The following is a 62,188-nucleotide window of genomic DNA, read 5'->3' as shown; positions in this document are numbered from 1 at the left end:
GAAATGCACACCATGCCCGGTTTTTGTGTGCTATGCCGTTTTTGCACACGTTAACTGGTCTTATCACAATACCCCTCCCTCCCCCCACCAATCTGCTTTGATAGGCTTGTTGAATTTGTCGGAATTTCACCTTGAAGCCTGTTCTTATTCAGCTTTATATCGGATCATAGATATAGGGGGTTTTTCACATGACAATCCATGCATAAATTTCCAAATATTCCAAACACACCATTGAAATATACATTCTTTTCTGTTTTTACTAAAGCTCATCTGTGCAATTTTTTCAAGCCTATGCATTTTAAGGCACATGCTCCAAAATGCTTTCGAATGTATTTTGTTTGGTCTGTAAACCAAGTAGAAGTGCAGAAGCGCATGGACTTTGACTGCAGCGTTGTATGAGGACTGGCCTTGACTCTGTGGACTGGGAAACAAATCTCGCAGATCAGCAGCGCTTCACCAGGTTCAGAAGGGCATTGCTCTGCCCCAAGGGGTTGACAGTCTGTAATTCAACAGGGGAAATGGAGGTAACAACCAAGAGGGCAACGAGGCACAGTATTTCGATGGCATGTGCTTAGACTCAGGGACTGTAGGCAGCAAAAGCTTCACAGAAGAGCAAGAAGGAAAGTTAGCTGAGGAAGATATCTAGACAGCTGAAGGTGGTAGGGGATAAAGAATCCATTACGGCATCTTAAGTGTGGTGGCTTTTTGGCCCATTTCCGAACAATGTGCTTTGGGATGGTCTATAGACATGGAGAAACTGCAGGAATATCAGTCGCCTGGGAACCAGAGCTGCCCACAGCCACAACCAACTGGACAGAGGGAGGAGAGACTAGAATGCAGGACTCGACCGGAATACGTCACTGCCGGGAAGACCCCGTATTTGAGAGTCTAGGAAAAAAGGCACCGTGGCCCAGATGGTCTTTAAAGTGGCCAGTAATCTGCAGGTCCCAGCGCTCTGGTCCTCTCTCCTCGTCCGCTTCCAGGAAAATGCCACCCTACTTCTGCTGGTTCCCTTCATTAAGCATTTCCCCTCAAACCGCCTACGTCTCTTCAGACTGAAAGCTGCCGCTTTCATCCCATGCTCCACTCCGCCCTCTGAGCCCAAGGCATGTTTCCAAGGGCTGGCCCAGGATGTGGAAAGTCACGCAGGGGCCATAAGCGCCGAGGAGTCCCGGTGGCTCTGCACTCTCCCCGGTACCAGGGGCAGCGTGCCTCTTCAGACCGGCTGCTGGGGAAGCACGAGTGAGGCGGTGTGGTTGGATGCCTGCCTTGGATGTGGCTTGCCAGGGGCTCCTGGTTTGCCACTGGCTGAAGAACGGAAGAGTGGCCTGACGCAGAGCCGCTGTTCAAGTCTTAACTGAGGCGTGAGCGGGCCCAAGCCTGGTTCAGTTCGTTCTAAAATTGAGCCAAATCAGAACCGGGAATGGTGGCGGACGCTACATCAAATAAGTGAAGCAACCTTTGTGCTGCCATCAACTTAATGGTGCAAGAGGACTGAGGGCCCTTTAAAGATCAAAGGAGAGACCTCACCTAGTTCTGGTAAGCAGGAAATGAGCACAAACACCATGGAAGTTTTATTCCGTACGCTTTTGGTCGTGGATGCCGGCATGATGGAACAGGCAACACAAAGCATGGAAACGCCAAGAAATAGTTAAGAGATTTTTATTCTAATAGCTTTAATTACAGTGCTTGTTGTTGAAATGAATTGAAAACAAGTATACAAAACAGTTGATTACTGTGTGTTGAAAGCAAATAAAGAGATTTTCCACAACACTAAACAAACCAGTTCTGATAGTTCCTCAAGTTAAAGTTTAAACAGTTCCAGCTTCTTCAGTGTTTTATCAAAATACAAAAGAAAAAAGTTAGAGGTCTTTCTTGATGGCAAATCTGAACCTTGCAGTATGAGGGATGTGAAGGGTTTTCACACGTATGCAGATGCGGGAGTGTTCAAAACATGGCATCAAACACTTCTAGAATGGAATGAAGCTCAAAACTCTCATGCTTTTATCATTCCCCCCCTAGACACTAGATTCGATGGTCTGGATGGCATTTCTTACTTAAGTACAGTACTTGCTGATGAAAGAGCTGAGAACTGCTACGGGCTGGAAAGCATTTGCCTTCTGGAGTAGTTCCACACAAGAAAAGTCCAAAACACTTTAGGGGAACAGAACAGAACAGATGAAGATGGCACCCAAATTAGAAGCAAGAGAAACAAACTATTCTTGCCCATGTGTAAGAGAGTTAGAGGTTTACAGTGTTTGCAAGCGTGCCAAAGTCTCTCAACTCTGTGGCCTAAACCGAATGATCTCTGACTTTATAAGGGTCTCACATTCACATAAAAACACAAAGGGTTTTGTCAAGCACAGAAAGATCCAGAATGATGCTCATTCTACGATCTATAACATGTTAAATTGCTGGTATTCAAGTTGTTGCAGAACTCACAATGGACATTTTGTTCAAGTGTTTCAACTTTCTTAAAAAAAGAAGAAAAACAAAAAGAAACTGACATCTCCAGGCTAAAAATTAGCCACCAAATCTGGCCTCCACACAGACCTCACAAGCCAAGAGGGATCTTATTCAGCTCTAGTGTACAGCCAGTCGACTGGCAACCCTTCTCTGAATCCACTTTAAATCCCTTTCCCAGTACTAAACAGCGAGTTGATTTTTTTATAATAAAAAAGCTGAGTAATATTGCATAGGAGTACCAGAAACTGTCTCATTGGAAACAAGAACTATTTACATTAAATAAGAAACCTAAACTGTTTTCAGGCTTGGGTTTGCCACACGTACAGCATGGTGAAGACATCCTGTGACGAGAGAAATGAAAACAGCTTCCGGCACTCAATACCACAAAGTAGCACGGTTTGCCACGTTAGAGTAAAGCGAAGGGGGGACGGGGGGAGGAGGAGGAGGAGGCAGAGGGAATAAGGAAGGTGGAGAAAAAGAGGCAGGGAAGAGGACAATCTCAGGGCTTCATTTCTGGTTTCGGAGCTGATTGGACAACCAGTCCAGTCCTTCATAGAGACCGTCCCCACTAGTGGCGCAGGTGGCCTGGATGTACCAGTTCCTGTGGCGAAGGGAATGCAGTCCCAGCTTGTCTGTGATCTCCGCTGCATTCATCGCGTTTGGCAGGTCCTGAAAATGGAAGGAGCTTGCTTTAGAAAGGGGCGTGTTTCCTCGAAAGAGTCACGGGGAGGACCACACGGTACGGTCCAGCTCCTACTCAACGGCAGGATCCCCCATCCCCCTACGCAACCCGGGCTTGACCGGGAGAACTTCACAGAGATTAACGGTGCCTGAAGCCCTGGCTTATTCAAGCCAGCCAGCCAGCCGAGCCAAGTCCAGCCAGATACTAACAAACTTCCTAAACACATTAAATTAGACCTAGACAAAAATTCCTCCTTGGCTTACAAGACGGTGCTCACCTAGCCCAGAGTAAAATCCACCCACCATCCAAGCATTCAGTGCAGATACAATAACCCAAAGCCCCGGAAACACCGTCCACACTCAATGGGGCATAAGGGAAGTACCAGAACAACAAAGCAAAAACGGGGGCATGAACTTATTAGCTATTCATATCTGCTATAAGGCAGCTATTAATTGCTGATCTTGCTGGCAGCAAAGAGCGTCTCCCACCAGTTTGTTACAAGTCACGGCAGTTCAAAAGCTCGGCTTCCTTGAGTCCAGAGCGGTGTGAGCCAGCACATGGCTTCCCATGCTCACAGCAAGTGGGGTAAATCAAAGCAGACACCCCCCCCCCGTCCACGCTGGCCAACTGCAGGATGGCTCAGGCCCTGTATGTACTGACCCAAGCAGCCCAGCCCTTCTGATGAATATCAGGCGCACCCTTTCTCTGTGTAATGCCTTCCGTTTCCAAGTCTTAAGCCTTTGAAAGAATCCAGACCGATTTCACAGAGAAGGGAAGGGTGAGCAAGCCGCCCAGACAACTGCAGCTGGGAAAGGGGCTAAACCGCATCCCAGCCTCTATCCCGAACAGTTGCTTTTGCTGGGGCATCTCTTTTCAGCAGAGAGACAACATTTTCAAGATGCCCATGTCTGCATTACCCAAGTACCTCCATACCAGGGCAGGTAAGGCACATTTAGGGAAGTTTGTTTCCTGACTAAGCAATCAAGGCCTAAGCATGAAGGAACTTAACATCTTGTGATCTGATTCGCATTTAGCATAGCTGTGATTACTGCCTACTTTTACATTCTGGGAACAGAGAAGCAACCACGTTTGATTACTTTATTTTAGCTAGTAACACCATAATTTCAGTGTAAGATCCCAAATGTGGTTAGAATTGTTCAAAATCTGTGATCTAAACTTTATAAATCTTATTGACAAATAATCAGGTTCATTTTAGCTAGGAACTAAAATGAACTTCTGAGCTTTGAGAAGCCAAGGAAGTACTGAGGTTAATACCACAAACAAAAATCCAGTCCAAAAAGTTATCTTTACCACACACACATTATTTAACAACTGAGCTGCCGTTGCACAACCGGCTGCCTGCCCAATGGAGAGAATTTCCTGTTCACGTGGAGAAAGGGCTGGTGTGCACAGTAGCTGAAACAACACTTAAATCAACCCAGTTTCCAGATGAGGGGGCCTGCATGCTCATCCCACACAGGTTATTTTGAAGTGGAAATAAGAATGGAGCGAACACGCTGGCAGTTCTATGGAGCCCCCCTTTTTCAAAGCAAACCACTGAACTCTTCAGGAGGTGATGCAGCTACACATCAACAACAAGGGCCACACACCTCCTGCTCAGAAGGTTTGGCTATCACATGGTTGCCAGTGAGCTGCAACCCAAACACTGGAGCGAAAGAACAGAACAGAAGCAATTTCCACTGAACTGCTGGTGCTGCAGTCCCATTCTTCCAAGGTGGGCTGTTTTTTAAGTTAAAATATAAAGATCAGCAGATTCTCTTTACATAAAGGGGATTGGTTAACTTAACATGTAAGCTATCTACCAAATTCTCAGAAGTACATCATTCTTTTTTTGGGGTGGGGGGGGCAACTGACCTTTTCTTACAGAAAACACGACTCATTCCTGCTGCTGTTATCACACATAGCATGAATTTAGGTCAGTGAAATATTATGAATCAACAGGAATTTGATATTCTGAATGATTTCCTTTCAATATTTTGCAGGGCAACACAAGCAGATGCTCTGGGCAGCCCCATCTATTGCCCTAGTTTGTATTGTGTCATTTTATGTTCTGTTTTAATTATTTACAGTTTAACACCAACCAACCGCTGAAGAACAGAAATCCTACCCCAAGGTCCCTCTAAGATTAGAATCCCCTTACACAGACTTCTGTTCAATTTAGACTGGAATTTGTTGAATCTCTTACATAAGAGGGCCACTCTACAACTGATCTTTAATTCTCCTAAGCTGTTTGGCGATACAACAGTTTGGGACCGCCTACGAAAGGCCACGAGGCAGATAAGGGGAAAGGGCACACAGAGGCTTTCACAGCGAGAGTGCCGTCTCAGGCAAACTGTAAGACTTGCCTTACAAAAACCATCGTGGGCACAGCTTCATGCCAGATGCAGCATGCCTGGCACAGCTGCTCCTGCACCAGCATTATGCGAAAGACGGCCTTTTGCTGCGGAATTTTGCCAGAAATGCTGCTTGCAGCCAGCGCAGCAAACGACGGAAGATAAGAATTCAAAGCCCACCCTAGCAGGTGGCCGCGACTGAGGCAGGCAAAGGGCACCCTGGGAGCCATTTCTGCTGTGCTAGTCACAATTCGTTAATTACTTACCTGTTTGTTAGCAAACACTAAAAGGACAGCATCTCTTAGTTCATCTTCTGCCAACATTCTCATAAGTTCTTCTCGGGCCTCATTGACTCTCTCCCTGTCATTACTATCGACCACAAAGATCAAACCTATAAAGAAAACAACAATTGTTGATGAAGATTGTGCCATAGAGTCTAACAAAAAGCAGTCCAGCCAAGGGCATTTGTGGTTCAAACAAGGATTTCAGAATCTCAAGCAGTGAATTCTCACCACTGCTTTACTTGAATTTGGATGGGGTACAGGGATGGGGAGAAAACAGAGCAATTCAGAAAGGCTCCAGGTACAGACCTTGCCTTATTGCATAGGAAACATGAACTCTCAGGTATCGGTGGCTCTCTCATCCAATTCCCCCTACTTACTTGGCTTAAATGAGTTACACAGAGATGTAACAGCACTGGGCTTTATGAAAGGGTCATTTATGCCAAGTAAAAACAAAACCTGCTTGTGATCAAGCCAGCAGAGGTTCCTATGCAGCATCTCTTAAGAGCCACTGTGGAGGTTGGAGTCATGGACTGCGCACCTGAGAGATCCAGCTACTGGGTGACTTTGGGCCAGGCACTCCCGCCCAGCCTAACCCACATCACAAGAGCTGTTGTGAGAATAAAAGGGAGCTATCTAAAGCTGCCTTGGGTTACTCACAAGAGGAAAAATGCAGGATATAAATGTAACGTAACAAAAATAACAGACAACTATTTTCTGGGCTCCGTTCAAAACACACACATGTAATAACCTTAATCTGATTTGAGAATTCTAGGCATTTGTGAACAAGACAGGGGAGACCGAGTATGAAATCTTTTTTATTACACTGCATAACAACACAATGGAGATCTTGGAAAGGAAGTTTCACCTGTGTTAACATGCGTACATTAAAATTCTGTATGCAAGGCTGTGCATGGCACAATTAAGACCGACAGTTAAAGGGTGGGAGACGTTTCCTTCCACCTCTCACATGAGGGCACTTCCTCCAGCTTGCTCCATGGCTCACAAGGCAATGCGAACTGTGGGAGAAGTGTTCAAAGGAGACCATCTCATATCCCGCCTAGCTCAGATCAGCATTATTGTTAAAGTTTCCATCGGCAACATGCTGATGCGGTCAAACCGAAACTTGCTAGAAAAGCTACTTAAAATAGCTCACCTTGAAAGGGCTTTGAAAGCTATATGCAAACAAGAAAGCTATGTACAAGATATTGTATATACTTCCCAATACAAAGCAGGCAAGGAGAAGCTGCACCATATGATGCAGGGTTACTTGCAAGGAGGTCCACGCATCATCTAACCTCAGCATGCAGGACAGCAGCACCAAACTGGCCGCATGCTTCTTGGGGTTAGAAGTGATGACTGCCAATTACGTTTGTTTGTTCATTTAAAGTTTTTGTATGCCATTCCCTTGCTATATAGCCTTGGGACGGCTTACACAAATAAATAAATATAATACAAATACAGTTAAAACCCGGAAGGAAGGAAGCCAATGGCTAGTATCTAGCTTCCCCCCCCCCCCACACACACACACACAAGAGGCAGATTTAAGGTGTCTGCCAGTGTACGGGGCACAAATGATTGCTGGGTTGACAGCAGAGGTGAGATTCGAGGGAGAGACTTCCTGGTTTACAGCGTGAGTCTTACTTTCATTATACCCCAGCAGCTGCTTAACTGTATGCAGAGTATTCATTCCATGGGCACAAAAGCATCCCTGCACAGAGAAGGGCCATCTAGCTTAGCACTGCTCATGGATGCAGGAAGCAAGCTGGTGCCTTCCAGATGTTTTCGAGTGCTACTACCATCATTATTTACCACTATCCACATTGGCTGGGGCTGCTGGGAGTTGCAGTTCTAATGTGTGCAGGGCACCAGACTGCCACCCCTGGTATAGGTGGACTGATAGCTGCTTTCCAGGGCTTCAGAGAGCAGCCATTCTCAGCTCTTCCTGGTGACACCGTGGACTGAACTTTTTGGATTTTGTTTCATGCAAAACAGGCACACTTAACTCAGAGTTGTTCCTTTTCCCTGCTACTGAAGGTTTTAGCACAACAATGAAACAAAGGCGAGCTGGAGCAACTCCTGTACAAAGACAAGCACAACCATTTCCTTTTCCAGCGTTTCTTGCTTTTGGTTTGCAGCAACTTTGACCCAGTAAGTTTCTTTACACATAATCTGCACCATTAATTACCCTAATTGTTAATCAGGGGGCCTTCACAAGTGTGTATCAGCCACCGTTTTTAACAAGCAAGCCCCTGGACTTATAACCTCTTCAGTCTAGGGTTATATGGGGCTTGTTTAATCCTCACCTAACATACTTCTGCACCTTCCAAACATGCCAAGCCAAATGCTGCACCTTGTGGCCAGCACTGCTGCCCACGTGCCCCAAGGCAGGGTGAGCTTCAGGGGTTGTGCAAACCCAGTCATTAAGTCAAGGCTGCCTGAACAAATTATTTCAGAAGCAGAGAGGCAAGAGCTGACAGTGGCAAGCTGCACGCTTGCTTCACAAGGGCTAGAGTTTCTGCACACAAAGTTGTGAAAGCAAAACATACCGGGATCCATCAGAACACCTACCAAGTCAGCCCTGCAGGCTGGAAAAGGTCCTTCACGGAACAGACACAAACTTCGATGCAAGCCAACTTTTAACAGAATATGCCAGTCCCAAGAGAATAAAATGTCAGTCTGTCGTGAAATAGGTATATGGAAAGCAGTTTTCCTTGCAGCAGCTGAAAATAGGCTTAAAGTCTAGACAGTTCTGGTTTGTTTGTTTGTTTGTTTAATTGAAAAGCTGGGGGAGGCAACTGGTGAGTATTAAGCACAACGCCCAAGAGGGAACAGCAAGTGCAATGCAGCATTTAGGCCACTACCTGGCCCCTAAAGTGATGCGGCAGGGCACCCACACCCTTCTCACTCGGTGCCATTTGGAGGTAACAGGAAGCAGAACAAGGGCACGTCTCGGAGCACTGAATATCCTGGCCTTCCCAACCCGGAGCCATTCAGATAGGTTGATCACAACTCCCATCATTACGGGGCAACACCCCTGGAAAGCACCAGGTTGGGAAAGGCTGTCTCTGCATAGGGAATTTTCCAAACCCTTTCTAGACGTGCCAGGTTTAGACACCGGACCTTTTCACAGGCAGAGCCTGTATTCTGTCACCGAACTTGTACGGCGCTTTTGGGGGGATACAATTGTTAGCATACATGCAGAGAAAGCTGTCAAAGTGCCACTGCGAAGATCCCCTCAGAAAGATGAACGAATTGGGTTAACCTAGCTTGAAAGGAAAGGGATAGATCCTTTCTAGGTATCTGTGCCATGAGGAGACCGTCAGTATTGCATATTTCACATTCCACTTGATCTATTTCTGCACAGAGAAGACTCAAGACGGGCAACTGAGGCGATCAACCCAGCTTTGGAAGAACGGAAGCCATCTCATGCACAGTGGCCAAACTCTTAAATGGGGTTCTAATTAATACACACAGTATACAGGTGTTAAAGACAGCAGCTCACCTTGCGTATTCTGGAAATAATGGCGCCAGAGTGGCCTGATCTTATCCTGGCCACCTACGTCCCACACCGTGAAGCTAATGTTCTTGTATTCTACTGTTTCTACATTGAAACCTGAAAAAGAAATGGGGGACAAGGATGTGATAAAGTGCAAAGCAGTGTTTGTCTATGAGGCACAAGTGGATAAGAACACTAATAATTTCAATTATATGCTCCTTACCAACCCCATCCCTTGCAGTTGGCCTTTAATGCAATTAAAATCTCATTTTATAAGCCAGTCTTAAACTCTAGTCAAAATAACATACTAATCTCACTCCAGCACACACTTCACAAATGTGGAGCAAACAGCTATTTAACACATATTTTGGGATTTGAAATATCAAGCATACGAGCAACTGTGGTCCAAACGGTAGACTGCTAGGCATGGAATCGTATCTTGCTCTGCACTGTGGTCACACTTAAAACAAATTAGCAACTGAATTTTCTGCTTTTAATTTACCAGCATTACCATCCAGAGAAGTTTCAGTTGTAAATAAACCTGAAAACCATGGGTAAATTACAATATCCAACAGCATATGATGGTAATTTGCTTGTCACTTTCATAAGCCGCCCCGAGGCTTCGGCGAAGGGGGCGGCATAAAAATGTTTTAATAAGTAAGTAAGTAAGTAAGTAAGTAAGTAAGTAAGTAAGTAAGTAAGTAGTGAGGGTCCAGGTCCAAAAACTGAACACATTATTCTGCAATATTCCTTCTCTGAAATTCTGACCACTGATACTTGGAAAATGAACACACCAGGGTTTTTTTTTTTTTAAAGAAAACCTCAAAGGGGCTCCAAACCTTTCACGAATTAACCAGATTACTTCTCACATGCCACACCCCCACAGCTAGTGTCTCACTCTTAAAATTGGAGAGATGGTTGACCTAAGTCGCAGGGCCACCATGGTGGGGTCAGTGGGATAACCCATTACCTGCCTTGAGCCTCCAAGAAAGAGCAGGCTTTATCTCAGGGGTGGGCCACTGGGGACAGCACAGCTAACGGCGAGGGGTGCTGCAGTCTGGCAACACCGGAAGAGCTGTCCGTATCCCTGCTTTATGCCAAAAGAGAAACTGAGCTAGAGCATTCAAAGCTATTTTCTTCTAAAATTCTAGCAGCAGCAAGATCCTTTCTTAAATGCTGCACTTCAGGGTGGCTAAATGGAAAGAAATGAAAAACTCGCCCTGGCTGTTAAAGGCAAAACTGCAATATGCCCATAAGCAAGGGCTACCTCACTGTCCAATTAACAAGGCAAAATTCAGGACCACAGTCAAATTCTTGTTTCAAATAGACAAGTAGTTCTTTGCCATTGTTTCAGAAGTACCATGTGGAGTGAAACTTACATCTACATTACATGTATGAGATGTTAATCTTGTTTTAAAGGTGCTTTAGAATGGCCATAATTGTAATGGGACTGAAATCTTACCTATAGTCGGAATGGTAGTTACTATTTCACCGAGTTTGAGTTTGTACAATATAGTAGTCTTCCCTGCAGCATCCAGCCCAACCATAAGTATACGCATTTCTTTCTTGCCAAAGAGGCCTTTGAAGAGGTTAGCAAAAATATTTCCCATGCTTCAGTCTGATGTTCACTCACTGGCCAAGGAAATCTACAAAGATAAAGTTCGACACAAATTAGTTCTACATGGAATCAGTCACTTCTGGTATGCTCCTTAGGCATGACTCCCCCCCCCCCGCCGCCAAACTTGAGGACTTTGAAGGGTCTGCAATTGAAGCTCCAAGCAGAATGGAAGTTTTAGGAGTTCAGAATGAAACGTTTTTCACTGGTCAGTTCAGTGGTCTCCTCCTCCCCGTATTGGGTTCAGCTGCTGCGAACAGTACAGAAAGAGCAAGCGCAGGAGATACTTTAAGCACAAGGCAAATGAATTCTTTGGTAGGAGACCAGCCATTTGTTACATCACTTGCTTTTCATCATGGTGTATAAGAACCAATGATTAAAATAATGAGCAACCACTACCACCAATTGGTTTTTTATTTAAATGGGGCTTTTAAAAAAATAAAATCCTTTTTGAGGAAAAATCTATCTAAAGGTAGTTTTCTATTTAATATACATTATAGTACAAAGGTTATGCATCATGAAATAGAAATTAGTTTTTAATTATGTAGCATGAAGCTTTATGTTCATGCAATGTTTAAATGTTTTGGTCAATGAATCCCATTAATCCATTCACAATGTCATGCTCTTCCAAAGGTTTCTTTAAGATTACTAGGCAATTTTTCTGTCTGGAAGATATTATCACAGATGCTTGGTTTTACAGTTCTCAAAACCCTGAATTTGTGTCTGCAGAGATCATGTGCCTCTTCTTCCCAGCAAAAATGTTATAAACAGTTGAGAGAAAGAGCTCAATCCCACTGTTTCTTTGCAAAGCTATGTACAACCCCTTACCTCTTAAGTGCTAAGTTTTAAAAAAAATCAATGAATAGAAGATTGTTGGGAGTGGAATAGATCTGCACAAGAAGCTAAGTGTGAGGAGGGAGGGGCAAACAGTAAAAGGGAAAGTGAACCCCTTCGAGCAGAATACCCCACAAGACTCTGGCCGCTTCTGCATATAGCCTGAGGTTTATTCATATTGTTCTTTCCCTGGAGGAGAAAACCTACCATAGCAGCAGGCTGTAAGAGGGACCTGGTAGGGGAATATTTTAATGGAGGTCCTCTACTTATGGTAAGGCAGGCATGCGTGCAAAGCCATGATTTAAATATAGTCTTAATCACTAGTGATTTAAATTGATTTGATTTAAATCAACTCCACCCTACTTTTCATACTGTGCTGTACAGGATAGCATTCTGTGGAAACCATACAGAGATGTCTCCCTCAAGCCAACACAGAAGGGCAGGCTCCGTCAAATTCAACTTCTGCTGACTCTAAGCTGTCAGAACCCCTCAGCAGATACAATCTATACTGTCCAAAGTAAAACCAAGATATCATTTTTATGCCCATTCACTAATTCCATAATACCCAATTCTGAAAAACAGTACCTCTGTCACCTTTGGTAGAGACAAGGCCACCCACAGACAATGCCAGAGTCGTCTCACTAGATGAGGGCTGGCTTCAGCCATCAAATGTTGGCTATCATACAGAAGTGCCCATTCACTGCCACGTACTAAATGCCACCTGCATGGGCCAGTCTCCTCAGACGGCAGCTCTCAGCATTGCTGCCCATTGACCACGCCGGTTGGGGCCGGTGCGAGTTGGTTCAAAACACGTGGTGCGCACCAGGCTGGGGGAGCCTGGCTTCGACGGTTTCAAACGAAAATGCCGGTAACACGGTCTGTGCATGTCCACCGAGAGCCCGCCACCGAATCTTTCATCCAGCTCATCTCGCCATTCCATCGTCTGCACTGAGCCACATGCCCTTCCAAGCTGCGCACAGGCGCCTGTGGCTGCGTAACATTACATCTAACAACATGTAACAGCATCACTGTCGTGTACACTCTTGAACGTATTCTTGCAAATCATGAACCAAACTACTGAGTTATTTTGAGTACTGGGAATACAAGAAGTTTCCTCACAGAGGTGAGACCACTGGTCCAGCCAGCCCAGTATTGCCAACACCGACTGGTAGCAGCAGCTCTCCTGGAAAAGCTGGGGCTTGAGGGTGGGGCCTTCTGCAGGCAACGCAATAGCTCTTACTTCCGGCCTGCTATTCCTCCCTGAGACAACCTGATTTTTCGCTTCCATAGTGAGAGGATTAAATAAATCAGATAATTACTTAGTACTTCATTACAGCATTTTAAAAGCACTTCTGGAACTTCATGAAACCATTAAACATTAAGTGTAACCAAGTGCAGTTGAGAGGATACTGAGACACAGCATATGCATTCAGAAACAGTTACGCCCAACAACTTCCACATTTTGAAGTTTGAAAGATGGCCAAACTTGAAGTCAAATTGACAGATAAATCCTGGGGAGCATTCCTTAAGTACTCGTGGCTGGGGACCTACAGCAGTGTTTCAGATTTTCTCTCCCACTCCAAGCACTGTATTTATAGTGCCATAAGCTAATTAGGTGAGCAGACTAATTGCTCAATATTTACATACTGCACCCTGTCATTATGACCTTCTCTTTCTAGGGAATTCTTTGATGAACAACATCTGAGAAGGCCGCAGAGGAAGGACTTCCTTGCCTTATTAAATATTTTCACGGTTCCTTACCCATTACGCCTGTTTTCCTTTAGAGCTCTTTAGAAACTCCCTTCAGAGTCATTTTAATGAAATGGAGATGTGGAGAAAGGATAGGAAATATAATAATTTTCAGGACAGGCAATATAGTAATTTTCCAAAAGCATGTGAAAACTGAGAGTGGAAAGAGCACCCCTATTTTCAGAACAGAGGGAAGAGAAATTGATTAGACCACTCCCTGAATAAAAAGCTTTAAGGTAGTCAGGAATAGCTCAAGTGTACAATTTCCACACAAAGGCTCTGTTGAATGCCCCAGTTCAGTACAAGCACTCCTTTCCAGGGCCCAGCTTCTGTATCACCAGCAGCTCGTGGCAATGCCCCCTCCCCCTTGTAAGCCAAAGTTCCTTCAATCCCAGTTTCTGCCTCTCATATGGCCAGGGCCCTATGTCCATCTTTGATGGGCTGCTGCTTCATCCTCTTTCAACTCTATGCTAGCCTTTCCCAAACACTGCCACTTCTGGCCAGACCAATTGCCATGTGTCCTTTCTTACTATAGACACAAGTAGCCATGTCTCATTAGCGATTCTGAGTACGCCTTTCCCACTACGCCAATTCTATATTTTTCCCCACCACAACAGGATATCACCAGCTTCCACTCCTTCACGAAGGAGGCAGAGATCCCAGCGTGCACCAGGCGTTCCAGCACCCCCTTCAAGGTTCTTCAGAGCGAGGCAACAGTCCTCGGCATACATTCCTCTCTACTCTGTCTGACTGCGGACACATATGAACTTCCTGTGAGCGAATGCAGCTTAATTTCTATCACACTCTATGAGGATGAAGGACAGAGAAGCATCCACTGGGTCTGGAGGGAACTTCCGCAGTGGGAGGAATGACCTTCTCCCAGCATTAGTGATTCCTTACTCTTGGCAATGGCAGGAGGTGGCTACAACCCACCCCCTGCCTCTGACACTAGCCCTGGACTGCCCATGCGTCCGTCTCCCAGATGCTGGCAGCAGCTTTCCTTTGGATAATATAAGGCACCTTCAGGCACAAGACCTCCAGGCCTCATGCATCGCCTTATTGTCCCACAACACTTTGTAAAAGGCAACAGCTAGTTCAGTCCTAGACGCACCCTTCAGTAATTTTACTGCGGATTTCTCATTTTGCTGCGGATCTAGATTCTCTGCAGCAGTATGCAGACAAGTTTTACCCATGGATCAGCCATATAACAAACAGAGCTTTTTTGGTGTTAATTTGCAAGGGTTTCTTAAGTAGTTGGTTAAGTTTAGTAGTCCACAAAATAGAAAGCTCAACTTGTTTCTTGAAAATACCTTCTAGTAACCAATGAACCAAAGAGAATTTACCTGCATATGCCGAAAGCATACACGGTACTGGGCTCTACTGTAACATACTTCCTAGCTCTAAACTGCTTAAATATTAAGCTGCATTACTTGTTCCTCAATTCAGTACACATAAGAACAGAATTGCTTTACACTGTAGTGTGATTATTAAAGGATAAAGGAAATACTAGTGGGTAACATTTGGACATTGATCCCTAGTAGAGAAGAAACAAAACAAAAATGTCAGCAAATTTACTTAGAAAGAACAATGAAGTTAGAATCTTGTATGTAGCAAGAAAGACTGCTGAATAATAAACCAAAACAGCTGCTTTAGCAGAAAGTTACTAAAATCCCTTGCCTGTAAGCTAAAAATGGGTATGAATGAACTTCTATCATGATTTCAAAATCAAAAAACTAAGATTATAACACTTTCAGCTAATAAGAAGTATAACTCCAGGTGGATTTTGTGGAACTTCATTCTCATTCAATTCCCCCAGTACCTGTGTGAACTGTCGAGATACTTAAATTATTAAGCAGCGAGAGCAGCGGCTCTGCAATTGATAAACAGAATGTTAATATAGGAATGAAGTTTTATTCTCCAGCAATTAAGGATCTATTTATGAATATTCTCTTCCCGCCACATGCATTGTGTGTTCTGGATAATAACGTGATAAAACCCCACATTTAGAATATGGTTAACCAATTATCTACATGCTTATTAAGACGTAAATCCAACTGCATTACATGGTTCCAAGGGAACAGAATGGTCACAGGACCCTAACTCTAACCCTTGCCAAGTAAGGGTGGGCAAGCCTGATACCTCCACATTTTGCACTAGAATTACTACAATCTCTGACCATGGGATAGGTTGGCTGGGGTTTGTGTGTGGTATAGTCCAAAACACCTTGAAGGGCACAAAGTTCCCTCTATTCCTCCTTCAAATCTATAAAAATAACGTGCGCACGCTGACAAGGCTATATAGAAGCCAAATTCATAAGGAACACCAGTGAAGTCACTAAACTAGCTTATTTTTGCAGTATCTTTTATCAGATATATTGTTAATTGCAGAGATATATTGTTTTAATTCTCGGGAGGGTGTGTTGTTAACTGCCACAAGCACTATTGGGATATACATTTAATAAATAGAATAAAAATGCTGAAATACTTTTTTGTGTCAACTATATGGGACAGTGATAGAAAAACCTCACAAAAGCTGGCAGTAAAGAAAGTAAATTACTGGTAACTGCTCAGATAAGATAACCGTTTAATGTTCCTGAGCCAAGGTATCAAGGATTTTGCCTAAGCACTCTTTTGTTTCAAGTAGGAAGCAAGCGACAATGAGCTACAGATTTTGCAAATGTTCATTTTTAATTTCCTACTCAACTCTTCCTATAGCAAAGCTCTCATGAATTCAGTATATTTCATTATAGATTGCTAGGTCAAAAAGCGGATCAAGGAAAAGATTAACAGCTTTATGAAACATTATTTTAGCAAAAGCAAAGTATATTCTGCCCCAAGTTTAATCAGCAAAAAATTAAATGGTTAACAATGAATTATTTGAAGTAATGTATGCTTTTCCAGGTCAAAAAGGACGGACTGCACAATAGGTGCATTGAGGTTATGAATTTTATTCCCTGGCTGTGTTAATGGCCATCAGCACAAATTTCTTTTGAAAAGGATTAGAAAAATTCCTGGACAGCGGGCATATCATGGCTGTGAGCCTTCACAGCTAAATTGATCCTGATACTGGAGTATTGTGCTCAGTTTTGGGCCCCTCGTTACAAAAAGGATATAGCCAGGTTGGAGTCAGTGCAGCGTAGGGCCACAAGGTTGGTGGTGGCCGGTTTGCAGGGGATGATGGGGTATGAGGCGAGACTGAGGGAACTGGGTCTCTTCAGCCTGGAGGAGACTCAGAGGGGACCTGTTGGTGACATACAGGTATATGAGGGGATGTCACATGGAGGTGGGGAGAGACCTGTTCTCCCCTGCAGAGGAAGGCAGGACGCGCTCCAACAGAGTAAAGGTCAGGGAACCAAGGTTCAAGTGGGATGCCAGGAAGTACTTCCTGACAGTCAGGACCCTGAGAGTGTGGAATGGGCTTCCCCGGGAGGTTGTTCAGGCCCCATCCGTGAGGGTGTTCAAGGACAGGCTGGACATGCACATGGCGGGCATGTCGTGAGCGGAGCCGGCTGGAGCCGGGGGTCAGACTAGATGGCCCGGGAGGCCCCTTCTGACTCGCGCTGTTTCTATGTTAAGTTTCTGTGTTAGGTTGCTTTTGAACCTGGGGCTCAGTAAGCAACAGCTAATGTGCCCAACCTGTGGCCCTTACAGTGGCACCTGGCTGTTCACGGCTGGAGAATTTTGAACAAACAGATCATCTGACCTAACAAGGCAATCTTTATGTATGGAAACCGGCCAAGAAATGAGGGGCACAATGATTAGGCCTTTGCCCCGTTCAAGTTTAGTTATAGGTTATCATACTTGAGGAACAAAGAAAAAAGCTTCCCTCTTGCAGGCAGTATTTTGCATCCATGGTATACCTATTCAAGCAAAGCTTAATTAATTTTGGTGGGCCCTGCAGAAATGCGGAATCGCCAGAAATGTTTCAAGAAGGAGGGTGTGGGCTCTGACCGTGCCTCTTAAACCCAGCACATCGGAGAAAAACGTCCTTCTCCTGTCTCTAGTTCTAAGGAGTGGAAAGCGAGAAAGCAAGTCCCCGCACTCCAGCCCTCCCCAGCTCATGTTTCATCGGAATCAAGGCCGGGCACAGGGCAGCCTGCATGCTTCCACTGCCTTCCTCCGGCCTGGAGCTGGAGGAGGGTGGTGGGGGCACACCAGCTTGTTCTGCCTGTGACAAATGGGCACACCAATCCTGCAGGACCTGCTGAGGGCAGACACAAAACCAAGCTGCTCTGCCTCCCATTTCCACCTTCAAACTGGAAGGGAGAGGCAAATGCACCCTGTCTCGTAGGGCTCGAGGACAGCGTGGTCGTCTTTCCTCAGGCTTCCAATGAACGTGGAGCTATCTTGGACATCAGAGCCTGGATTCCCTTTTGCCGTGGCGACTGAGATGACCGAACTCTGCATCCAACAGTCTCCTTCAGACAGAACCTAAAATCAGGCTAAAAGTACTCTGAAGCTGAAATGTCGCAACTTGGAAACCAGAACCAAAACACCGTTTTTTACACAATCCTGTTCTAATTATCATCTTTTTTGCACGTAAAGGGAAATAGCATTCCTTTAGTGGTGTTACATGAAGCCGATTAATTTTTTTAAAGCTCCACTATTTCAAATAACCTTTTTCTACCCTCAACAGTGCTGAGTGTTCCTAAGTGAGATTTCTCACCGAAACAAGACAAGACTTGGATGCTGCTGGTAGGTAATACTTTTGACTGGATGGGGGGCGGGCGGGGTTCGTCCTGTTCTCAATGGGGTTATCCTCCCTTTGCAGGACCAGGTTTGCAGTTTGGAGGTACTCTTTGATCCATCTTTGTCACCTCAGGCCCAGGTGGCTGGTCGCCCACCTATGTCCCTGTTCAGACAGGGATAACCTGGCTTCAGTAATCTATGCTCTGGTCGTCTCTAAATTTGACTACTGCAATGCACTCCACATGGAGCTGCCCTTGGAGACAGTTCAGAGGCTGCAGCTGGTACACCAAGCGGCAGCCACATTAATAACTGGGACCCGGAGGTCCAAATATGTAAGACCTGCCTGCACTGGCTGCTTGTATTCTCTGGTTCTGAGGCAAGGTGCTGGTTTTCACCTATAAAGCCTTATATGGCTTGGGACTGCAATACCTGTTGCAGCACCTTTCTCAACCTTTATCTACCCAGAGACTAAGCCCAACCTCTAGGGCCTTCCTCTGAATCCCAAACCCTCCAGTGGCTTTCATTGCTTTCATACTTAGTTGATCACACAAAAAGTTTCAGCTACAGGTGGTATAGAGATGATGATGATGATCAGACAAAAAGGGATGTATACTTAAAAAGGACTGGCAAAGACAAAAAAAAAAAATGAAACTGGCTAATTTTATAACTTATAAGTTTTAAGACACTGATAATTCCACCTTCACACTCCAATTTAAGCTAATACTTCCTTAAGAAATTGCATAACAGGACCCAGTATGTCACAGGAAATGGGATATTTATTTATTTAGCAAACTTATATGCCGTCCCATTCGCTGAAGCCTATTTGAAGGGTCAGTATCAAATATTGGTTCAATATAAGGAGATGTGTTTAGGGCAGCCTACCTCAGTGCAACATTCTCTCTGTTTCAGATTTTAATTCCTATCAGCCCCATACAACCCAGCCAAAAGTCAGGAATACTGGGAATATTAGTCTTAAACCTCTGGTTAGGACCGCATTTGGGAAGTTTTATAGTTTGCTAATACAGCTCAACAAGTATAAATATAACTCACATCTGAATATTGTTAAGTGTAATAAAACATCTGTATCAACACAAGAACAGTTATTTTTATACCCTGTACCATACATTAAATTTCCAAACTCACAGGGACTCTAGCTATATAAACCTACCTGTGAGTAATGCTTTTCATGGACCAATTTCACAGAGCTGCTTAGCAGTTGCACTTAAGTACAGTCAGAAGAAAGTGAGAAACATGCAGAGAGGTGTTGTATATACCAGGACAGTATTTCTTGAGATAAGCAAGCAGTGCATTGACAAAGGTACCAGGAATAGTTTTACAACATGGCCTGTATCAAAGGCACACAAGATGGTCCAAATCTTCTGGACAACATCATCTTGCCTACCAGTAGTCTACACGGCAGCAGCACTGCAGCCTACCATTTACTTACCTATTTCACAGAGCAAGTTGTTCCTAGCCAGCACTAATATCACACACATTTTCTATGGTGTTACACACACAAGCCTCAGTACTGTGGGGACTTTAGCAAAGTTTCTACGACTTTAACCCTTTAGGTCTAGGAAATTAGGCACTACTGAGGAGAGGGTAAGGTCAAAATACAGAAAAGCAAAGGAAAAGCAAAAGCTGTATGGAGGTGGGAAAACCAAGCTGCATCGTCAGCGGTTGTCAGCACGGTCAGGAATGCTGGGAGGAGCAGTCTGAACATCTGCAGGGCAATAGGGCAATGTCCAATGCTACTCCTATATAGAACAGGCCAACTGAAATGAATGGAACATGTTAATAATGACTAACTTAGATGTCATACATTCCAATGGATCTACTATTTAAAGGAAGAACACTGGGTTCTATTCCAGATTGGGGAAGCCTGAGGTATAGCTTCTCTTATTTGAGCTTTTCTTCATCGGGATCCTTACTTAGCACACTTCAAACAAATACATGCAAAGTGTATCAAACTATTCTTGTATTTTGCTGTCTTTTAAACACTTACTTCCCTGTCATGATTCATGATAAAAATCAATGCCAAAGAAAGCCTACTGCAAACCAAATAATACTAAATAACTCAAACAATATACCTGAACAGACTAAAAAGTACTAACATACAATCCATTGAAAAATAAAACATGACACATTTCCAAACACAACAAATGGTTTCATCGCCGACTCACAAATGCAAGACACATAAAACTCAAAAAAGCTGTTTGACAGGTGCTTGGCTGGCATTCTCTCACAGCGAGCATAATGCTACTTCACCACAGCCTGTAAAAATCAGGCAGAGACAAGGAGGGTGGGAAAGGGGGCTGAGTCCTTTCACAAGACCTTGGAAACTACCTGGTTCTCCTCATTGCCTCCTTGATCCATTAGGGATCTGCATGACCACACATGCTGGCAATGCTGGAAGCAATTTAGTAAAGTATATTTCAACTGATTTGTGTTAGCTCAAAATACAAGGATGGGATCCTTGCCAGTGGTGTGTATCTGGCTGCCTCTATCTGCAGAGCTTAGCAGAGCCAATGAATCGGGGCTGCCACTGTTGCACTGTATTTCAGGAGAAAAACCCACCCGATGACACGCGTGTAGAAAACACCGAGATTGCTTTGTTTCTCAGGATTATGCATGTGTTTGCTGCATGGGGAAAGCACAAATCAAAAACCAGGAAACAGGATCAGAGCCCCCATTTTCCTCGCTGTAACTGGAGAAGAGGAAGCATCCTCCTCCACCCCGTCACTCCTCAGATCCTGCACTTGCGTAACTTTTCGCCCGCTGAAGCCATCCAGCAGTGACTAAGTGATCAAAATCGGCTTCCCCACCCTGGCCACTCAAAAGCTCGGGCCCAATCCCGGGGGGGGGGGAGGGGGGGGGGGGAGGAAAGGACGGGCGGGGGTAAACAACTCCTTCCCAATCCTCTACGTACCCTCAAACGCGGAACTCACACAAACATGTCACTTTTTAATTCTGACAACCATTTTATGACTCGTTCGAGCAGCTGAACAGCAGGCCCCCTCGAGCAGAGAGGATAAAGACAGCTCCCTCTCTCTCTCTCTAATACAGGGTAAAACTATGCCTACGACCCTTCCCTGGCAGGCATCCCAGTATTAAAAATAAATAAATAAATAAATAAAACAACTGTTACTTCAGCTGGAAACACGCGAGCAAAACTTATCAGGGGGGCGAGACAGGGGCTCTCCCGAAGCGTTTCCCGGGCGGGGGGAGAAGTGCGGGAAAGCGAAGCCGGAGGTCGGGGAGCGCCGGGGGTGGGGCCGGCCTGGCCCACAAGGACAAGCAGCCACAGCAGCGGCGCTCGGCGCGGGAGGCCCGGGGGCGCCTCGCCCATTGCTAGGGAAACGAGGTTCATGGCGGGGGCGACGGCGACGAGGGCTCGCTTCCGCCCCGGCCGGGCCTCCCCGCCTCGCGTCCTCCGCCGAGCGCCCGCCTGCACTGCGGCCTGCGCGGCGCCCTCCCCGGTGGGGCGGCCGGGCCCTGCGGAACGCGAGGCCGGCGCTCCCCGCTCGCGCCCACGGGCCAGGCCCAGGCGCCGATTCCGCCGAGCCGCAGGCGGAGGGCTCGGCTCGGCTCGCGCTTCCGCACCGGCTGAGGCAGGGCGCGAGAGAGAAGGCCGCACGGGCGGCTCCGCTTACCGGGCGGCGTCGCGGTCGGCCTTGCTCCTCAGTGGGCTGCTCCTCCCTGCGCGTTTCCTCCCGTCGGTCCCCCCTCCCCGCCTGCCTGCCTCCTCCTCCTCCTCTCGCCTTCGCCTGCCTGCCCGCCTGCCTGCCCGCCCGCCCGCTCGCCGCGCGTCCCGCTCCCTCCCTCACTGCGCCCAGGCACACAAGATGGCGGCTCCCGGCGGCCACGTCAGTGCCAAGGGGCCTCGCAAGGCACGACGGGTAGCCGGGGAATTTCCTCCGCGGCTCTCGCTTCGCAGCGCGCTGTACCGCACGCGGCAGAAAGGGGGCGAGAGAGACGAGGCGGGCGGGGAGTGGGCGGGGCGCTGGCAAGGGCTCCCGAGCCGCGGCGGGCCGAAGAAGCGCGCCTGCGCAACAGGGGAGGCGTTTCGGGGTGGGCAAGGGGTAGGCGTGGCCAACATCCAGGGGGAGCGTGGAGAGGAGGGAAGGAGCGCCGGGAAGGCCTGCGAGTAGGGAGGGGGTATAGTTTGGAGAAGAGCGGCCCGAGCATGCGCGCTCGGTCCCCGGCTTGCGCCGTGCAGACCGTTGGAACGCCGGCAGGCGCGCGACGCTCGGAGAGGCGGTTGACGGGGCGGGGCAGCAACGGCCGCTCGCGCGAGGCCCCGCCCACGCGCCGCGCCCCTTCCTCGCCTCAGCGGCGAGGGGCTTCCTCGGGGAGAACTTATACCGCGCTTGCGCTCTCGTGAGCCTCCCAGCGCACCTCCCGTTTATCCTCACAACAGCCCTGTGAGGTAGTGCGAGCCGAGAGTGAGTGACTGGCCCGGAGTCACCCACTCAGCCTCGTGGCCCATGAGGACTAGAACCCTGCTCTCCTGGGCCCCCAGTCCATCCCCCCGACTGCCCTTTCAGTGCCCTCCTACTTTAAACCTGGATTAAGGGTGATGGGCAAATCAATAGCTATGCAATTACGTAGGTAAATCATGCCACCATTAGCACAAGCTAAACATTGCTGGCTGGGGGAGGCTCTCCTTTTACAGAGCAGCCCATGTGGCTGAACTGTGCAGGTGGTATCTCAAAGCTGACACATGACTGAGCGCAGCTAGAGCAAAAGAGCAATTGACACACGGCTCCTCTTCCCACCCCATCCTGCCTCCCATCTCTGAGGAACATTCCCTCCCACCTTTATAACATCTTCTTTCTACTTTGATATGCAGGGGGAGAAGTCACGCCATTGCAACTATACCTCTGCGGCCTATTAGAAAGTGTTCAGTGTGTTACGTGTAACCTTTGAATGAGCAATGGATAAGCGGCAAACCAAGATGTCCTGGAATAGTTCCCTGCCAACTGTGTTACTCTCGAGACTACACTTTTAAAAGAAAATCTTTGTGTTGTGTGATCCTGGGCCACGCTCACCAGGACACGGACCTCCTGATCCACCGGGGCTTAATCCTCTGTTTTCTTCGCCAAGTGCTTGAGTTCCAGCATCCCTTTCAGTCAGATGTGCTGATGAGAGCGTGCTGGAAATTTTAGGGTTTTTTTTTTGCTTTGCCTCAATATTTTCGATTTTTTTTTTATTTTTCGATTTATATCCTGCCTTTTTCCTACAAAGGGCTCAAGGCAGCTTACATCATTCTCCTCCGGCACCTTAAAGAACTGGAAGGCTGTGCTGGGTCGGGCTGAGGGGCCACCTCGTGAAGCATCCTGTATGTGTAGTGGCTGTGCAATCGCCCATGGGAAGCTCCCAGCACCCTCGTGCCCATGTTCCCCAGTAACTAGAGTGCCGCAGCATACTGGCAGGAGCATCTGGCCATCCGGACCAGCGGCCTTCTGCATTATTTTATAGACTCGCCGCCGCTTTCAAAGCTATTCAAATAGGTGGCCTTCACAACAGCTTGTAACAAATTCCCTGTGTACAAAAAGTCCTTTCTTTGTCCTGATTCTCCAGTCATCTTCATGGCGTCACCCCACTGGATACTAGCTGAAAGAGAATAATGTCCCTCATCTGCTCTCTCCACCCCATGCATAATTTTGTGTCCCTCTGTACATCTCCCGTTACTTCTGTTCTAAGGTAAACAATCCCAGGTACAGAACTGTAACTTTGCGTCACAGGGGAGCCTTCTCTAACCCCCTTGAACATCTTCGTCTTTCTTTCCTCCACTCATTTTCCTTTATTAGGTGTGCAGTGACTAGTACTGTACACAACATTCTAAGTACAGGTGCAACATAGATTTGTAGGGGAATATGATTGTGGCCATTTAATTTTAGTTCCTTTCATAATTGTGTGTAACATGGAATTTGCTTTTTTCCCGGCAGCCACGTGCTGACTTGGCATGCTCGCTCTTCTGTCCACAATCCCAAGAGCTCTTGACTCCTGATGAAAGTGAAAGAAGAAAGTGCAAAATTGGATTGCTGCTGAAATTTAAGAAACATCACACCAACAGAAGAATTACACAATGAAGAAATTGTGAAAGATTTTGTATACCAGATTGCAGTGAAGAAAATCAAAGAAGGCTGAAACTTGGACGGGTGGCAACGAAGGAACTAGAAATTTTCAGGACGTTTTACTGGAGACCAAGGGCAAAAAAGCTGATGAGAAGAAAATGGATGTTTGAAACATGGTGCTGGAGAGAGCTTTGTAAATGTCCAGGACCAACAGACAGACAAACCAGTGGGTCCTTGATTAATTCAAGCCAGGAAGCAAATTGACAAAACTCAGGCTGTCGTATTTTCGGTCCATCACGAGAAGGCAGGACTCACTGGAGAAGACAAAACAAGGGAAATGTAAAGGCAGGGGAAGAAGGGAAAACCCAAGTATGTGTGAGACTGACTTCATAAGAGAAGCCAGAGCCTCGATTTTGCAGTTGCTGGGCAGGGCTGTCAGGGATGGGACATGTTGGAAGACACTCACTCATAGGATGACCCTAAGTTGGCGACAACAGCGCTGCTAGCTCCAATCTCCTTGTAAACATGAAAGGTGGAGTTGACCCCTCCCTCCACTATGTTGTCATGTGAGTGGTTTTATTTACCCTTTTTAGCAGCCTCCAGTAACAGTTCCCAGGATATAACAATAAAATAATTCATTTTTACCAATTTGAAAATATTTTAGGTCATCTTTGGGGATAAGACCCTAAGGTGCCCAGAAACAGAAATACAAGAATAAACAGGAAGAGCAGCAATGGAAGTGAAACAATCCTAACGTTAGAAGTGGCCATAGGGTCTAACCCTTGCTTAGTGCAGGAATCCAATTTCAAGCAACCCTGATGGGTTTTGTTTATTTAGCTTCTGTATTGCCCAGCAGCCAAAGTTTCTGATTGAATAGTTTCTTCAGCAGCAAAGGAGAGCCCACCAACTCCCTAGGCAGTCAATTCCATTGTCCGACTGCTCTATCCGTCAGGAATTTTTTTTCCTAATGTTCAACCAAACTCTGTCCTAAGCTCATTATTTCATGTCCTGCAAGCTTGGATAATAAAGCACAGGATGTGGCCCTCTTCTATGTGAGAACTGTTTAGTCATTTGAGAAGTGTTAGCATATCCACCTCTCAAAGCTGAGCACAACTCCATTCAATCTTTTCAGGACTAACTTTCTAGTTTACTGTTGCTTTTGAGATGGTATCAAAAGAGAGATGGGAACACACAAAAATGAGCACAGATACTGTAAAAAAAAAACTTCCTAGAATGAGAAAGTGGGTCTTGCTAACAAGGAGCTAAGAAATCTTCATCTGCGAAGTATCTTGATAGTTAGCTACCGTTAAAGGCACAGGAGCAGAGACAGGAATTATTGGAAGAAAATTATTGAAAGGATAAAGATAATTCCATCGGACTGGATTTGAAGGCTGACTGCCATAACCTGTGGGGACAATTGGACACGTGTGTAATATGTGACAAAGGACATGGCATCTCTTCTTTGAGAAATTCCTGAACTCCAGATGCAGGGAAATAGCAGAAATCATCTACTGTTTCCAGAGAAACTTTAAAAATAAAAAGGAAAAAAGCTCACCCAGATATAAATCTGAGCAAGAAAATGATTCTTAGGTTGTTTTGCAGAATTGCACATTTTTTGATAGGATTTGTTTGCGATTCCCCCCCCCCCCCAACAGTTGTTCACTTCTCCAGGAGATTCTCATGCAACCATTTTTAAGAATTAAAAAAGTATGATAAATTATGGTGATGGATCTGTCAACTCTTTCTTGATAGGTCTTGGTCTGCTGGCACTAGGACACCTTAAAATCACATTTTCAAGATTTTCTCTTCAATTTTGTGAATCAGACATATAATTTCTTATACAAAGAACCCACAATGAAATTGCTCCAACAGCCAACCCTTGTGGGTGCACATGGAGCACTCTCTTCCGGAGTAGAGAGAGAGAATCTATCTGTATTACAAAGTATAATTTCTGTGGATTTTATATTTATGGGATTGGAGTCTGAGCACTTCCATTTTATCTTCTTACTCTTAAGTTGATAAGCGACACATTCTAGCAAGACTCCTGCCTCAAAACCCTTAATCCCTTCTAATGTTTAAGGTAAAAATTCATTTGCCTGGTGTCTCATTTTATGCCGGGGCTTGCATTTTTCATATTTTTCTTTGATGTCTGGTTAATGTGACTTATTTTTTAATTATTTAAAATTCAAAAGCTTGCCATCTCAACACTGGGAGAAGCAGTTTGCAGATGTATCAGTGTTGCGCCTGGTCCGTGAATTTGCATTGCGGTTCATAATATCTCATGCATTGAGCTTGGCTTTTTCAAAGCTAAGAACCAGCATGATATATTTTAATATGTATTATATACCGATGGAGATTATCGCCTGTCTTCCTTCCCCTATGGGGAACAGATTTTATGGTTTAGTAGGCCACTGACATCTCTAACCTCTATGATTCTACACAAGACACTGGGAGGAGATTTCTAGATGTCAACACCACAAATGGGATACTCAGATCCAACTCACGGGGAGTAATAGCTGAAAACTCATTGTCTATTTTGCCAGCACCAGCCTGTATCCTGTGAATATATTTCAAGATGCTGGTTTTATTTTAAAGGCACTGGACTCTGCATGCCACATAGAAAGGATTGGCAGCTTTTTGGAGGCGATTCTTGTCTCCAAGTAGCAGTCAGTTTTCACATTCGTTGTCACAACAGTCCCTTTTTCACCAAATTGTACCGACTTCATTATGGAGCCTGAGCGTCTACCCATAAGCGGTTTATAGGTATTCCAGGAGCACATGCGTTGAAACATGTCATTGCATACAAAAGATAATATTAATACGTAAGCGTTATATATCCAAAATCAACAGGCTCAGCAGCCCTTCCACTGCCGTTGGCTGAACTGCTCTGAAGTTCATCGGGGACAGCAAGGGATGGATGAAGCATGGGTGGCTAGAAAGCAGGCGGGAGGGCTCTGGCAGAAGGGGACAGAGAAATTATTATTATTATTATTATTATTATTATTATTATTATTATTATTTGGGGATATAGAAATGGGGATAAGGTGATGCAAAGGCTAGAGAAAGGTGTCTTTCACATCATTACAATAGACAGACACTATGACTTTAGGTTCCTGGAAACTGGATATCTTGGCACTACAGATATGTATCAGTTTTATGCCAGTCCCAAGTCAAAGAGCAAAAGTGTTCCAAACTCCTGGCTCAGTTTTGCAACAGTTTTCACTGTGTGTGTGTGTGTTTAGTCTGTTTTAACTTTGATTTTAAACTTTTGTACTGTAAACTTTTAAATGATGTTTTAATGTGTTTTAATACGGCATATTTCTGCTATATTTTTAATGTGCTGTTGTGAACCACCTACAGAGCTTTGGATGTTGGATGGTATAGAAATTAAAAAGTTGTAATGCGGTTAGTCACTTTAGTGAGGTAGATAAAAATCTATGTTTAAAAAAAGAGGGAAAATCAGATTTTTGAAATTTAAATTGGATTTTTTAAAAAATAAAATGCTTTTAAAGGAAAAATCTATCTGAAGATAGTTTCCCATTTAAGATACAATATAGTCCAAAGGTTATGCATCATGAAATAAGGATTAGTTTTTAATTATGTAGCATGAGGCTGTATATTCATGCAACATTTCATTGTTTTGGTCAATGAATTCCATTAATCCATTCACAATGTCATGTTCTTCCAGAGGTTTCTGCAAGATTATTGGGCAATTTTTCTATCTGGAAGATATTATCACAGATGCTTGGTTTTACAGTTCTCAAAACCCTGAATTTGTGTCTGCAGAGATCATGTGCCTTTTCTTCACAGCAAAAATGTTGTACATTTATAAAGCAGAGTTGAGAAAAGACCTTAATCCCTTTGTTCCATTGTAAATCGATGTGTACAGAATCAACCCCTTACCTCTTAAATGCTAGGTTTCAGAAAATTCAATGAATAGAAGAAGATCGTTGGGAGCAGAATAGATCCGCATAAGAAGCTAAGTGTGATCTTTTTGTGTATAACCTGAGGTTTATCATACTATTCTTTGGAGGAGAAAACCTGTAATGGCAGCAGGCTGTAAAGGATACCCATTTGGGGAATATTTTAAAGCAGTTCCTCTACCGACAGGTAAGGCAGGCATGTATGCAAATCATGTAGAAAACCGTGATTTAAATCTAGTCCTACTGACTAATGATTTAAATTACCATTGAAATAAAATCCATCCTGCACTTTAGTGTGTTAGAATCCCAAGACTGATAGTTCCTCTGGCTCACAGGGGGGTGGAATCACTGCTGAATCAGTTTAAGTCTGTTGTGTCAATATATCCAATGTGTATCTAGTTCCTTGAGTCATTTGCAGCAGGAGAACTCTGGGTCTTGTATCCAGGCTCACCTGGACAATAGCAGTGCACAACTCTGATAGACAAAGGTGTTAATAATGGCTCCAATTAAACATGATGAGACTCAAGACCTTCAAGGACGTTTTTGAGAAACATCTCTTCAGTGTGAACCAACTGCCACAAAATAAGACCTTTTCCACTTGTAATTCCAGCTCATTCTGTGCTGAAAACAATGGTGAAGATGTAGCTATTGAGTACTGTAATTTCTGGAGGCATTCACTTCATTTCAAAATTAGAAAAATATAAAAAATAGCTGAAGAAAGGGAACAAAAGATCTAAAATTTTTATAATGTGCCCTTTCTGCTTCTGTTGGTTTGCCTTTCTCAAAAAAAAAAAAAAAAGGAACAAAGCGTTTCTCCCTAGCTTTTGAATTCCAGAGCCAGATTAGGGCAATGGTCGGGTAACCTAAATAGAAACCTAGAGAGTATGAGTTGTCTTGACTCGAAGTGCTGAGAATGAGAGCCTGAAACACAGAAGAACAAAAGACCGAAAGAAAGACTAGAAAGTCGAGTCTGTCTTGAAGTGATCATTTAAATAACAGTTTCCCATTTCAGATGTCGTGGCAAACTGGTTTTCAAAATGCCTTCTATTGAGTCCCATCTGATAGGTGCCGAGGGAAAGGGAAGAGGGAATGTTCCATGGTTTTTAGACTCCTATGACTTAATAGCACCAGGCTAGGTTTGAGCCTTGGATAATGTGAGGTTTAGTTTATCCCTGGTTATTACAACACAGCTGTAATAGATTTGTCAAGCAATGATGGTTTAATTTCTCTGGTGTGCCAGGGGCTGACTTGCTTGAGATCGTGAAGCTGCAACATGGACTTCAGCTGTAGTTCCGTAGCTGTTTGTACCCTTCAAGCAGAGCCCAGCCTAGAGAATGCCAGAAGGCCCGCTTCCCTAGCATTTCTGCTCTCCGCAGACTCTTCAAGAAGATAAGATGCAGTCTCAAATAATGTTCAGCGTGGATATCCAACCTCTTCCAGGCTACGGAGCCCATTGCCTGGGGGCCTCAAAATCCTGTAGCCAAAATATTGGACTAGAGCTATTCGGCGTGGCCAAAGGTTGCTAGTCCCGGAGTCCCCAGGGTCCTGCTTTGGTGCATTTGTATTGCGCTTCGAGGATAAAGTCATCTGTGTCTGAGACATTCTAGATGCTGCTGTTAATGGCCGATCCAGATGAGGTGTCCAGCACCCGATTGAGTTATGTTTTACGGGAACAATTTAAGTTAATGCATCCTGCTGAAGTGGACAAGGTGCTTGCATCAGCCGGCCAGCCAGGTGCCCTCCTAGCCCTTCTCTCATGGCTGATTAAGGCTGGCGTGAAGAAATGATGTCCTGATACGCCAAAGGAGGCCCTGGTGCAGACACTCCGAAAGAGGCCTACCCTGGATCTGAGGATGCGTTGCACCCATCACCTAGTCATGGAAATGCCATTCTGGGGTAAGATGAATGAGTGAGTTGAATTGTGCCAACTGCTGGCTTTGGGTGAAACATTATCTGGTCCCTTCAGGTCACTTGTATCCTTCCCTGTCTACCCTCTGGGAATCCTCCCTTTTAGTCCTCCGTGACGTCACTTTCCCAGCATTGGAGGGCAGCTGGTTTGGTTCTCTTCATACCAGCTCCAGGGAGGCGAAACTCTGTTTCTCACCATTGTGATTGGAGCACAGTCTCTAACCTTTCATCTGGGAATCTGAGAAATCCTATGGCTCCTCAGACGCTTTCTAGGGGCCATAGGATCCCTCCCGGCACAAATTCATAAAGTCGGAAGACTCAAGCTGCTGCTTTTCATGGATGGAAGAAACATTCCTTCAACAGGATCTCATTAGGTTGTGCAGCTTTTTCTAATTTGAGAAACATGTCGCTTGACAAGGTGTATAAGAGGAAAACCCCAGAGCTGCCAGTCAACTTCATGCTGCAAACGAACTTTGACCTTTCATAAGAAGGAGGCTGATTGTTTCAAGTGCAAGGAGAAGCTTGTCTGATGATAACATCAATGTCACGAGACATTCCCTAATGGAACTCCTGCAGGAATGAGGAAAGATCAAATTCAACATAGTTCGTAAAGTTTAATGGGGCAATTGATAAAGCTCTGTGTTGCACGACCGTGTTTTTGCTTCCCTGTATCCTAATAAAACACCCAGGGCAGCATATAAAACATCTTATCATGATAAAACAAAAACATAAAAAATGAAAAAAATAAGGGAAAAAGAACAAAAGTTAATAAAAGCAATAGGAGCAGTGTGAAAACAGTGGCCAAAATGCAACAGGGCAATGAAAAGGTGCTTCACCTGTTGACAAAATGGCCTCAAGCTTTTCTACATGCAGCTTTTCACGTGGCCCTCCCAGGCTTCCGCTTCTGGATCCCCCAAGTATTTTTTCCTGGGGTTCTCCCTTCCTTGCCTTTCTGTACTTTCTATTCTATCACGTCTAGGTGGTGCTGTGCACTAGGGTATCATTCTTGGATATACCAGGATATTCATTTCCTGGAGAAGCGAAAAAAATAATGCTGAAAAAGCTGCAAGAGTGGGAGAGGCCCCGAAGCAAGGGGCCAGGTAGCATCCCCGGACATAGCCTCCTACAGCTGGGATGTGGTTCCTGAGAAGGCCCTTTCTCCAGCATCGATCCACTTAGGATGTTAGATGGTGGGCAGTCTGGAGAAGGGTCTGTAATGAAGGTCTTCATGTAAGGCAGGGCATATCTTATCACGGTATTTGGCACTACACAGCACTTTGTGACTATGTTAAAAGACAGGTAAGCCTCTGCCCTGTGGAAGGATGATGAGGAGGAGGAGCTGCAGAGAAACTGTCAGTCAAGTGAACCCCCACTTTCTGTCTGAACGCCTCCAGACCTGACTTGGACTGACGACTCCCACGAGAAATGTGGCTGTGTTTTAGTTGCCCATTCAAGGCCTCTGCAGAATATTTTGCATTACAATAGAGAACAATGCATGGTTTGCCTGGAAAATCCAGTCCCCCTTCCCACCCGAGCTACTGTGAGGACTGCAGTCAAAATCAGAGGGGACAGGAAATTCTAAAGGTGGTCCATGAGCCACCTTTACAGCCTTCCTAGTAGAGACAGTGCCTGCACCGTGTCCCTGTAAGCGCCAGCTCCATTACCTTGCTGAACAGCAGCCCTTGAATAACGCGAGAAGCTCCCCAGCGACCAGCCTGGTGTGCAGACCCAGGGGGAACTGTGGGGAGGTGGTCACCACGGCCCCCCAGCATCTGCCCCCGGCTCGGCTGACCATGGCAGCTGCCTCCCTCTGCCGCCACCCCCTTCTGAAGGTTCAGCCACTTGGGGGAGCTGCGTGCAGAGCTGTAGGATCCCGGCCCCTGTCCTCTTGTTCCCAGCAAGCAGTTCTGTTCTCCCATTCCACTGTGGCTCTGAGACTAGGATGCCCTGCCTCTGCATCTCGGTGCTAGACGAGATGCAAAGGTGGGCCAGGATAGCTCTGTTCCCACCTGTCTCTCAAGGTTGCCTAAACGAGCCGAACAGTTCAACAGGCTAGCTTTCGCGGCAACCCTTTTTGGTGGATGGAATTCTGAAGCCCTTCTTGAACTACTGGGAGGAAAAGAATCGATCTGAACTAGTATTTCTCCAAGGGCTTTAAAAAAACGTCTTAATTAACCAGAACACAAATGTGGCTTGAGAATTTGCGGCAAGCTCTAATTACTTCAGAGTAGCACTCTCTTCCATTTCTATTTTAATTTGGTCCCCGTGTGACTTCACCTCCCATTTATTTCAATTATTCATTTCCATTGACAGCTGATATATGTGATGTCCTTATCTCCAGGGAAACAGATTGGCTGTTGCTGTTTGATTTATCCTAGTGGAATGCATTTCAATTACCATCTTAAGCCCTGCATCCATGATGCCGGGGCTCAGGCTAGGTTGTGCTTCACCCCTATTTAATATGCTCTGCTACTTTCCTGATATCCGCTGCAGTGAGCGTTCGACGTCTGTAGATAATGCACACGTGTGTACGGATTTGTTTGTCTGTTTGCCATGAGAGGGGGAACGGCAGTTTGTTTTCTCCCTCCCAGTGCAGACCCTTCGTTGCAATTCCAGGGATGTTCGACCCATGGGGCGTGGGGTGGGTGGGAACACCTCCCCAGCCGAAAATACGCTGAGCTGAATGTATAAAGACCTTCCCATTTAGCTTGTGCAATACACCGAAAAGTAAACAAATTCATCCGTTTATTTTGTGTGTTCAGCTCGATGGTGAAGCTCAGAAAACGCCGAGAACGAGGAAGTCAACCCTTGACATACATGAGGGTGTGTACCAGAGGTGTAGCAAAAGTGTTCGCTTCTTTGACCATTCGTTCATATGCAATCTTTTGGAAGGAAAACCAATTTTAAAATAGTGATGGTTCCAGTGATAGTGTGATGTTACAAGCACCAGCCAATCAGAGTTGTGCATAGTAGGCTTTTTCTGCAGACTGGCAGGACCTGTTTTCCTGACCTGGATCCAGGACAGAGGATTGTATGTCTGTACACAACCAGGTGAGTGTTGCCCTTAAGAGTTCAGACAGTCCATCAATGTACCTCTGTATGCGGCCTTACTCTGCTCTGCTTTGCTTTTCCGTTTCTTTAGTTCCTAGTTCTTGTGGATATGCTTGGAAGTGCGTGGGAAATGTCAGTGAAATTCAAGATGCCAGCAGACTCGCCGAGTACAATTGGCCTGCTGGGTTGGGCATGGGATTCTCTTGCACTGTTCCTCCCCAGCGCTGAGCAAAAAAGATATAAACTCACCTTCTGGATGTAGTAAAAACATCCAGAATCTATGAAACACTTACTTAAATTTGTTGCCTACAGACACTGCATCGTGGAAAACCATGGAGTTAAAACTTAAGTCGAAGCATTTCCTGCAGTTCAGTGAAACATTCTGGTAGTTTTAATCTATTTTAGTAGAAGTTCGAGAGTGGGAGAAAGCGCTTGGCAAATAGTATTCTAGAAGCAGAGTTGGTGGCAGGACTGAAATTTGACACGAGGTCTCCAGAGCAGTGTCTCTGGAGGTGTGCAATCAATAATCACCAAGCAGCTAATGAGCAAAACCAAGTTCAACGGAGCGAGAGGGAAAGAGGAATGTCTTGAAGTGCAAACATGCCAAGCATCAAACCGGAGCAGTCTCCTCACCGGAGCAGACACAGCGACTCAGAGCAGCTATTTTGGAGTAGATTCCAGGACAGGAGCCCCATCCTCCTGCCTCCAGCCTCTGAGTGTGAATGTGTGTAAGCATGTGTGCACACAAGCCATTTATTTAAAATACTGATTCCCTTCACGGTGGGATGCCTCTTTCAACAGGTTGCTGGATTCACTTGGGGGGTTCTTGGGGAGCAGATTCCAGTTGTGGGCAGGGCCAGAGGCAAAAGCGGTTTGGTCCAGAATACTTAAGTCCAAAAAAAGCAGGCATTTTTTAGTTTATAGCTGTCAGAGCCTGTAACAAACCTTAGGAGAAAGATCAATGTTTTAGAATGGGTGTGGGGAGGGAAACCAGGGGGAACCTGAAGGAGCCAACAAACCCTCAAGTTATCCTGGGAGGTGGGGGAAGTGGGAGGCACCTGGTGCTCTGGGAAAAGGGGCACAGCCTTTGGGGAGCCACTCTCATGGCAGAAAGTGAAGAGGAACTAAAGAGCCTCTTGATGTGGGTGAAGGAGGAGAGCGCAAACGTTGGCCTGAAACTCAGCATTAAGAAAACTAAGATCATGGCATCCGGTCCTCTCACTTCCTGGCAAATAGATGGGGAAGAAAGGGAGGTAGTGACAGATTTTATCTTCCTGGGCTCCAAGATCACCACAGATGGGGACTGCAGCCAGGAAATTAAAAGGCGCTTGCTCCTGGGGAGGAAAGCTATGGCAAATCTAGACAGCATACTAAAAAGCTGAGACATCACCCTGCCGACAAAAGTGCGTATAGTCAAGGCGATGGTTTTCCCAGTTGCAATGTATGGCTGTGAAAGCTGGACCATAAGGAAGGCTGAGCGCCGAAGGATTGAGGTCTCTGAATTGTGGTGCTGGAGGAGACTCTGCGAGTCCCTTGGACCGCAAGGAGATCAAACCAGTCAGTCCTAGAGGAGATCAACCCCGACTGCTCTTTAGAAGGCCAGATCCTGAAGATGAGGCTCAAATACTTTGGCCACCTAATGAGAAGGAAGGACTCCCTGCAGAAGAGCCTGATGCTGGGAATGATTGACGGCAAAAGGAGAAGGGGATGGCAGAGGATGAGGTGGCTGGATGGAGTCACTGAAGCAGTGGGGGTGAGCTTGAGTGGACTCCGGGGGACGGTGGAGGACAGGAGGGCCTGGAGGAGTGTTGTCCGTGGGGTCGCGATGGGTCGGACACGACTTCGCGACTAACAACAACAACAGGTGGGCTGCGGAGAACACCTGGGCCGCACGCCATCTGGAGCATGAGGAGGTCTGGCCTCCTCATGCAGCAGGGGCTGTATGCCATTCAGTTCTACCCCTGCTGAACTCCGTCTCCAAGCACCAAATGTTCATGGCCTCAGCCTCAGGACCCAGGCCTTGGGAGATTGGGGAACGCTAGGCAGAAATTCAGAAGGAGAAGCTTCCACAGTGGCTGGAAAAGTTTTGCCTCTGTTAGAAGCATTCTCAGTCAGAATGGGTCTCCCCGGCCATCTAGTCTGACCCCCGGCTCCGGCCGACTCTGCTTTGCTCATGACATGCTCATGACATGCCTACCATGTGCATGTCCAGCCTATCCTTGAAGACCCTCAGCCATGGGGTCTGGCTGGCTGGGCCAGGAGGCCCCTTCTGACTCGCTCTGTCTCTAAGTTTCTATATTTCTAACCCAATCTGAACTTATTCCCAACCCTTGAGTGTGAGCTTTCATGTTTTCATTGAAAAGGTGCCCCCCCTTGGCTAATGGGAAGAACTGGGGCAAGGACAGGAGACTGAAGAAAGAGCCGTTTGGAAAGAGACAGAGAATGCGCCATCACGCAGCTTTTCTGTCTCCCCTTTGATGGACTTCCTGTGCTGAGAGAAGGGACAGACGAGGCGGGGAAAGGTGGCACTGGGCAGGGCCAAAATGTTCTCTGGAATCCGTATAAAATTCTGCCAAGAGGCGGTCGGATCGCACAGGAAAAACCTCATCCGGAAGCACTCGGAGTTGGAGGAAAGGGTGGAAAAGAGTGGAGAGGGAAAGACATCGTTGGGGGAATCTGGTGGGGGACAGCAGATTTTCTCTTTGCCTTCACTTGGGACCGAAATACTGGACAGACCTCAGGGGTGCTGCGCACTGTGCAGTGCTCTTGAAGAAAATAAAAAGACAGAAGAAGCTGCAGGGAAATGCGGGAGACTCACGGAGGGAGGTTGGTGCCCGCTGAACCTCGTGTAAAATGCCATGGACCAGGCCGGGCCTTGGCCCCAGAGTGAAGCGGCTGCCTCTGCAGATCTGGCGCATAATGAGAGGGCATCCGATTTGCTAGCTTTTCCATTGCCAAGGATGGGCAGAGGTGTTTGTGTGGTTCAGCGGGCATTGCTTTTCCATTGCCAAGGATGGGCAGAGGTGTTTGTGTGGTTCAGCGCCTAATTGCCTCTGAACAAGAGACACCAGAGGGGTAATTCAGTTGGCCGCGACGTTATCCTTTTCAAAAGCATTGGCTGGGGTGTAGCGCATGGATCCTGCCCTTGGGCAGCCTGGCTGCTCGCCCGGCGTCCTTGCTGCCCTGCCTGCCGGGGGTGTTGGTGGCGCACAACGAGGCCCCAGGTTCATCACGGTGCAGAGGCCCCATCTCCTCCTGGGAGGGCCGCTTGATGGGCCTCCGACTCCCGCAGTTCCCACTCCGGTTCACCCTCGCAGCCCAGCCCACTGAGCCAACCGGCCTTCTGGATGCCGGGGTGCTCTCAGGTCATCCAGATGTGCGCCCCCTTTCTTCCCCGCGGCCTGGACCCGTGTGCCCCCCGCACAGCCCTGTTTGTGGGACCCGGCGTGCCAGACTCGCACAGATGACTTGGGTAGATCAAGCCTGCCTTGGATTGCGGGGGGACATTGGCTGTCGGCCTCATGCCGCAGAACAACACCAAGTTTTATCTATTGATATTCTGCCTTTTTCTCTGCAAGGGACTCGGAGTTGCTTACCCAACCCTCCTTTCCATTTTATCCGCACAACAGCAGCCCTGTGAAGTAGGTCAGGCTGAGAATGAGAGAGCCACTGTGGCGTAGTGGTGAAGAGCGTGGGACTGGGACTCAGACGATCCGGGTTCAAGTCCCCGCTCGGCCGTGGAGCCAACTGGGTGCCTTTGGGCCAGTCACAGACTCTCAGCCCAACCTACCTCACAGGGTTGTTGTTGTGGGGATATGATGGAGGAGGGGAATGATGTAAGCTGCCTTGAGCCCTTTGTAGGAAAAAGGCAGGATAGAAATCGCAATATAAATAAATAAATAAATTTCTGGGAGGGTTTGGGGAGGAACAATGAGGAACAAAATGTTGCAGGCAGCACAGGGAGAAACACTAAGCAGTTAGCATCTGGGCAAAGACTACGAGTGAATTATGGGATGTTATGCCCCAAGAGATGCTGGAGTGAGATGGCTGTCAAGCATTTGCTGCAAAGCACTGAGGAGGTTATGAGTGGGTGCTGAAGAATTAGCCTTCTGCATCCGTTGGTGGGAAAGAGGGTTCTTTGAGCTCTTTGTAGGAAAAAGGCAGGATAGAAATCGGAAAATAAATACATAAATAAATAAATGAGGGATTGGCCCATTGTCTTTGACCCAGTGAGCTTTGTGGCTGAGCAGGGGCTACGACCCAGATCTCCTGCCTCCCATGCCAGCACTCTAACCACTCTACCACACTGCCTTTCAGGTTTATCTGAAAATATCCCATAATTCTTTGGTGCTCCTTCATGCCAGATCCAGGCTTCCCCTGCGGAAGGCAGGAATGCATAACCGTATCAACTCATATGTGCTCTGGATAGAATTGATCCTTTCAGCAGAGCAACCTGAGCCCCTGCGCCTTTTGGCTTTGTGGCGTGTGAAGTTGTTCAAGGCACAATCCCATGGGAGTTTAGACAGGAAAAGAATTCCTACAACTTGCGGCATGCCCAGCCGGCCATAGGACTGGACCCTGTACTTCACTTTATTTTATAAATAAAGTTCTCTTGGTCATATATGAGCCATTAAAAATATACAGAAACAAATCGTTCGAAAAAATCATCAAGATTAAAAGCAGCAATAACTAAGACAAGGGTTACGACACAATAAAACAATTTAAATTGGGAGCAGCATAAATAGCCAAAAGCACAAAATGCAGTTCTTAATGTGCCTAGGAAAATATAAAGGTCTTGGAAACACCACAAGGCAGGTCCCAGGCAAGGATCCCCAGGAAGAATAGTCAACATATGCAGTGCCACCACTGAAAAGGCCCCGCCTCGCTTCACTTGGCGTGGGCATCCGGAGGAAGGCTGCAGCATCCAGGCAGGGGAAGACATCCACTCTCCATCATAGGTTGCTTTAGCTGGCTTAGTTTTTATTTATTTATTTGGAGTTTTTATATGCCGTCCCATCGCTAAACGCCCCGGGATGGCTTACGTAAACATAAATAGACAACATAGTGCCCAATCCAAATACAAAAAATATAGATTACACAAATTAAAAACCCCGATTCATTCTGGCTGGAAATTAAAACCTATAGATAATATTAAACATTGTTAAAATATTGTTTAAATAAAAAGGTCTTAGCCTGGCGCCGAAAAACAAATAAAGATGGTGCCAGGCGGACCTCTCTGGGGAGCGCATTCCATAGTCGGGGCGCCACCGCAGAGAAGGCCCTCCTCCGGGTACTTTGCCTCCTTATATCTTTCACGGAGGGTTCCCGGAGGAGGGCCTCTGCCGCCGATCTCAAGGGGCGGGAGGGCAAATATGGAAGCAGGCGTTCCTTTAGGTGTCCAGGTCCCAAGCCGTTAAGGGCTTTATAGGTGATAACCAGCACCTTGAATTGAGCCCGGACTTCGATGGGGAGCCAGTGAAGCTGGCAGAGGACTGGGGTTATGTGAGAATAACGCCCAGTCCCCATCAGCAACCTGACTGCTCTATTTTGCACTATCTGAAGTATTTGGACCGTCTTCAAGGGCAGCCCCACGTACAGCATTTACAGAAATCCAGTTGGGAAGTAACCAAAGCATGCATCACTGTCGCTCGTTTTTAAAATTTTGCATTTTGGAACTGTTCAGGATGCCTTATTGTATGAATGAACTGTTGTATACTGTCCAGAGCACTTTGGCTATTGGATGGCATGGAGTAAAAATAAATAAATGGAATAATAAAAGTAATAATACAGTTTTTCTCTCTGCCTGGGATTGCAACATCTGGGTTGCCAGCGTATCAAGCATCTCATGAGCCATAATATGGTGCAAATGGGCAGAGTTTGGCTTAGTGGCCACGATGCTTGGAAGCCCATCTTTAATACGAAAATGCAACATGGCATTGGGCAATAGGCCTGAACATTTGCAGTCCACCAGACGTCACGGTCACAATTATACACAGTAGACTATTTGCTCGGTGCAAACACTGTTTTCGTGCAGCGCTGGATGTTAGGGATAAGTGAGCCGAACATTTCTGCTGTTGTAATGTTTTCCTCTGCAGTGGAAAGAAAGATCTGGAAGGATTGCTAAGTTTGTGGTCAGGATTTACAAAAACCAAAACAATACTGGCAGAAGACCATCAAGTGTCCTCCACTCCAACAACAGAATCGTGCATTATATTTAGACATGGCTTCATCGGTTTCATTGGTCGCTTAGAATTTTCTCTCTTGAAACATCTTCATTCTTCGGGGCTCTGCACGGCAGAGGGCAGCAGTGGGTTTTTAGTGGAAATCTTGCTTTGATGCCGAAGCAGCAAATGCAAATTCAAGGGAAATCGTGTCCTGGAACAATCCTTCCTGCCATTCCTGCATCATGGAGTATAACTTCCACTCCGCATGAAAATGTGAAGTCCAGGGGGGTGTCTCCACGTACAGAGAAAGAGCAACCAGCAAACACACACTCCCAGCATCCCCAGCCATCGCGGGTTGAGGAAGCTTGTGTGAGAGCGTAGGATCAGGGGGTTCAAACTCCTCCTCAGCTAAGAAACTCCCCAGATCAATTTGCGCGAGTCACTTGACCGGCTCACACGGTTCCTGAAGCGCATGTGGTGGCCACTGGCAATGCTCAGCCCCTGGGGGTTTTGCCATGCTCAGCTGTGTCATTCGAACATGGGCGGCAGGGGCTGTTGGCCCCTCAGGTAACATGCGTCGTCGCCACCACCACCACCTCCGACACACTGCATTTCTCTAGCTTTTTTTCCTCTTGTGAGCAACCCAAAGGGGCTTACATAGCTCCCTTTTACCCTCTCAACAACAGCCCGGTGAGGTAGGCTGGGCTGGGAGTGTCAAGGCTGGCCGGACACAAGCCACAGCGGCATCCAGACCAGGGCAGCAGAACCCGCCTCAGGTGAGACAGGCTCCAGAAGCAGGCCTGAACGGCAAGTCCGAACCAGTGATGTGCTTAAGTCTTTCACTCCAAGTCTCGAGTTTTACTCTCAGGTCCGCGTTGAGTCTCAAGTCGTGGCAAGAAATGTTCAAGACTCAACAGCCAACTTTAACAGAAAAAAGGGGAGGGGAGGGGAGGGGAGGGGAGGGGTGGGAGCGTTGTAGTCTCCCATGTTCCCATCTGCACTTCTCTCAGTGATGCACCGAAGTTCTTTACTTCAACCACGACCCGTTTAAACAAATAAATGAAATTCTGATCCTGCCTCCCCCGCACCCCATAGAACTCCCCCCCTCCCACCCCCTTGGCTGTGCTTGCGCCAGCCACACCGTACGCTGTGGAATGACTTAGCTGTAAAAAACGGGAGAGATCTTGAGCCGAGTCAAGTCACTCCCTCAGTGCTCCCAAGTGGAGTTGTTCACGCACCTCGAGTCAGACCCAAGGGCGCATTGCTCAGCTCGAGTCTCCAACACTGGTCCAGACTGTAGTCATGGTACCAGCTGAGGCCAGGAACCAGAAGGATGCATGGGGGCGGAACAAGGGCAGGGTGAGACCAGGAGGACAAGCAGAGGTGCTGGTCCCTTGGGCAGGGCAGCAGGGCAGGGTGCCTGGGACAGCAGCAACCAGGTGCAGCGAGGGGCAGACCAGAGGAAGGAGCCAGAGCACGGCTTGCCGGGAGCCCTGTGGGGAGGCAGGATACACGGCCGAGGCAGGCTGTGGGCCAGGCAAGAGGCAGGCAGAACAGGAAGGCAGCACGGAAGGCAGGAACTGGGAGCAGGAGCCAGGAGCAGGAAAGGTCAGGCACAACGGCAAGCAGGTGAACCTTTGCTGCTGAGGCAACAGGTCAGGAGACGCAGAGGGATGCTGCAACAGGAGAGGCCAGGCAGGATGCAGGCTCAGCAGCAGATGCGAGGACCTCTGCTGCTGAGGCCACGGGGCAGAGCAGGAAATGCAGCAGGGCCAGTAACAGGCACTCGGCAAGCAGGAGGTCCTGTGTTGCTGAGGCCAGTTTGGAGGGAAGAGCCGGCTCTTATAGAGCTCTTCCCCCAGGTGTTCTCCTGTAGACCGAGCGCTCCAGCAAGGCCTGGACTGATCCTGCCGGTATGGTGCAGGTTGCTCTGATTCTGGCCACTGGGGCAGCTCAGATCCTGGCCGGGAGTCTGTGCCTGGGCCAAAGTCACCCAGTGAGCTTCATGGCCAAGTAGGAAGTAGAACCCAGCTGCCCCAGCTCCCCAGTACAACCCTCTCACCTGGCCCTACACTAGAACAGCTGCAGGGCCGTTCAGAGAACCCCTGCTCCCCAGCTTCAGGCAGCCCAATGAACCACGGAAACTTTTTGAGGGTAGAATATTCAAAAGGGCTGCCAGCAAGTACTGCAGGAAGCCCTAATGGTTACAGCGATTGAGCCTCCTCACAGCATCGCTGCGACAGGTGAGGGGCGAGAACGAAGTACGGCATGACCTGCATGGGGGGGTGAGAAAGCGGATCATTTAAAAGACGAGAAGCAAACATGGAAAAGGCGGAGCGTTCGAACAGCTTCCAGATGGGTGGACTGCAACTCTTCTCATCCCCAGCCAGCACGGCCAAGGCTGGCTTGAGACAATGGGAGGCATGGCCCAAGAAACCAAAAAGGTGCCAGGTTTGGCAGAGCTGGTCTCTCCGTGAAGGGGGATCAGAGTGGAAGAACAGACTGTACCGGATTCCCTGCAGGCAGGAGATCAGCACAGTCAGGCAGAGGTTTCATTGAGGTGCTTTACAAAGCCACTGGTCTGGAAGGACGTGTAGACCAGGCCTTGCTCTTTAAAGCCAGCTTTAAAAATGGCGGTCTCTGCCCCATCCCGGCTCCAAGCAGGAAACCGATGTCAGACCCTCTCCTGACAGGGGAGCTGCCCATCCCGCCTTCCCGCTAGAGATGCAGCGGTAGCACAAGGCAGCCTGCCATTCACTCAGTGAGGAACGCTGCCAGTGGCATTTCTCAGTTTAATACCTGGTTTCCCTCTCGGTATTATTATCTGCACTAGTTTTTATCTCCATCTCGGTGCTGCAGCGCTGCCTACAGACTGCCTGTCTGCCTGAGGAGACTGCCCTGGGCAGGCAGACAAGCCTTTCCCAAGGTTGCCGGCCAGTGTTGGCGTGGAAGACGCGAGATACAGCTGGCGTGTTGCACGCGCTCACACAACTTGCTCCGTCTGTCTCCCGACAGGGGGCGGAGGCACCCCGATGGGAAGATATGGGCCGGGCATGGAACGTGCGCTTCATACGGAGCCAGACCCTTGGTCCCTCCAAGCTCAGTATTGTCCTCACTGAGGTCCACTGCCTCTCCAGGCCTTCAGGCAAAATATTCTCTCCCCTCCTGGAGTTCAGTTTTCAAAGCAGATGCTCGGCCGGCTGAGCTGTGCATCCAGCGGAAGATCACGGTAGCCACTGTCCTACCTGTCTTCTCCTCCCATCCCATCCCTCTGAGCACCAAAGCTCTCCCTTTCCAGGTTGGAGGCTTTCCCAACTGGAATCTGAGGACCACCCCCCCCCCCAAGCCAAGGTGGGGAAATTCTGGAACTCTCTTCCTACTTCCAGAAGTGATCGCTAAAAAGAGGAAACGGGTTTTATGCGTGCTTTGTAACTCTCTGGTGCTTTATTGATATGGCATTTGGTGTGTGTAGCAACACCACAAGTAGGAAACATGGCCAGGCAGATTTCTGTGGGCTTAGTGGGTTTCTCTCCTTGTTGGCCTCGTGACCGTCCTGAGATGTTTGTTAACGACGGGGTAAAAATATTGTAAATGAATACACAAATGGAACTGCAGTGGCAATGTCTGTGTGATAAATAATGCTTGTTCTGCTGCAGGAAACCCTCTGCATGAGGCCCTGGATTTTCAGTGTCTGTTTTGTTCCAAAAGAGAAAGCGGCTGAAGGTACGTAGAACCAAGAATCCACGGCCCTGGCAAGTCTGTGCTGCCTTCCGCATGAACCGTAAGTGGCCATTTAATGTTTTGCAAAAAGTGAATGAAAGAAGACACCGATTCGCACGGCACTGATGCACAATCATGTGTGTAGATTGATGTAAATGTAGAAATTATGGGCAGCATTTTAACCGAAATATGAGACTTTCTGGCAGGGTAGGTCATGGCCAGGGGCCCTGTGTGGTTCGCCTTTCCAGTCTGCCGTCCAGTTGTTAACTGGACGAGCATTTCCAAGGCCACCTCACCCCCTTGAGACAGGGCTTTCTTTTTCAGCTGGACTTGGACTGGGCCTCACCTCCACTGGAGGGTCCTTTCTGTGAGAGGAGAGCCATGCAAACACAGAGCCCTGACCTTTCCAAAGCAGGCCACCCGGCCACTCGATGTGGCGGGCAGGAGATCTGAGCCACTCCGACCACCCTGCCATCCATTGCCATCCTTAACGGGAAGGGCTGCCGATGTTCAGGGCGGGAAAGTGCCTGGGCGACATGTTCCGAGGCCTCGTTCCATCATTTTGATGCCCCAACTCGAGCCCTAGCCGAGTCACAGTTCAGCTCTGACAACCCCGCACGAGCCGTTTCCACTTTCTGATATACATCAAAACCCATCCTGCCTTCCCTTGCTGGCCCATGAGTGCAAAAGATTACGGACAGCTACAGATGCAGATTGGAGAGTCTTTCATTCCCCTGCTTTACATATGCTATTCACTAGCTTCAGAATGGCACATGGTGATCAATAAATTATGCCCCCCCCCCCCCGGCTTCTCTCTGGCTTGCGTCCTTCCAACCACTGAATTTTACAGATGTTAAAATATGAGCCATTTCCTCTTTGGGGTGCCGTCTTTAAGCATCTCCACGCCATGTGAAAGTCATGCTTGCAAATGTGTTATCATTTGGGCTCCACCGGACGATGAACCCCCAGGACTGAATGGGAACGACGCGAAGGTGCAAGATCTCATCCGAGGCTCCGAGAAGTTGAGGGGCCTCGGCAGAGATACGTGGCCGATGTCTGTCTCCAAAATTGACTCTCCTGCTTGGATTTTTCCCTCCCTCCCCGCCATGTGTGTGTGTGCGGGTGTGTGAGCTCTGGAGAGGAGGTGTGGGCGAGCGGGAAAGAGAAAAAAGAGTAATCTCTTTTTAATGTTATTAAGGGAAAGGGGACGATATGAATGTGGGTCTGCAGGCGGACAGAGGGATGCTGGCATTCCTGAGCGCCTCCTGCCTCCATCGAATTGCCTTTGACCTCCAGTGATGAATGGGGTGGGCGATTCTGAGGGAGCAGGAGGCCCTATTAATTTGTCCCATCATGACCCAATTGCTGTTGACCTGCATGTGGCCAAGAGCCCCGCTTGCGGTTCTGGGCATGTGATTCCCAAACCCTCTCAGCTTGTGGGCGACCAGCTTTGTCTGAAGGGCGCCTGGGTGGTCCCTCTTGGCACCAGAAACTGAAAAGGTTCATCCGAATTGTTGCATAGTTCTATAACCATAAACTGCAGGGAGTTATTCTGTCCAGAATTAAGTCCGTGACCACTGGGAAAGCATTAAGGTGGGGTTTCTAAATTCCAATTATCTTGGTCTCTTGAACAAAAAAACAGATTAGATCTCGCCGGACAAAGACATTTCCCTCCCCTGTGTAACTTTTTGTCTCACGGAACTGTCCTGATGTGTAATGCTTATATAGCGATCCCCGTAGTGAGCCCATCTTATGTTTTCAGTCAAATCTCCCATTTACAAGGGAGGGACGGATCCATTCAAGGAAGAAGAAGAAGTAAAAGCCAGCCACAAACACGCATTCAGTTCCTCTCATTAGCAGACCCCAGCGAACAACAGGCCCCGAATATATGATCTGAACACAGTCTGTGCTGGCCACATTAACGGGGATGAATGGAGCCGAGCTTGTATTTCTGTTTGTGCATCAAAAGGCAGGATGTTCCTTTCTTCATTCTGCCCTCCGCCTTTTGACGTGCTGAAGACCTTCCCTGCCATTGCCCGCAGGCGCTTCTCTCACCCTCCAGCTGCTTGATCCACTTTTATAATCTGGAGCACATCCCTGTTAGTGGAGAAACTGGTATTTCTCCCAGGCAAAGAACCCCCGGAGACTTTGATCAGCACCTGCTGTTGCTGCTGCTGTCACAGGTGTTCGGTGCCGTAATGGTTGTGCACAAGGTGTTGGTGTTCCCGTCCGGGATGGCTTGGGATAGGGTCTGTCGCTGTGGTGCTCACCCTCTGGAACCCCCAACCAGTATAAATCAGCCTTCTGGCTTATTGGCACCCATACCAAAAGCACGCCAGGAAGGCCATCTGGTTTTCTGCATAGAGAAACCCATGCACAATTGTGAATTATGACTTTATACTACATTTTGTGCATCATTTCGACAGTTCAGTTAATACGATGGATAAAAATGGTTAAAGAATGAATAACTGTGCTAGTGCATACAGCATTTTTGGCCCATAGGCAGCAGTCCTCACTTTGCTTGGAGGGATCTTTGGAGGTGAGGTCTTGGAAGGAGGCAGTGCTTCAGTTAACCCGGCTGCAGGACCAGCCTTTTGAATGGAGTATGGAAACCGACTGGCTGTCAGAAAACAGCACAGGTGAAATATGACGGAAACATCCAGTCCCAGCCAACCGTGCCCTGGACCACTCAGAGTTTCCTAGGACTATCTTCAAAGGCAGACTCCCGTATGTTGCTTTGCATTAATGCTGCTGGGGGCAACCTCCGGCAAGCAAGCCCAACCCAGTCCGTGCAAGCTGAGCACCCTGCCTGGGCCCTCTGCCCTTGCCAAGTCTCTCACCAAGCCCCGAGCCTTGGAGGAGAGGAATTCCCCAAGTTATTTCCAGCCGGATACGATAAAGGGTTTCCCCTCTGCATCAGTCAGCTTCCTAACCAGAGGGCAAGCCACACGAAGGGGAATCTCAGAGATCGGCGATAACAGGGGGACTGCTTTGCATCACTTGGCAGGGACTTGCAGGAAGGGTGCCCGGACGACTCAGCTGAAGCCCTTGCTCAGCCGTGGAAGGGCGGCTTCTCCATGGCCCATGCCAGCTCTTCGTTGGCTCCCGGGGGCAACGTCGAGCATTCGCAGCAGGCAATCGAGACGGGAGAGAAGGGTGAACACCTGTCCCCGAATTTTGTATGCAGCCTGCTGCTTAGGTCTTTGAGATGCAGCGTGGTCCCAGTGCAACGTTTAACACGCTGGAGTTAGACCCTGAGCCCTTCTGACAGCTTTCTTTCAGCAAAGTTGCCATCTGACAGTCCACTCCGGCCTGCGTTTTGGAGGAAGGGATTCAGGGTGCGGCTTCTAGACAAGTTTGGGAGCTCTGTGCCTTTCTCTCTCTTTCAGTGCATCAGAGGAGAAAGCATTCCAGTCTAGCAAACCACATTTCCCCAATTACTGATACCTGAAAGAATAGAACTGGCAAAAAGAAGAAAGGTGGAGAAAGCTAATTTGTGGAGATCTGAGTAGAGCTGCTGGCAAGGAGCGAACGGAGGAGAGAGCAAAACTTCTCTGACTTCCATATATGGCTTCTGGGTTGAAGAATCTTTTGAAACGCAAACTGACAGTGGAAAATTACTGCTTCTGCTTCAGAGCTTGGGGCTGGTTCGTACATGCAGGGTTCAGCAGTTCATGACCTGCACGTGGGAATGATATATGCAGGAGGATGCCGCAGAAGTAACCTTTTTATCTCCCGAAGCACCCTGATTTTCTATGTGAGTTGCTTCCCCCCCATAAAGTCATCCAGGGAGTTTTTTTTTTAAAAAATCCCATTTTCCCTCCCAGAAGTTCAGGGTAGTATAGATCATTTGCTCCTTACAACGGCCTTGTGAGGTAGGTCACAGAGAGAGAGAGAGAGAGAGAGAGAGAGAGAGAGAGAGAGAGAGAGAGAGAATGAGAATGAATGAATGTTATTGGGGCTTTAACATTGGGAATTTTGGCCAGGCAAAACCATTCCCTTTATTTCTTTATGCCTTTTCCAGTTTTTGTAGCTGACTTACTGTAGTTTCGTATTCATGTAATCTTCTCAGAAAATTTCTGAGCTGGTAGCCATGCTAGCTGCTGCATGGTGGGGACTGTAGGACATTCCCCTCCTAAAATGCATAGGATTGCACCCTTAAAAACAAAATAGAAGGACTAAAAAAGCTGGGGAAATAAAAATGTCTCCCCATGTTGAAAAAATCACAGTGCAGGTGCCAAGTAACCCTCTCTGGGACAGGATCTGGAATGGTCTCCTCCTTGGAGATCCTCAATCGTCTCGGTGGGGCTTCCACAGAGAATGTCCCACAAAAGCAAGATAGCTTGGGGTGGGATGGGACGGTTCCGGACGGATGTTCTGCTCCGGGCACTTCTTTCGGGCTCTGTTTTGCATCCACGTCTAGCCACAGGAGTGCTGGTGTCCGGCAGCCCATCCTTGCAAATGGCCACCCAGAAAGTGGCAAGGAACTTCGAGGAAATAAAGGCATTTTATTCCCATAGTCAAGGTGGTACCGTGTGTATTTAAAATGGAAAACTGTGCATGCTGTGGTTTTTAAATCAGAACTGGCAAAATATTGTCCTCATTCTAACGTATTAGGAATGTAAAAGGATTTCAAAGCACGGAATGGTAGTTGGAAAGGGAAGGAGGGAAATGTTAATTTCTGTGCTTCACAGCTGCAGTAATACCATCTAATTCTCCCCAATTCCCACTGCTGCCCCTACTAATTCTATAATTAAGTAATTGGACTGTTGTGCAAGAGCTGCTTACGCTTTTGGCATGGTAGTTTGGGAGGGGTCGTAGATTAATAGCAGGGTCCCTGCTCTGCATGCAGCAAGTCCCTGGTGCCATCACCCTGGAAAGCGGCTGCCAGTCAGTGTTGGCAATACTGGGCTAGACAGCCACTCAGTATAAAGGAGTTCCCACTGCTCCTCTTACCTGCTTCTCTGGGAACATCTGAGACCTCCCCAGTCTTGCAGAGACACCTGCGTCCAGCCACACTGCTTCTGGTTTAGCCACAGCAGCAGGATGACCCATGCCTAGGAAGCCCCCAAGGAAATTTGGGCCCCTGCGTGCGCATGCGCAAACAGCCCCAAAGCAGACACTGAAAAGCACCATTACAATCTTCTCAAATCGCTCTAATTTCATTGGGCTTGTTGCCCTTGGAATTTCTGCTGATTTGTGGTTAAGGGCACAGTTAATCTTCCCGCACAGCTTTGCTGCAAAAAATTCCCCTTGGGCCAGGATGAGAGCAAAAGGAGTGAACATCTCCCCCCGTGAGAAGCACAACTTCCACAGCACAAAAGACGATGCAGTCATCTCCGTCACACGTACTAGGGCAAGCATCAGTTTAAAAACAACCCCGGCCACCCACCCCATTGGGCAGCAAAAATACACCACAATAGACCCACCCACCCCCCCCCCCCAGCTGAAAGTTCTGCAGGCCACTGTAAGCTGGAAGATGTAGATAATTTCTCTGTCTAAGCTTGCATAGGATTGCATTTTTAATTGTGTCCACGGAGGCCAAGCCAGGCTTTTAAAAAATTTAAGCAAGTGTGAAGTCTCCCCCCGCCCCCATCCAAACTGGGACTTTCCAGTGCTACCACTACCAAAAAGCAAGCCACTAATCTGAGTACGAAAATTTGCATGCATACATGCAAATTTAAACAGGTTGTTTTAATTTATCTAGAAAGCCAGTCCATCTCAGCAGATGGGGAAGCACATGGTCTACAGTTGCTGTCGATGGGCAACTCCAGAGTTCAGCTCTTCTACTCCTGATGGGTCCATCTTTAAACTGGATCGTGACTTTAAAGGTGGGGAGAACAGCACCCCATTCTCAGCGTGCAAAATAATACCAGGAAAAAAACCTGCCATCTGGACTAGATGGACACCTCCCCGACCCTTCTCATCTAGCAAATTTCTTCTTATGTTAGCAACAATGGATTTTACTTCAAGTAATATTTATAAGGCACAATTCTATGTGTGTTAAGGCAGGAAAAAAGTCTTGCTGATTGGGGAATCAAGGGAGCTGCAGAACTTTCTGTTTAAACATGCATAAGATTGCATCCTTAAAGTAATGCATAATTTAACCCTTTCTTATACAGAGCCAAGAGACTGGGCTTGAATTCTAGAGAGTTGTTAAAAGTTTAACAAATCTAAAATAGGGACAAAATAGGCAAGAGCAGGGACTGGGAAACAATTGCTAGACCTTGTTTAGCTGCCCCAGCTAAGGAGGGGCATTTGCAACAGAAGTAAATTGCACCAAATCAGCACAAGACTTTATTACCTCTGAACACCTGGAGAATCTCACTGGGTTTCATTCCTGTTGTGCCAAGAATGCAGCTGTATTTCTTTATTTTTAATTCTAAATGTTGCACCAAGAAAAGCTAAATTCGTCCACCTGGGTAGCTTATGCAGGTGCCAAGCAATATGTCTGCAATTCCAAATTAATTCTGTTGGTCATGGGGTAAGCACCAGGAAATATTCAGGGTACAGAAGTGCTTGCCCCGAACTGTTAAAATTTCCCCTAGCTCTCACCCAGGCTTCTGAATTTCTCCAAACATCTTCCATGAGTCCTGAAGGCTATTTCTGAAATGCTAAGGGCTAGAAACTTTAACATGTTTGTGCAGTGTTCTCCTTACCAACCTTCCCAAGCAGGTTGGCGAGCCCTTACTGTTCTTTTCTCTTAAAATCCACTTTCCCGGGGCACAGCTCAAGGCAGAGCAAGCTGCTGAGGCCAGCCCATGGAGTATTTCTAACGCTAGATGGAGTAGCAGGCCTGGAGAAAAGAGAAAAACCGAAACCACGAAGGGGCTGTTTCCCTGCTTCCTTTTTTTAAGGCCACGACAGGGGAGCTTCCAGATGTCCTCTTCTGCCCATAACCCTCCCGTGTTTCTCCTTTTCCTTTCCACAGACAATCCATTAAAGCAGTGGAGTGGCCAGGTGTCCTACATCACTGAGGACAATCCTCCATTTGAAGGACCAACAGAAGACAGCCCCCTAACCGAAATGTTCTCCTGGCTGGAGGGCTGTCCAGCCCGAACCTGGTTTAGGGAGAAGGCCCCCAGACAAGGCAGAGGCGTGGGGTATCACGGGCACTGCTCACCCACCCAGAACACCCAGATGCAGACTATACAGGGCACCCGGCCACCGTCCTCCCTACTAGGGCTGGGGTGTCCGGGGTTTCTGCCCCTCAGTCCTAGTAACACGTTCCCAACCGGACCCTGCAGAGGGCCGAGAAGAGGGGAACGAGTTCAGCACGTGATCCCGAAGAGAGCCTGCTGTTGATGCAGCGCCACGTTCCGCTGGTGAGCTGCAGCGGTTCCAGGATCCTCCTTGTTTGCAGAGTCGTTGAGCCAAGGGTTCCCCCTCTTGCAACAATGCATTTGCCCCCCCCCCCGCCCCCAGCAGCCAAACTTGGCCTTTGTCCCCCTTGAATTTCATGCTGCTGTTTTCACTCCAAATCTCCGACGTATCAAGATCGCTTGCGATTTAGTTTTCCTGGGGAATTTGCCGCCCCACCCAATTCTGTGCATGTTCTGAAGATCTGATAAGCATCGCCTGCATCTCCTCCCGCACATCCTTAGTGAAAACCCTGAAGAGCCCCGGGCCCAGGGCGGGACCCTCAGCACCCCATGTATTACCTCTCCTTCAGCTGAGAAGGTGCCGTCGGGAAGGCGCAGTGGTTTGGGTCCCTGCAAGGCCACTTCCTGCGCTCCTCGGCGTACGAGGCAGGGATCCAGCTAACATTTGGGAGGCTTTGGCCAGGGCTAGCAGTGCCTGCTGGCCATGTCGCATTAGCTTTTGCCTGGGCTGGCCTGAGACGCTTTGTTGCTCGAGACGAAGGTCCAATGGCATCCCCTCCGATCCAGTGAGAGAACTGGCTAGGCTGGGCTAAAGGGTGTCCGGAACGGGAAGGAAGTGGCTGCTGGTGGTGGGGGAATGACAGAGAAACATAGACACAGAATGATCCAGAAGGGGCCTCCCGGGCCATCTAGTCTGACCCCCGGCTCCAGCCGGCTCCGCTCACGACATGCCCACCATGTGCATGTCCAGCCTGTCCTTGAACACCCACACTGATGGGGCCTCAACAACCTCTTGTGGAAGCCCATTCCACACCCTCGGGGTCCTGACTGTTAGGAAGTATTTCCTGGCATCCAAACTGAACCTTGGTTCCTTGAGCTTGGCTCCATCTCTCCGCCTCTCCATCCTGCCTTCCTCTGCAGGGGAGAACAGGTCTCTACCCACCTCCGTGTGACACCCCCCACGTACCTATATGTCTCTGACAGATCCCCTCTGAGTCTCCTCTTCTCCAGGCTGAAGAGACCCAGTTCTCTCAGTCTCGCCTCATACCCCATCATCCCCTGCAAAACGGCCACCAACCTTGTGGCCCTTCGCTGCACTGACTCCAACCTGGCTCTATCCTTTCTGTAATGAGGGGCCCAGAACTGAGCACAATACTCCAGTTGTGGGCGCACCAGAGTCATATAGAGTGGCAGTAACACCTCTCTCGATCTGGAAGCCACGCTTCTGGCTACGCAACCAAGGGTGGCATTCGCCCTCTTGGCCGCCACGTCACACTGCTGACCTGGGGGCTGCCCCCACTGACTGGATTCTGACAATAACCCACATTTAAGAACTGAATGTGGGCAAAGTGCGGGTGATCGTTGTACCATGCATTGTGGTTAAAAGACGGGTTATTGTCCTCATTGAACCCAACCAAGCTAACAAATCATGGCTTGTAAACTACAAACATCTATGAAGAGAACCCATGGTTTGTTGTTGGGTTGTGAGTTGTGGGTTGTCCACCATGGTTTGTTATCCTCGTTGGGTTCTGGAAACTTGATAACCCACAATGAAGCGACAATGCACAGTTCAATGAAAGCCCACACTTGACCGATGTTTTCTGGACCCAGCCTTTGTCTAATCACTGTCTAGAGAGCTGAGGTTATTGGGTTGTCTAGAAATTAAGAATATAAACCAACAATGGCTTGGCCCTGTCTCTTGTCCAGGCAGCCTTTGGCTTACATTTTCCGATGAAGAGGGTGCGGGGGGGGGGGGGTCCTGCAATTTTCTGAAGCATTGCTGCAAAGCCGTCCTGTATGGTAAGGATCAGCCATGATTCAAGCCAGGAATCAGCAGGTACCATTCATGGAGGTTCTATATTGCCTTCGCTGTCAGAGACAACAAGCTTCTCAAAGCCAGTGGCTGGGGAACATGAGCAGGGAAATGCTGCCACGCTCATCTTTTGCTTCCGGGTTTCCCAGAGGCATTTCATTGGCCACAGGAAACAAGGAGTGGATTGCATTATGCCTTGATCCGAGGAGGCTGGGAAGGAGGAGAATCGCAGGTGAGCTCATCTGGAAGGCACCAACTTAGAGAAGACTGGTGCAACCTCACGAGGGCCTTCAAAATCCTCGGTTCCCAGGGCTTCTTACTTAGGGTCCATGGCAGATTTGAGCTGGTAGCCATAATCAGGAAGGACCATCCATTGGCCATTGCCAAAGTCTTGGGGTGTAGAACACAAGCTGTGCTTACCGGGAGATTCTAGGCTTAATTCTCATCCTCTCCAGCTGAAAGGCTTTCAGACTGAATGGCTGGGGATCCTCCCAGAACCGAAAGAGCTGGGCTGGGTGGCCCAAGGGCCTGACTCTGTGCACGGTTGGCCATGGTCGTCTTTTGTGTGAAGGGCTGCTGGAGGACTACCCTCTATTCTGAAGGCATCCTCTCTCTCAAGACCAGTACGGACCAGAAGGGACAGCAGACACAAGCCACCCGGTCCCCGTCTCTGCATAAGGAGCAGACGTACAGAATGTCTGTTGCAACTGCAGTCATGATGTCTAAATTTGCAACTTCACGTATACATGAAGTTTATGCACAGTTTATGCATATGGCGGTTTTCTTCCATAAGGCACTTCATGTAAATATGTAAATGTGCCCCATCCTTTCAGTCTTCAGTTAATCCTTCTTCCTCTTCCAAATTCACTGTCACCATCAAGGCTGAAGAACCAAGAGAAATCAAGGGACAGAGGGACACAGGCCTCACGCTCAGACCATGCCGTCCAGTACCACTGACACTGACTGGCAGCCGCTCTCCAGGGTTTCAGGCAGGAGTTTTTCCAGCCTTTCTTGGAGCTGCTGCCCAGGGTTGTACCAGAGACCTTCTGCATGCAAAATGTCTGCTTTTCCACAGAGCTTTCCCCAGCAAGGCTTGCTTTTTCCGCAGGGGGTTGGGTGGGAAAAAGCCTCTTCGATGCAGGACTGGGAAGATTAAAAAGCAGCAGTAGCAGCTCCGTCGTAGTGGGGGAGAGAAAGCCGGAATTAGCCTCGGGAGCAAGGTCTTGCTGCTATCGAGAACTCTGCACGCACCAATGAGACCTGTTGCCACGTCGGTAAGACGCACTCCTGCAAAGAGCTGGGTGAAAGATTGAGTTCGACTGGTCCACCAATGTCTCTGGGTGTTGTCTTATTGTTCCTACGGCATGAAAACAAAATGAAACGGGAAAATATATTTCAGATGGCAAATGCTGCACTGCAATGGATGACAAAGGAGAGCTGCTAGATACCTTGTCATAACCAAGTAGATTACCAAGTATTCCAAGTAGATTTCCAAGTATTCCAGTGAGGACACCTGATGTGGAAACAGCCCAGAGGTCAGGAAGAAGACAGATTATGTCCCATCCTCTTGACACGGGGGAGGTTTTCGGAGTGCAGGGAGTGGAGGGGCCAGGCTGTCCCAAAGAGGAAGGCCAAGATCTCTTCTTGCTGCTGCCAGAGTGCAGGACACGGAATAATCAAGTCATGTTGCGACAACCCAGATTCAGGCAGGACATCAGGAGAAGCTTCCTCTCTGTCAGAGCAATAGGGCAGTGGGACCAGCTGCCTGGGGAGGTGGGGGGCTCTCCCACACTGGAACATTCAAGAAGGAACTGGGCAGCCCTCTGAGTGGGAGGGTGTGACTTGGTGTCCTGCAACAGCAGGGGGTGGACTGGATGGCCTTCATGGCCCCTTCCAGCTCTACTATTCTATGATTCTATGAAACATTTAACTCCTCCTTCCATCCTGAGTCGGAACAGTTCCTTATAGAAACCCTTTCGCAACATGCCCTGCTGTTTGTTGAAGATTACCAGTCAGGGTAAGGATCCAGATGAATGCATTATCTGCCCAACTTCGTTCCCTCTGCTGGACGACGACCCCCATCGGGAAGGTGCCAGTCCGAGGAAGCCTCGGTGAAGGTGACCCCCAAATTTAGAAACAAATCCATGGCAGACATTTGGGACCTGGATACTTAAAGGAACGCTTGCTCCCATATATGCCCTCCCGCCCCTTGAGATCAGCGGGAGAGGCCCTTCTCCGGGAGCCCTCCGTGAAGGACATTAGGAGGGTGAGTACCCAGAGGAGGGCCTTTTCGGCGGTGGCGCCCCATCTATAGAATGCGCTCCCCAGAGAGGTCCGCCTGGCACCGTCGTTATTTGCTTTTCGGCACCAGGCGAAGACCCTTTTATTTAAAACTTATTTTAATTGTTAATTTATTTATTTAACTAGGTTTAAAAAAAAAAAATAGCCGAGAATGCACTGAAGTTTTATTGAGGTTTTATGGTACTGGGGGTTTATTGTATTGGGGTTTTAATGTATGGTTAACTTTTTTGATGTTGTGAGCCGCCCCGAGGCTTATTGCGATGGGGTGGCATAGAAACGGTTTAAATAAATAAATAAATACATACATACATACATGTGCCTCCGAGTTGGCCGCAAGAACACAGTGCAAAAACATTATTTATTTTTTATTTAAAACATTTCTATGCTCCAGTGGCAAACCAAGCAGGCGGTGGTGGCAGCCCCGGGCGGACATGGACCTTTCTGGCAGCGGTTTCATCACTCTCGACGGAACTGCCGATGGAGAGCGACCTTCGGGGTTAGGGGGACTCGGTGTGGGGAGAGAGCCAGGGCTGACACGTTTCGTGGAAGGGTGGCTGGCAGTCCTCTCCAGGAAGACGATGTGAACTGCTCTGGTTCTGTCGCTGTCCATCCTGCGATTAGGCTTGGGCCCCAGCGCTGCCTTGATGCCCCATCTGTCTTGCCCATGCTCAGCCCGGGCCTGATGGCCGCCCCCGACCCCCCCCCCCCCCCCGCAGAGATTCTGCATGCAACCCGTCTAGAAATGATGCATTCAAGATCACAGCTGCTTGAGGAAGTTCTGAAAAGGATTGAACCTCCGGCAGTATCTTTCCTCTGTTTTTTCCTTCGTGACTTTTAACTCGGTTTATGCAAATGCTCGCAGTCACGCGACAGCAGGAGATTCCTTAGACGATGTACTACAAGAAAGTATTTTATTGCACTCTGCAGAATGCAAAGTTGAGTTTTCCCTTTGCTTTTCCCAGGCTGCTGTGTGTAGATAGCACGGCTACCCCCTGCAGAGAATCCGTATTTTCCATATTATCTACTCAACTGCAGGCAGAAACACTCTTTTACATGTAGATTGAATTTAGCACCCATTTTCAAGACATTCAAGATTAACCATTTCCGCATCGCTGTTGTTTAGGATAATGTTATTTTTGCGGTCCCAGTCCTCTGAAGCTGGAACTGGAGGCTCTGCAGCGAAGATTCGGTTGCATCTTCCATTTTGGGATGCAGAAAATAAAGATCTTGCTTTAGTGGTTTGCCATTTCCAAAGTGGTAAATGCAGAATCAGAATTGCAGGGAAGTAATTAAGATAAGTCTTTCTGCCTTATGTGTGAAGACTTTGGTAAAGGTTGGGTAAATTATAAAAATCAACCAAATAGTTGCACATATTCTCACTGTGAAGAGAGACACAGGATCAAAGTCTCACTTCCAGAGCAAAGTACGTAAAACCTGGGTTTTCCATGAGCCTTATCCAGTAGGTATTGCTTATCCCCCCAGAGGAAGACCACGATGTATTTATTTATTTGTAAATGCTTTTATGTACGGTTTGATTAGCTGGAGGCTTTCAGAATGAACAGAAAAGCAATAGCTGAGAACAAGACAACCTGGCAAAAAACAAAAATCAACTTAATTAAACAGTAATCGGTCCCAGGAGGTACCTGACAGGCACCTAAATGTTGCATGAGGAAGCTGTCCAGAGGCTGCTGCGACTCTCGTCATGCAGCTGAATACGCTGGGAGTTAGAGCCAGACTTTTAAAAAGCAAGTACTCCATGCCCTGGGCCCAGACGCAGAAATCTATTCCTTTTTGTCTTCAACTCCTGTTAAAAAATTAAGAGTCAAATTCTTTTTGTCCGCAATGTGAAGAAATGTGTGAATTTTGATAACTGAACCAAAAGCTGAATTTAACTTTTTTGGTGGCGGCAGCCTTCCTTTTGAAGCTGCAGTGCCCTGGATGCCCCGGCTGTGATCCAGCATGGGCCAAAAAACATGGCAATCCACACAAGCACATGGGAATGGGAATGGTGGCTTGCTTGCTTGTCTTGCACACAATGTGCCAGAGGTGGACCTTTCAACCATTGCCTGGCCGAGAGTCACCCGGTTGGCTCCATGGCCGAGTGAGGACTAGTACCCACATCTCCCGGGTCCCCGTCTGAACCACCACACCACATGGGCTCTTCAATTCAGGGATCCCTGAATTATATGCATTCAACGATCCCTCTTATTATGCTTACTTTGGATCTTATTTCTGAATGCAAACTCATCTCAGTGTAGATATTCCATTTCTGTTCAGCTCATCATCTCCTCTTCCTTTGCTCTACTCTTCTTCGATTGTCAAAATTGAGATGTTCAGCTCCTTGAAGCAGCCCCCGTCCTTTGGTCTTATGTTACTTGCTAAGTGACTGCACTTTAGTGGTGCTGTTGATATTTACTTCTCTGAACATTTAGGGTTGTTGCTTTTCTTAAAAATGTGCAGATGCATCTCTGCCATCCTTAATCTGGCCTTATCTAAAATGCTGCACGGAAAATGATTTGCAGGCTGAAGCTGAGACAACAGGAGCGAATTTACTCAGTGCAGTAGCAGAGTTGGGCAGTTAATAATCTTCTGCATTTCTCATGCATGCTATGGGAGCACGATGGGATTTTGTACCCCGGTCTTGGAGCAGCAGCCGGTTCCACGCCACACAAACTTTCGCAACATCTGGAGCCATGATTCAGAGGAACCTGCCTGAATTAATGAATGCGGCAAGCTGGGAGGAAGACAAGGGCATTAGAAGGCTGCCCACTGAGACAGAGCGAAGGTGCGACCTGATAGTCATCATGACCTGGCTTTGCTTGCGCCAGCCTCCGATCCAGACAGGGGAGGGTGAGAAACCTGCCAGGTGCTCCCAGGGTCTTCTGCAAGGCCCCGGTTGAGTCGGATAGCGCTGGCTCGTCTTCCCCAGCCTGGCAGTCCTCTCATCCTCCAGCCGGCATGACCACTGGCAGGTTCCACGACTTCTTGGAAAGGTCCGTCTTAGGACCAGGGTGCAGAGATACTTCTCTCCTCTCCCGCTGGAACTCAGAAGAACATAGGAGGCGCCCTGCTGGATCCGACTGAAGGGCCGTCGAGTCCAGCTGCCCACAGGATCCCTCCAGCAGGACGGGTGCCGGACCTCCTCCTGTGCAGCCCCCCAGGAACCGGTGTGTGTATGCATGCCACCTCCGGTGAAGGAGGTGGCCCGTGGCCAGCAGGGCCAATAGCCACTGGTAGCCTCCTCCCTCATGCATCTGTCCAGTCCCTTTTTAAAGCCATCTGGACTGGCAGCCAATCCGGACTCCCTGTGACAGTCACTTCCACAGGCAGTTTTATCTGTCCTAAACCTCCTGCCCATCAGCTTCATGGGGTGACCCAGGCTGAGTGTCTTGGGAGAGGGAGAACTTTCCCCACACCTTGCATTATTTCCCCCACACCTTGCATTATTTTAAGCACCTCTGTCCTGTCTCTCTGACTCGCCTTCTTTCTAAGCTGAACAGTCCCAGTTGCAGCGTCTGCTCCAGACCCCGGATCATTCGAGAACTTTGGAGAACCGCATGTTGGGGATTGCATGAGTGGAGCCGGCTGGAGCCGGGGGTCAAATTAGATGGCCCAGGAGGGCCCCCCGTGTTTCTAACATCTTGTGAAATTGATTGGCAGTAAATCTAGGAGAGAGAACGGGAAGCATTTCTCCCATCGTGTCATTAAACATTTATCTGGAATGGGGCTTGGAGGTCATCCAGTCCAGCCCTTCCTCCATGTAGGATCTGACAGCCTTGGCTTCAATACCTCGCAAAGGAGAGCCCCCATCTCTGGGGCTGGGTGGAGAACCTACTGCAATCTTAAGCAGTGAGCATGTTCTCTCTCATGTTTAGCCGAAATATAGAAACACAGAAGCAGTCAGAAGGGGTCTCCCAGGCCATCTAGTCTGACCCCCGGCTCCAGCTGGGTCCACTCACGACATGCCCACCATGTGCATGTCCAGCCTGTCTTTGAACACCCGCACCGATGGGGCCTCAACGAACCCTTATTTTTTGGTTCTGGTCCTTAACTATTATGATTATTATGATTATTATTATTATGTTTATTATTATTATTACATTTCTATGGAATTCTCTGCCACAGAATGTGAGGAGGGTCTTAAGCGAAATGGGATTATTGAGCAAATGGGAGCATAGCTATATCATAGAAACAGAGCGAGTCAGAAGGGGTCTCCCGGGCCATCTAGTCTGACCCCCGGCTCCAGCCAGCTCCGCTCACGACATGCCCACCGTACCAGTGATCATTAGCCAAGTGGGAGCCAGGTTACCTCTGCATAACAGCAGTTTGTGGGGAAAAACTACAGGGAAATGGTTTTAGCTTCCTTGGCCCTCCTCACGGGCTTTCTAGGAGCACCTGAGTGGCAGATTTCCCTACCTGCTGAGCTGCACATGTGAACGAGTCATCCCAGATCCAGCTGACAGGGCATTGAGCCCCATGCTCCCGAGTGAAATGGGTTGTAACATTTCAGTGCCGTCATCAAAGGCCAAATCAGCAGCGACATGAGTACAAACACAATGTGGATTTGTCTAATTGTTTGTAGACTGGCTGCCCAAAACATGGGAATGTGCACTGAACTTGCGTTTTGATTTGAATTGTTCTGTCCCTCAACCAGCCACCCAGGAATGCGGGGGACTTTAGTCCAGTTTGCATGTTCATGCATACTTTCCTAATTTTGCTTGTGTGAACAAATACGTGAACTAAGATTCAAACTTCTTCAAATACTTCTTCAAATTTTGCTGTGTACACATTTTCAAACAAAAATGTGTACAGGGGGAGGGAAACTGTGCCCTGCAATGCATATATTTATATGCATATCTTTTAAGAAAAAAGAAAAAAGAAAAAAATAACACTTAGCCCCTTTTTATACTGTTATTATAGATGTTTTAATTTGTTAGTATTTTAATAGTATTTTTAATGTGTTTTATTATGTTTTGATATGTTTAATGTATTGTAAGCTGCCTAGGAAGGCCTCAGCAGTTATAGGCAGCCTATAAATAGGTGTAGAAAGAAAGAAAGAAAGAAAGAAAGAAAGAAAGAAAGAAAAGAAAGAAAGAAAGAAAATTTCTAGCAAAATGAGCATATTGGGCAAAACTGTGTACGAAAATGCATGCAATTGAAAAAGTGCAGAAAAATGCATGCAAAACTTCTTGCAGACCTATTTTTAATGCTCAGAATAAGATGAACCTATGATCAGAAAGATATGATCCATTTTGGGCTGAACTGAACTTAAGGTGGAAAGAATACGAAGCTGAAAGAATCTCAAATTGACCGATTTCTGTATTCTTCCATCTACCGGTCCATCCAGCCTGTCCCCATTTTTGGCCTTATCTTCAAGTGGGAACTCTACTGTGTCTGCAGTTGCTCAAGAATTAGCTTCCATCTGGCTGGCAAGCACAGTCTGAAGACTCCAAGTACTTGAGTTGCCAGCTTGGAATGTTTCTTATCTGTGCATCTGAGTTTCCCAGTTTCCTTGTGCCCACATGCAGGCCGAGGAGCTGGGCAGATGGTCACTGCAATTAAATTAAGGAGCGTTATCAGCCCAGCCCTGTGATAAAGTTAATATCTACACATCAAGTGGGTTTGTATGATGCTGGTCAAACACAAGAGCTGCAGCAGAAATCTCAGCAATGTGTGCCATGGAATGCGTCTTATCTGCTCGCCTTCTGTATTTGGACCCTGTACCCTTAGGGAGGCAAGTTTGGATCTGCGGAGCCTGGTATGAGTGGGCAGGGGAAGGAAGGAGCAGCTTCCTGTATTTAAAATCCATTATGAAACTGAGCTCAAGGCACGTAAGAAGGAGGTGTCGCGGATTTCCCAGGAGGTCCCCCTCCAAACATTGCCCAGACCCAAACCGACTTAGCTTCAGCAAAGTTGCTGTCTCTTGTTCCTTCTGACCATGTCCTGGGATGCTTCAGTACCTGCAGAGCAAGTGCCAATTCTTCCAGTCTGCCCAGCTTAGCAAACCTGGATGGGCTGTGCTCAGGGACACGGCTCCTTTTGAGAGTTGCCTTCCGCTCCTGTTTGTTCACAGGTCCATGTGGATGGGAATGAACCCCAGTACTGGATACGCAGGGACTGCTGCGGGAAGCCACAGCCCACTTGGAGTTACTGAAAAGTGGCCAACTTTTGCGGGGCCAGGGTTCTGCCTTCCTGTACAGCAGTGCATCTCTCTCTCTCTCTCTCTCTCTCTCTCTCTCTCTCTCTCTCTCTCTCTCTCTCTCTCTCTAATTGACTCGGGGGACTGCTTCCTGCCCCATAGCCTGGAGAATATCAGTGGACGTAGTAGCCACACCAACTGAAAGGATCTGGCTGTCCCACCCCGTTTAGCCTGTCTCTGCATTGAGAGAGACGCTGAATTGTGGGCGAGGGAGCTGTTCCTCTGCCCAGCATCCCCAGTATTACACCCAGCTGGAGATGGGACCTCCCCCGATCCCAACGGGACTGAGATCAGAAGCAGGGCAGTTCCCGCCGTTATCCCCCACCTAGGCCAAGCCTCACCCCTGGGGAGGGACCTGTGGCTCTGCAGGCCAGGTTGAGAAGCCTGGCAGATTCGGCCCGCGGGCCGGCAGTTCTGCACCCCTGCTTTGGCCAACTTCCAAACATTCAGCCTGCTTGCAATATTTCCATGACGGAAAAGGCTGTGCCTGCTGAATATTAGTGTGCCGTGTTAAAGGGAAAAGAACCCAAGGAGAATGCTGTCATGTCAAGGTGGGTCTGTCTTGCCCAATACCTGGTTGCCCGATATTTCCAGGGAAGGGCAGGAGGAACAAGGCAGGGTTCTCCTGCTGTTGTTTCCTGGAACTCGGTACGCAGCTGCACACGGATATTGTCCCTCCTAACCTGAATTTATCCACTTGCCTTTTAAAGCAGCCTTGGCAACTTGTGGCCCTCCAAATATTTTGACCTCCAGCTCCCATCAGCCCCAGTGCAAGTTGTATTCCGCTTCTAATTTTTCCAAGCCTGAGATCTGTTTCCACCTCATTTGATGAATTATAAGTCCACATGAAAATTTGTATGCTTCTTCTTGTGCATTTCACCAAACAAAGCCATGTTTTACAATCAATGTCTCCCAAGGCAATGTGCATCTGGCATTTTTTTCACTAGTATATAAATTTTTTCACAGTTCCCCTAATATCTATGTGACCAGGGAATTGCTTGTATGATTTGGAAATGTGCAAAGATCGAAGTGTGACAGTTTTGGTCACATATTTGTTTGTAGTGTGCAAATTGGGTTCAGATTTGCATTAAAATGTGAACATTTCTCTTTCTTGTCACCACATCTTCCATCATTGCATACATTAATTGTGCCAACATGTATTTTTCCCCGTCCTAAATCTTCCTCCGCTCTGTCTCATTGGATGATTCTCTGTTTGAATATCACGGACAAGGCTTAACAAGTCTCTTTATCCACTTTCTCCCTGTCAAAAATAATGTTTTAAAACCAGTAACTTAAAAAAGCTCACGTTGCCCTCCACATTTTTAAAACTTGCTCTGAAAATGAATGGCAATAGAGGGGAAAAATGAGATGCAGCCAGGAGAGAAACCCGTGTGGAATGCTGCAAGTCTCTCCTTTGTGCGAACGAGGCGGCTCTCCCTCCTTGCCTTAATCTCAGAGAGAACATTTTCTGGCTCTCTGAAAAGCAAATTTGCTTTTGCAGAGCAAGGGGTGAGCTATGCGGCTGGCACAGACTGAGTC

The 62,188-nt window shown here is 47.7% G+C and overlaps 1 protein-coding gene across 1 annotated transcript; it reads right to left on the bottom strand.

The window, feature by feature from the left end:
• Window positions 1-1,646: 1,646 nt before the first annotated feature.
• On the bottom strand, window positions 1,647-21,979 carry ARF1 (ADP ribosylation factor 1). Its single transcript, XM_044424877.1, has 5 exons — window positions 21,822-21,979; window positions 10,745-10,928; window positions 9,289-9,399; window positions 5,769-5,893; window positions 1,647-3,135 (listed from the first exon to the last, which is right to left on the bottom strand). Exons 2-5 carry the CDS (start codon window positions 10,890-10,892, stop codon window positions 2,974-2,976), a joined length of 546 nt encoding a protein of 181 aa, XP_044280812.1. The 5' UTR covers window positions 10,893-10,928; window positions 21,822-21,979; the 3' UTR covers window positions 1,647-2,973.
• Window positions 21,980-62,188: the final 40,209 nt, after the last annotated feature.

This window comes from Varanus komodoensis, unplaced genomic scaffold, assembly GCF_004798865.1.
Source record: "Varanus komodoensis strain SLA01 unplaced genomic scaffold, ASM479886v1 scaffold15, whole genome shotgun sequence".
Lineage (NCBI taxonomy): Eukaryota > Metazoa > Chordata > Lepidosauria > Squamata > Varanidae > Varanus > Varanus komodoensis.
Note: the sequence above shows the minus strand (reverse complement) of the source record. Positions and strands in the feature narration are given on the sequence as shown.

Coding starts and splice junctions, on each gene's coding strand:
- ARF1 (XM_044424877.1), bottom strand. CDS start 10,892: ATGGGAAATATTTTTGCTAACCTCTTCAAAGGCCTCTTTGGCAAGAAA. Junction 9,400..10,744: donor AACTACCATTCCGACTATAG/GTAAGATTTCAG, acceptor TTTCTTTTTCAG/GTTTCAATGTAGAAACAGTA. Junction 5,894..9,288: donor TTATTTCCAGAATACGCAAG/GTGAGCTGCTGT, acceptor TTTTCTTTATAG/GTTTGATCTTTGTGGTCGAT.